This window comes from Dreissena polymorpha, chromosome 2, assembly GCF_020536995.1.
Source record: "Dreissena polymorpha isolate Duluth1 chromosome 2, UMN_Dpol_1.0, whole genome shotgun sequence".
NCBI lineage: Eukaryota > Metazoa > Mollusca > Bivalvia > Myida > Dreissenidae > Dreissena > Dreissena polymorpha.
In genome coordinates this window covers 13,129,666-13,184,175 of record NC_068356.1, presented here as the reverse complement: position 1 = coordinate 13,184,175, position 54,510 = coordinate 13,129,666, and the positions used below count along the sequence as shown (strand labels likewise).

The following is a 54,510-nucleotide window of genomic DNA, read 5'->3' as shown; positions in this document are numbered from 1 at the left end:
GCGCATGCTATGTTCAGTTTTTGTACAAATTCTTTCACTGAGGCACTAAGACGAGGCCGTATGTAATGTAAAAGTTCGGACCTTAAACCTGCAATCCTTGGGGTGCCGAGCCAGCTGTTTACCTCTAGACTACGAGGGGCCATTCTTAACACAATTTAATCCATGGATCATTACTTATCTGAGGTTTCTTCAAGCCTCAACGCTCAGTTTCCCATATCGTCTTCCAAAGGTTTGCGCAGACAATACTCGATGCGAGCTTCTGTACATTTACCATTATAGCCAAACTTGCGGCGGCATTTGGCGAACGGGAACGGTGATGAACATGAAGCTGCAATTCATTCTACCACTTTGCACCGACAACATTAATACTTCATTACTCATTTCAGAACGGTACATGAATAGCAAACGATCGCAGCATTTCCCAACATCGATAGAAATGATCGATAGAAATGAAATTCAATGCTAATTCTTAGTACGCACAATACATTTAACATGTACAACTGCGTACGGTAGTACAAACGATATGGTGTGTGTATAAAAGTCCTTTCTTTAGACCCAAAGTAAGACTCGATTATTCATGTGCTTTGATAGTAATTGAACTGTGTTTCTTGCGTACGTGGTAAATATAGAATTATATTTCTCGTATTAACTCCCCGACATATGAAGACATTAATTTGAACAAAGTTTTTATACGATGGTAATGAAGCAAGTCGAAACGAGTCATAAGTCTTAATAACAGTTATACTGTATATTTTACCGAAGTTATTTGTATGTATGTATCATACATTGATGGTGGCTACATGGTAAGCTATTATAAAATGTGATTGGTTTGTTTTCAGGTACTTCGGTCCATGGTTTCTGAAAGGTATTAATGTTCGATCCCGTATCCACAAGTTAATAGACGCTAGACACAGTCAATTTGAAGACTGGCATTCTTCCTATTACCATTATTATATGACATGTCCTTAAATTTAAATTTGTGTACGTGAGTGGGGTTAACTTTTCAATAAAACACTGTTCTAATGATAATATATGTCGCTTTGTAGATACCTATCCGTGCCAAACAATAGTTTTCCCAGTATACGGACCTATGTCACATTGGGGATATTTATACATGTGTACTCACTAATATTCGTGCACGTGACAGGGGATCGCGATGGCGATAAATCGCTGTTTTAAAACTCATCTCTGGCGGTTTTAAGATATTGTTGGCATAGAAGAGTTTTTTACCTGTACCGACCTATTTCATGCTAGACCCTCTCACGTACACGAATATAAATTAAATGACATGTCATCTAATAATGTTTACAGGAAGCATGACAGTCTTCAACTGGACTAAGGTCGGTAACCGGTAACTTGTGTTGACCAGAAAAGGATGCTGAGTATTTAAAGAAGCCATGCTTCAAGGAAACCCTGTCATGTGAACGAATATAGATTAGACGGCATGTCACCGAGTCATGTTGATAGACAATATCCCAGTATCTAATGTGTCATACGGGGTAAACTTTCGTTTTTCAAAAATAAGTATAAAAAACCGTCCGAATTGAGGATTTAAACAGCTTTGTTATCACCAACTTGACCTCCTTCAAATGCAGGAATATAAATTAGACGGCATTTCACCAAGTCAGATTGATAGTCAGCTCCTAGGTCTCCATGGTATATAGGATCGCTTAACGGGGACAACTCCGCGTTATAAGAAATGCTTATCTATAGGCCGCCAGAAATGATCTTTAAAACAGCGGTATATTGCCACGCTTATCCCTTTTCTTATGCACAAATTTAACATAGACGGCATGCAACATAGCCAGTGTGACAGTAGCAAGGTCCCCAACATGACATTAATTGCAATACGGTGAAAACTCTTTATTATCAAAAAAAGTTATCTTGAAACCGTAAATAACGCGCTTTTAAATGCGTTTAATTATTCAGGGCTAATAAGTTCAGCCTTTATTAGATACCCGACGTGTACAAAGTATTAAGGAATTACATGTGAAGGAAAATCCAATTATCAACAAGAGGGGCTTGTTTTAATCGATTAGATACGGGTTATGTTTTTGCCAAAGATAATTTCTTTCATGCCCCTGCTGCACCAATTAGTGCAGCGTTCATGATAATTATGCATTAGCATATAGCTACAGTTATATAATGATTTGTCATCTTTTTGTTTGGATCTGTGAGATAAGAGCGTGCGAAGTTTCTTATCTTGACATTTTAATCAGAAGACTAATTTGTTTAACTATTTCACAAAGCTTGCTTCATTTTAATTTTTGAAGTCGAGAGGCGATTTTTTTTATATCAATAGCATGAAAAGGCCAAATAAATTATAATTTCCAACATCACGCCGGGTATGCGAATACTTTGATACCAGATGGCACTTCGATACCAGATAACAACAAAAGCCACGCGCAAAAGTTGAATTCTTCAGCTTTTTTGCATTTATGTTTGGTCAATTTGGTTTTCAGACACGTAGCATTGTTTGGTCGATTAATGGTATAGTACTTCTTATTGCAGAGCAAGAAAGTCGTGAAAAAACAGTGGATTATAAAAAAAGAGATACAATTTCATCAATAATCGTCATGAATTCGATGATCAGTACGTATTTCAACAAAATAAAAATACTTGCAAATAAATCAAGAACGTGCCAACTAATCGAAATAAAAGATCAATATGTCAATTAATGTTTCAACATGTTAAATTTTAGTTGAATAACGTTTTTGAGGAAATTCAAATGTTTTAAGAGTCGGATGCCAAATTTTCATGGACACTTCTTTTACCGATCATCTCAAAGACAATGGCACTTCGATTCCAGATAATTCGACACTTTTTACCAGATATAACACACTCTATTTAGTGAATCAGAAATGCAAAATTCGCTGTGGAATACTGCTATAGTAAGCAGGCAATAAAAATGTATGTACGGACGTAAATTAAAAACGAATTACCGAAACATGTTCTTATCCCTTTGGAATATGATAATCAAAGGGAAAGGGAAGTGTAAAGCTCAATATAAAGGGGGTTTTCCAATCTCTTTTAAATTTTGTGGCTACGCATTAGTATCGTCTTCATGATGCGATTCTAATGGGCACCAATGACAAAGGATTTTATGAGGTGTATTGGCCTTTTTAAGACCCCTTGCTCCCCTTATCTAGAGTCCTGCTATAAGTTCAATTGAACACAGTCGTGTTGATCCACATGATCCGTTGTATTTTCAATTCTCTTAATCTCAATTTACCACTTAAAACAAGTTTATTATTAGGACAATTGTTGTCGGTCGTCACTTGAAATATATTACTTCAAAAATAAGCATTTGAATCTTATTTAAAATTGGCACTTATAATATTAATTTTATAAATTAATAGTAATAAGATTGTTGAAAACGAACAACGCCATTGGTTACATTTTACATGTGTTTGTAAGTACGTTATGCATAGATTCCCAATGTGTCGGGCTTGACAATGCAAATTGATTTGTACTTCAAAATGTTTGGTAAGAATAGCCATTATATACATAAATGCATTTCAGGTAGAAGATAAAACTCGGTTATCAGAGTGCCCAATTTGTTGAAAGTCTCTGTTATCCGAAGTGCCCTACATCGGGATTCAAAGAATCCGCAACTTCATAAATACCACCTATTAAAATTGCTCTATCTTCGGTTATATTTAATTGAATACGATCAAAATTTCAGTATTTGAAGAACAGTGATTACTCTACATACTGGAATATCAAACAATATCTTGCAATATTTCTAAGTAGTTTTATTTTGTTGAAATATTTACAGTTCATCCAGTTTATGCTGTTTTCCGACCGATTGTTCTAATTTTTTTGGGGAAAATCTACCATTCTTCCGTGATGTTTTTCTTTGCAATAGAAAAGAATAAAACCATTTATAAACTCGACCATGCGCCTTGTCTAAAAAACTAATCTTTATGATATAACTTTAAAAAAAACTGACGAACTTACCTCTCGCGCGGGACTTTTGATGTTATCTGGTATCGAAGTGCCATCTGTTATCAAAGTATCCGCATACCCAGCGTGAATGGGAGCATCTGGATATCATCCAGAATATGAACATTATACGTGACATTTAATTAATGTTTGTAATAGTTTATATTGAGCAGTTGCCACATTTTACTTGTATGTGATTGTTAAAGCGGCTCAACATACAAATAAACAAGTACTTTAAGATAATGTTTTATGAAAACATAAAATGAGCTGACTGTTTACGGAAAACACAATGTATATAACCGGGTTAACTTTTGAAAAAAAATCTACGAATAACGCTAAAATGCTATAAAACGACGTTAACGTTTGTTACGCTATTGTACGCCAATATCTGACGCGACGTTTTGCAATGTTTGGGATCTTGGTAGTGTCTATCCGCTTGACTAGGTAATATGCCGTATAATTTCTTGTCGTGCACGTGGCTGAGGGTCATGTTGGCGATAAAACGATGTTTTAAAGCGTATTTCGGACTGCCCTAAGACGAGAATTTCTTACAATGAAAAGTTTCCCCGGTATAGTGACCTAGGTCACGTTGGGGATCCTGGAATTGTTTATAAACCCTGATTAGGTAGCATACTTTCTGAGTTCGTGCAAATGGCGTTGTCTATCACCCTGATTAGGTGGCATACCGTCTAAGTCCGTGCATGTGGCAGGGATCATATTGATATTATAAGGATGTTTCCACGCGCATCACTGACCGATTGTAAACACGATTATAATATACAGACTAATGTCTATTTGGAGACAATGGTACTGTTAATCATCCTGACTAAGTGATATGCCGTCTAAATTATAGTCTCACAAATGACAGTTGTCAAGTTTGCGATAAAATTCTATTTTAAAGCTCATTCACAGGCCTTAAGCTGTTTAAGGCCCAAGGCTGCACATAATACGGGGCCCCCGTCGTTATTGTCCCTTTCTGTATCATGAAAATCAAACTGTATACTACAACTACAAAGATCAGAAAACTTGCATTTGTACACAGTTGACAGGAACATTACATATATAGCAAAACAAGTTAAACAATGCACAACTATTTTGAGGGTTGAACGGAAGACTGTTGTAACTCATATTAAATAAAGAAGGAGATACGATAGTTTTCCGTTCAGCCCTCGATTTTATTAAATGAACTTAACATACATGTAACATGAAACAGATTTCAACCTATTAGTCTCTTTAACGACACTTCAGCTGACCAAAATCTTCGATCAGCAGTGTGACGTTTAGTTCTCGGAGGACTTGACCTTCAATAAACAGTAGCCCAATGTTGTCAACCTTTCCTGACTCTTGGTGTTCCATAAATAGTTTTTCACCCGTGATAATGTTGAAAATGACATCCTACTTTGACAGTTATTAACTGGAATTGTTAAGTATATTCGTTCAGCGATGGCATCGTTTGGAAAAGGTGTCTGTAGTTGACCTCCATCTTACTTCAGCAGCACTCATGTGGATGCTGGTTTTGTCTTGGTCCGCTTCTAAGATGACATTGAACTGAACGAACTCGTCAACTATAGACGCCTCAATGTCATCTGGATAAGACTCCACTAGATGCGTTACACATTTCCGTAGATCATCTAAGATGAGAGACTCAAACTCTGTCATGAAACCAAACAGTTTGTGAAGAACAGAATATGCGCTCAACCGCTTGCGAAGTTCAAAAGTGAGACAATTAACTATGCTGTAGATTGCGTGAATTCCAAAATTGTTGAACATTGATTCGACTTATGGTTCTGAATGGATATACAACACCGAAAGAAAATTGATAGCATAGTAAATCAATGCGAACTAAACGGTTACAATTCGATATACCGGTGCATCAGGTAACTGTTAAAATCAAACACACACATTTCTACTGCAATCCCGATAGTCGTTAAATAGCGTAATAATGAAAGATCATACATTGGGAAATTGGTCTGCCGTTGGGGGCCCTTTGAAAGTCGGGGGCCCAAGGCTGCAGCATTGTTAGCTTAGTGCTTAAGCCGGCCCTGCTCATTCATAACGGTTTAAGATACACATATCTTTAAATCAATACTTTTTGTTAACAAATTTGTGAGTTTTCCCACCATACCGGCGTATGCCATGTAAGTGACCTTTGTACTTCATATCCTCTTTACGAAGTTACATGTCGTCTGACATATATAATTGCATGTGGCAGTGGGTCAATATGGCAATAAAACGATGTTTAAATGTGTATGTGTACTAATATTCATTTCTGGCAAACAATAGTTTTTCTCGTATCTTGATACTCGCACAATGACCTGGTGATATGCAGTCTAATTTATAAAAAAGCACGTGATAGAGGGTCCGGTTCTGTCTGACGGTTTTAAAACTTAGCGACCTATCTCACGTTACAGACTTTGGTACTGGCACACTGACTTGGTGATCTGCAGTCTAATTTATATGAAGACCCATGGAATTGTCCGTCAGCCGGCTTGGTAACGTACCATTTAATTTATTTTCGTGCACGTTGCAGGGAGTTAAATAAGTTATAACACTTAATTCTAACTTAATGAAGGAACCGATTTCTTATCAAGAAGTGATTGCGTTGTTTAAAGGGGCCTTTTCACAGATTTTGGCATGTTTTGAAGTTTGTTATAAAATGCTTTATATTAATAAATGTATACATTGGATCTTAAAAGCGCCAGTAAAAAATCAAGAATAAAATTAACAAATAGAAAAAAAGGTAATCCTCAGCAGGGCTCGAACCGCTGACCCCTGGAGTCCCGGAGTAAAAAAGTATACTACTTAGACCACTCGGCCATCCTTCTGGACATAATGATAGATGTATTTTATACTTTATATAAGCAATCCTCGTAGTTTCACAAAATATAACGACAACAACAGAAATCTCCAAAATATTAATTCGTTTCGCGTTGCAACGCTTTATAATTTTCAGGTTTTTAAATCGTCAAAAGATGCATATAATGGCTATTTCAGAGCATGGTAAAGGTTCAGTATTACTGTTTCCTCACAAATATCATAACTTAAATGAAAATTTGCGAATCTGAAACAGCTTTTTTCTCTTTTTTTTTCAATTTACCCAAACGTGAAAAGGCCCCTTTAACAATAATGATCACGTTGGAGTCTAAAGAACTTTCTATCATCCTAAGTAGGTTACTTGCCGTCTAATTTATTCATGTGAATGTTACAAGGGCTCGAATTACCCCTACATTACAGTTTTGATGCATATTTTTGACGGGTTTAGTTAGCAGTAATGTCGAAATGAGTATCCGTAACACACTTTGGAGACACTGATCTGAGTACTGTCTATCATCCTGACAGACTAGGTGACAAACGTCTTATTACTGATCACCTGACAGGTAAGTCAGCAAATGTCCGCTTAAAGCTTATTTCTGGCGATTGCTATGTACGTACATTACATGTCGCCCAATCATATACACATTGTTATAAATCTGTGAAGTCCCCTGCATTTTTGTGCAATTTTTAAAAGTCTTCTCAGTCTGCTGCATCTGCATTTACAGATTATGGACTATCGGTATAAATCGAAAATTGCATAATTATAAAAATTACAAACCAATTATATTAATTGATGACCAACAGCTGTTTTTATTGTGTCTTAGTGTTAGGTAATTTAGTAATGTCTCTCATGAAGCATAAACATTTCAAATAAATTAAAAGCAAGCACTTTACGTGTCCATCGTAACTCATGCTTTAATAACGGAATTATATATATTATTGTTAAGAACATGATATTTTTTAATGTATCAGAATCTGATATGCCGTGCTATTTTAATGATCCAAACATTCTTTTTAGTTGTTCTTCATTGTATAGTCATTAATTTGCGTCTCATTTCATGCGTGTCACGCTACGATTTACACCGCAGAATCTCGTATTGATACATTCAAGTAGTGCTACAAGATAAGTATTGATGCAAAGCATCAAAGGGCGTCGGGAATTTCAGTGTAAAATTCAATGAAGTTACATGGAACGATTTTTTTCTACTGTAAATATTAATATATTGGCCGATCATTTTAAACAAAATAGAAAAAGATACTGGTATAACCATTATCTATAATTTTGTGTTATAACCCCCAAATAACCATTATTTATGATGTTGTGTTATAACCCTCAAATAACCATTATCTATGACTTTGAGTTGTAACCCCAAACTATTTCATAGTTCATTTTATTTACATTGGTTTCCTTATTTTTACTGGCATCCGTGTGCAGTTTTCATTAATGGAACAGAACTATGTAGGTTTTAAAAAAATCTGCTTCATCTTGTAAGCGTAATTTCATATTTTTCTCAACTTCAAGGGGAGATGATTCTGAACTTATTCTTACGTTGCTCATTTACGATAGGGGTTGAGTACTCATTGATATGAAAACACTGTACAAGTTTGAAAAAAATTGAATGAAAACTGTAAATTGCATAAAGAAGCTGCATTTCACAATACTTTGAAATTCAGCAAAATATCATAATAGATTTATTGCTCCGATATTCATCATTTTCAATAGGGTTCGAGTAATACTGATATAAAACAATGAATAAGTTTGGAAAGATTCAGACGAAAGTTGTGAAATCTTTTAAAACAAGTGGATATTGTTTATTCTGTCAAATTTAATAGAAAGAAATCTGGACTTATTGTCCCGATGTTTCTAATTTTTAATGAGGTAAAAATGCTCATTGATATGAAGACACTGTAAGTTTGGAAAGAATCTGATGAAAAATGTTGATATAATCACCTAACCAAGCAGTTTTTCACTTTTATTTTTAAATTCAAAGAGACATAATTCTGGACCTCTGGTCCGTTATTGCTCATATAGAGAGTTTGGGTTGGGTCCTCATTGATAAAAAACCCTTTGCAAGTTTGGGAACAATCGGATGAAAATTTTGGACTTCGAACAACGATTTCAAAATTTCTCAAATTCTAAGGAAGATAACTATGGACGTAATGGTCGGATAATGCTAAAGGGCCCATACCACATGGATAGTAATACCTGTCGCGCTTCGCGCTCTATATATGGTTCTTAAAAAAAAACTCCGAGGAGTGCTTGACTCTAGGGAAACGGGTTGCTGGGACACAGCTCCTTCTTGATAAGCGGCTGCTTCCTTTATCGCAACTCATTGTTACAATCAATAATACGTGTAGCGCTTCGCGCTCTATATGTGGTAGGGATAGTACTTAGGGCCTATGATAGACAACAATAAAAATACATGGATAATAGAAGTGTTCTTTGCATGTATTTGTTTATATAAAAATACGTGTATCTTTTTATAAGATATTTAAGTGATGTAAGAAATTTTAATTAACGTTGTCACCATGCGGCATCCATTAATTTTAATAAAAATGTCCAATTGTAGTAAAATGGATTTTAAAATGTCTACATAAAATAAAGCTTTATTATATTTATTAACCTGACTGAAAAAAAATGTCAACTGCCGAACAGTTCCATTCGTGCCGGAACCCGGGATTGAACCGGGGGGGGGGGGGGGGGGGGGCTTTAGATGATTGTTGCGCTTTCAACTTCAGTCTATCACTCTCCCAACTGAGCTATTCCGGCTAACATCAATGTACTGCTATTTGGTGAAGTTGTGTATAGCGATCGTTATTATATGTCTACGTTTTCGTACCACTACGCCTTCCAATATACTTGCTTGCGCGATAGGTCGTCAAATATCGTACTACATTGATTCTCCACTAAATAAGCAGATTAGAAAAATCACAAAATAAATATATTTTGATTATGTTTTGTTTTTATACAAAATCAGAACGTTTCGCGTATTTGCCCAGTCCCTGTCATCTTTCCCCTGTGATCAGTTGTGGATCAGTTATTAATTAAAACAATTACCTTTGCATTATTGGCAATAAATGTTGTAATAAATGTAATAGGCACAAATGCAGTACTTATTTACACTAATTTACACAGAAAATCACCACTATGCAAGATATTCTTAAATCAAAAATATATACATTGATCCGTCAAATAACTTCTCCTCCCATAAGCGAAAAAAAATGCATTACATACTAGTCGCCGCTCTCCAGAGCGACGCCAATGATAGAAAGATTAAAGACTGTTCATTGTTAAGAACCTGTGGCGTAGCAAGACAAAAATTTTAGCCGAGGCAGTATCTTCGGTCATTCTAGGGCGATCCGGGATTATGTCCCCCGCCCCCGGAAAATTGTTTACACCTAGAACTCTCTGGTGCGTTTTAAAGGCCATTTAATTCACATTTTATATCTAAATTATCGGAATCGTGGACGCTACAAATGACCGTTTAGTATCAATAAAGTAAACAAAAAAAATCTGCTACAAGTTAATGGTCAATTTTAGATTCTGTTACCATAAACGGTGTTTGAAGTGACAATGATGTAACAACCTTAACTACAGAAAAATATTAAAGTCAGATAGAAAAAGAAACAAAAATCAGACGCAGCTCTCTCATACAATCCATAATATGTTTATGGATAATAGAATGTGCTTTATATATTTAATATTGAAATACTAAAATAACTTAGATCTACCTTGTAATATGAAGAAAACAGATCGCTTTGTTAATATACGGATTTACAAATCATTTTGCTGAGCCATTTTGGCATTAATTGAAGTTATTAAATTGAAATAATTATCTGCCTTAACATGAACCAATTGTACTCAATGATAATATTTGTTTGTGAATATCATAGTGCCTAAAATTCATAAAATTGCCTCAATTTCTTATATAGATTTTATTCTTTGACATAAATTTTCCTTTTTTCCTTGTAATCTCAACATTGCTCTGCAAATTTTAGCCGAGGCAACTGCCTCGGTGTGCCTCAGCGTGGCTACGACGCTGAGAACGCGATTTAAATACGTCTAATGCTCTAGTTAAGCATTTAAATAACTATAATATTGTTTTTTTAAATAAACATGACAAGACGTCTTGACTTCAATAATGCTGTAACGGATAGTTATTGAAAAAACAAACACCTTTCATTAACTCAAACAATCTCCGTTGCTCTTTCCAGCGATTTGCGATACAGTAAAAAAAAACACGTCAAGGAACCCCTCTCTATCGAATAAAGAACATGTGAATGACCTTGAATTGTATTCAGGTACAGGTGTACTGTTGGATGAATTACCATCACCGATTAAATAAATCGCACCTATTGAAAGTCAAAACTACTCTGTATGGATTCAATTTCATTCTTCGAAATCCATAAATATTAACAGACGCTCTTCCTAATTTCACAAACATTATTCAAATTTTTGTATTATATTTAATATCATGCACTATAATTTGATTGGATATGATTGATGTCTTTCAACTGAACCCGTAGAACACTGCACAATACATCATGGCATACATGATAGTATTGCGTTTCACGCAATATCCCAAGTTGATCATTATTTGAGGAAGTTTCATTATATCATTTTAGTTCCGGATATTGGTTAGTGCCCTGAAAATTATGTCATGTGTGATAAACGCAACAAAAGACATGTGGTTATACAATACCAGGTGATGGCCGTTCATAACGTCAATTTCATTACATACTTATTAAAACGTACTAAATACATCATAAATGACAATACTATATAAGTTACTGACCATTATATCCGTTTGATATAATGACATGTTACGACCTCTCTCGTCAACCGAATATAGTTCATGTGAACGACGTTGTATTGTATGCAGGTACAGATGTACCGTTTGAAGTTAACGCATCATCAAGATAAAAAACGTATGTTCGTCTGCATGTGTCCGTCCTCCGTCCCGGACATTATGCCTTTTTTTCTGCGATCATCAGTTGTCTTTTAGTTAGCAACTGTTCTCAAACCGTTAAATTTGTATTGACGCTTAGAGATGGCACAACGTATGGGACCAAACAGTCTGTATCCTATTCGATTAAAAAAAAAACACTTGGGCTAGTCAACATCCATTTAATCAGGCCTTATATACCAAATGTAGGTGTTGTCTTTAACTATACTTGTAAAGTTTTTTAAGCAATTAACATTGAACCGGAAAGATCCTTAAGGCATTATATTTTTACTTGATAAATAAAAAACACATAATTAAACTCAAAATTCTGCGTCAGCTCTTTGATGCATCTGTGGGGTAACTTTTTAATTTTGAGGAACTGGAAAGGACTCATTAAACCTTAAGCAAACGGTTATAACAAGTAAAGTTATACTCCTGCAACGCTTGCTTTGTGGCAGATATTGTTTATACATTAACAAGTACCAACGTTTTAATAAAAACAATTGTTTTAAGACGTGTGATAATATTATTGTTAAAACTAGTTATGAAATAGTAGTATCGGACTGCAGTCTACTGCAATTGGGTACATAAATTACGAATACTATTATAGGACTTTGGCTTTAGTTATGTATTTAATGGTGTATATACTATGATGTCAACGTATATGATGTCAACGTATTTGTAAATTTAATTTAGGAAAGAGTTATTAAGTATGTTTATAATCAAGACTGGAATAGAACAATGCAAACTTGTTCAATTTTAGACGTATACAGATATTTTAAACAATTTTTACATACGAGCCGTATTAAGACTTGATATAACAAATTCTTAGAGCTAACATTTTGTAAATAAACACTGTAAATTCTCTACACTTACATTTTTTTAGTGTGATTGTTGTTCTTTTTTGTCGATTAAAAATACATTAAGAAATATTATTATAGAAGACCTATGTTTAAATACTGAAAAAACATGATGGAAACGAACTTAAACATTTTTTCTTGTTCTTTAAAGAATCAGTATTAAAGAAAGATATGATCACCCGCGTTATGCGAAAATGGTTCCTATGTCAAATGCGGCCAGGGGAGCTGAATGTGAATCTGCAAAGGTCATAAGACCCATTTTCGCTTGGCATCGTTGTAGCTTCCTTATTGTTTGAACATGGCATGATCGTTTCAAGATTTGGAAACGGAGAAAATAACTCTATATGTCTGTGCTGCTCATTTGCGTTAATATGTTTCTACTCTGTTATTTTATTGTGTTGCACATACATGTTTACATGTTCTTTTCCAACTCTATGAGTTTATGACGATATACTTTTTACAAGTCTTAATACAATTTCTATATGTCTGTGAAAGCAGTATTCGTGTAAAATGTGTTATTTTCTGCTGTGGGAAAATAAAAAATTGACAGTACGAACAATGTTCCAACAATTTAATATATATTTTTCTTTTACAGACTGAGAGAGATCTTTCTGAACTGCGTTGAAGAAAGTGCTCAAATGACCATATGTGTCGCGTTCTGAGAAAACTGGGCTTAATGCTTGTGCGCAAATGGTCACCCCAGATTAACCTGTGTAGTCCGCACAGGTTAATCAGGGACGGCACTTTCCGCTTTTATGGATTTTTTTGTTTAAATGATGTTTCTTCTTAGCGAAAATCCAGTTTAGGCGGAAAGTGTCGTCCCGGATTTGCTTGTGCGGACTGCACAGGCTAATCTGGGACGACACTTTACGCACATGCATTATGCCCATTTTTTTCAGAACAAGACACATATGTTAAATCAGACCGCGAAACTCCGCTGAAATATGCCATTTTGTTGTATATTATTGTTTCATATTATTGTGCATTTAAAGCGCTTTGTTGTTAACACTTTCAAATTTTTCTGTAGCGTCTAAGGTTCAGAACGAAACGTGCCCAGATAAGGAAGCTTAAATTTCTATCGGACTAACGCAACAAGGTTCTGTTTAGTTTGGTGGGTAACGAACGTTGATCTGAAATGTTCGAATCTCCATGGGAGATAACTCTACCGAGCGACCTTCGTTCAGTGGTAGCGGTATGCGCGTATGTGATGGGCGCTGATCTGAAAAGATAGCAATCAAATCACCAGAATTACATAGACAAGTTTTGTACATGAAATTAAAAATACAATGTCCATTCCAGACCGCGCGATTGCGCGATTCGTATTTATTTTTAAAAGTTCACACACATGTTCAGCATATGTGCGAGAAAATTTGCGCGCTCGATATGCATTTATTAATTTTGAAGCTGCAAAATTCCGCCTCGCGATTTTTTTTTGCATGACACTGGAAGTCATATAGAATTTAGTCTGCGTAACGCTGGATTAATACAACTTAAAGAACACGCCACATTATTGATATCACGATAGACATGCAAATCAGTAATTTCTTCTTAAATGATACACATATTATATGAATTTCATTTTCTTATTGTCAATTCAATGCAATACTATGAAAAGAGCTGTAATTAACAGCAGTAACCCCAGAATTGCATTGACCTTATCATAATGTATTCTAGGCAAAACAATTTAATGCTGATTTCTAAAATAGACATATTGCATTAAGAAGTAAATTTAGTTAAATTTTGCGGGATTATGTACCTAAATGCGCATGCGTCAAGTATAGACCCAGCTACAGTGCCACTCACAATACGTACATTACGCACGTTTTTATTACTGTTAAAAATACTCTTTTTCATAAGTACCCACTCATAACGTAAGGAAATTTGATACGTATCACAAAGCATGAGCAATAACTCTGTTTATGCTTGCTTAGATTACAAGCACAGTACAGTACCTTCATATCAGTCGAAACGAAAGTTTTACCTTGAGTCCGCCACTGAAGTCTGTCGACATCTGACTTTCTCATATTCGCTCCCAGTGTCAGTTCAATAACATCAAGAATTTCAAATTGTTTGAACATGTACTGCAACGAAACACAAAGCCGACTTTTAAATGAAAAAACTTATGTAAATATTGCAGGAGTCATGAGTTCTCTTAAATTGCCAATACATATTCTTAACCGCTATCTGATGGAAACTCATGGTATATTTAACTCCACATCGTGTACTTCTTAGTTGACACTATGCAACTTTTAGTTCACACCATGTACCTTCGAGTTGACATTTTGTAACTTAAAGATTGCATGGTGACCCTCTAAGTTAAACACCATACTTTTTAACTGACAATATGCACTTTTAAGTTGACACTGTATACCTTCAAGTTGACGATTTTTGGATTGGACATGGAATCGTGTTCGTACTTTTCGTACGCGTGCTCGAGTCGTACGAGTAGGGCCGCATGGTTTGTTGGCACGACCGGGTTTACCCAGAGGTCCAGCGTCAGAAGGTTGATGTTGGGAGGAAGTTCGAGCCGCGTGCCGGACCACTACAATAATTTGAGAAAGTTGGAGAAATGTGAAGTTGTAATTGACACTGAACATTGTATGTAGGACAGGTGTTTGAATGTTCATTATGATGACACGTTTTATTATATTATTTATAATAACGCATTTAAACTGAGAAAACGGGGCATAAAGCATGTGCGTAAAGTGTCGTCCCAGATTAGCCTGTGCAGGCCGCACAGGGTAATCAGGGACGACACTTTCCGCATAAATTGGATTTTTGCTAAGAGACTTTCTTGAAACAGAAAATGTCATACAAGCGGAAAGTGTCGTCCCTGATTAGCCTGTGCGGACTGCACAGGCTAATCTGGGATGACACTTTACGTACATGCATTATGCCCAGTTTTCTCAGAACACGACACATTTTATGTCGTAAATGAAATACTGATCGTTTCAAACAAAGGTGTAACTACAAGAGGAACCTTCTTTTGTTTCACAGAGTAACGTGGTGAGATATTTTAGCGAATTCAGTTTGGTTTTACCTATACGTTAAAAAATCTGTTCGTATTTGTATTCATAACTCCTAAAAGAAAACATTTTTATTCGGATGAAGAAGTAGGTAATGTTTACAATACATACTATGCAATACGAACAATACAGGTACACATACAAACTTTTATTCCCGATGAAATCCGTAAGTAAAGTATATACTTAAAAATATCCAGTTCGAAACTGCTTTGCAACACATCATCATACTTTGAATTATCACAAAGGAATTGTCTAGCACATTGACAGTTGCAATATTTGCAATGCTCAATTTTTAGAACAGACAGCGCACGTAACTAAAAATACTTTAACATCAAATTGTTAAGAACTTACATCGAATTGAAGTTCTTTGATTGGGGATCAAACTCGTGGTCTCCAAATGCATACGCCAAATAGAACATTTATATGATTTAAAAACAATCTCGTCGACGTGTTTTAGCGGCTTCAATTTGGCCAAATACTAGCTACAGAAAATAGTTAATAAACTAAATTTCTGTGTAACGATGTGTGTTTTAAATATATAATAATACAAATAGCAATCAGGTTATACTTGAATATATCGCTTATATATCCCTTTTGGCTTCTACGCCTGTTATATTTTATGTTCAGTATATTTTAGCCTTTTTAACCTTTTGAGTGATATTAGATCAAACACTTTGAAGAATGGACTGCTTTAATAGACTGCTTTACTGACTTAACAGTGTTCAATATAGAAACGACTGTTTTAAATGTAACAAATCAGAATGGTTACAAATTGTTTTAACTCTCCAAACTTATAAAATTATTTATTAATGTATTTCGTTTCCATTTACAGAAAACCACACATATATTACTTTTTGTACTAAGATGTCACATACAATATGAAAATCGTTACACATTTTGTATAAAAACAATTAATCAGCTAACATGCAGATAATACATGTCCATAATAAGATGATGTTGCCGATGAATTTGAATTTACCTAAACGTCAGTCAGTAGAAAAGCATTATTTTGTTACACAAACTACTATTTGCATTTTATATAAAAATCAAGGAATTACGCACATTTTACCTAAAACGCATTACACTCAACATATACAAACCTGTTTCACAATGTCGGGCCCACTTTCGCTTTCATGTTTGCCAGCGTTCTTCATGAAAGTAACATGTGGCCGAAAATAAATTTCCTGGTAGAGAGGTCGATGAACGGCAGCGGCGGAGGTGATTTTGTTCAGCATCAGATAGTGGGTACCTGAAAAATCGGGGAAACTTGGTCATAGTACTTTATATGGGGTATTACAATTAAGGGGGTTACAATTTTAAACAAAAATTCGAAGACTGTATACAGTCGATTGGTGTATAGCGGATTTTAGTGAGTAACGGATAGGTAAAACGTTTTTTGCTTAATACTTTTATTTATCTTAAGATTTATAGTTGTATATGAATTGAATACAAAAAGCCTATCATTGTTAAGTCGATTCATGTTTTTGTTGACGTGTGTCAATGTTTACAACTGGTTCTTTTTTCGAAAGCAAAACAAGGTCACGTTATGTACGCACCCTTTTTGTGACGACAGGAAAAGTGCAGACGAATGGTTTCTTGAATTTTGCAGATTTTGTTTGGTAAACATAATGTTAATTGATGTAATATTTTAGTATTATGTGTCCTTTACAAAATTAAGAATGCTCAGAAACCAAATTGATGCGTACCATATAAAATAAGCATGAAAGCTGCAACTCGGGATTTAGTGAATAACGGACATGTGGTGACCCATATTTAGGAATGTGGGGATTGTCTCAAAATAAATATTAACTCAATTGAAGTTGTCCAATACACATGTGGTTAGCGTGTGGCTATGATATTAATTAATGAAAACATCATTTTTAATGAAAGATAATCAAATTATAACGAAAAATCGATTTCTCTGAAAACATATTTTTCACCATCAAATCTATATATATAACAAGGTTTTCAACTCAACATGACCCGAATATAGGGTGCATCGTTTTGAACAGTCATTACTTCATCAATTGTGCAGCGATTTCCATGAACTTGGTCTTATTAAACGCAGAAATAAATTTCCTTTCTGGAAATGTACATATATTGCAATTATTTTTTACAAATGCTGTGTCAAATTTCAAGAAATAACACGATAGACATGTAATCCGATAAAGACCTAAGCGATCCGGTAATGGCTGAATCAGTGATCATGAAATTCGCGCTGTAAACAATTTTTTTCTTCCGGAAATTTAAAACCGCTGGCATGTTTCAATAGGAAAGACATGTGTCTATCTAGGTTTAATGGTTTAATTACTGAATGCATGGTGTTTACGTTGAAATGAGACTCGAAGTCCTTAGCTATCCGTTATACACCAACCGACTGTATACAGTGCATTAAGTTGCATCGATTGTTAACTGTAGTCTTAATAGAAGTAAATGAATGTTATTATTCGATAAACAAAAAGAAATAACTTATATCGGAATAATCGATCTTCTGAAATTTCAGTGCCATAACTATAGCAAAGGTCTAATCTGTAACCGATATTTAAAATGTGACAAAAATAACATGGTTTGCAATTCATTAAATTGTCTATAATTACACCAATGTAAGGAACAGCGATCCGACAAATCATAGGTGCCCAACACGTCCTACCTCTGGCAACAATCCCTTTGCCACCGGCTCCTAGCTCAGTTAAAGGCTCGACTACTCCAAGAGAGTCGTCATGGAACGTTCGCCTGTGTACCTGACCAACATAGCAATATCAATGTATTGTGAACACATCCAACATAGCAATATCAATTTATTGTGAACACACATGTTGCATTTCAATTACCGGCAAGGTATGAACACAATCATGTGAAACCATTATTTATGGCTAGTTTCATGTGATAGAAAACCAGACGTCAGAAAACCCCATTTTTTAGGAAGATAGTCACTGATTATTGCGTTTTTCAGTCTCATTATGGTCCGTCTTTCAATATCAGTGCTGCCTGTTAGCTTACTTAAATGCTACACAGTGATATATATAAACCTAGAATGCGACTGATATACAGTTATTTAGCTTATAACAGCTCTAAATCCTGTATTTCCTTGTTAAATAACGCAAATGTACGTGCAATTGCATTTTCCTTAACAACCAACCATCACTTCCATATGCCCGTCTTTGATACTCGCGGCACCCTCAGAGCGGTCTACGAGAACTGTCAACTGTATACCTCTGTGCTCGTCCTGTAATCAGCAGTGCATCGCGAACTTTTACAAACACTATAAAACGCCCAGCATTCTTAATATTAGTAATTTCTTGAGACAGTAAAGGTTATATTGATATGCATTCCATGCCTTATAAAATGTCGATTTAAAATACACAAACGTATAACAAAAGAATAAGAACGATAAAGCAAGCGAAACAGACTGTCATTGCTAATTTACAAATGTTCGAACTATTGAAATGCGACACGTTTTGTTCGTTTTCGTACGGATCCAAACACTTTACAATACACCTGAAAATTGCATTAAACATACAGGCATTACTGTACACTTAAAAGTGATATAATACACAAAAATGGGAATTGCTATAATTTCCTTATTTTTAAGAATGTCCTATAATTTAGTTTGATCATTCGGTTGTATAATAATAATAATAACTTTATTTCACGAAGATAACACATTAAGAAATAGCATATCTTTTTTACAATGTGGTCTTCAAAAACACAGTTTATGTAAATATAATTCAACAATGTCTAGCATACTGCAATCAGCCTTAAAATAATTACAAAAGCATCATATAATGGAAATAATAATACTAATACAAATAATATTAATAATATAAAATAATAGTAATATAATTACAAAAATAATAATAATAATAATAATAATAAAAATAATAATAATAATAATAATAATAATAATAATAATAACAATAATAATAATAATAATAATAATAATAATAATAATAATAATAATAATTATTATTATTATTATTATTATTATTATAATTATTATAATAATAATAGTAATAATAATGGTTATTTCATTCTTTCATAACAACAGACAATCACAAAGTAAAAAGAAGAAGAATAAAAGACCCAAATGGCGGTATTTTAATGCATACAACCCACAATATCAAAAAAAGTTTTGCGTTTGTAGCAAATGATTTTTAACGTGCCGTTTAAAGGAAATAATTGTAGGTGCTTGTCTTATATTATTTGGAATAAGGTTCCATATATTTCTCGCACAAAAGGAAAAAGTACGCTTTCCGTAATTCGTTTTAAATGCAACATATGATAAATCGTTGTGGGTAGTGGACCTAAGAAAGTATGTATTGTTATTTGATACAAAAAATATTTTTAAATGACAACCAGCCCAGTTTATTGAAAATCGAAATTGAAGGAGAGGAAAACGGCTTATTCACTATTATTTTTGCAGCACGTTTCTGTATCGAAATTACCTTCTTTAAATTTGATCTTGTGGCTGAGCACCATATTGTACAACAATAGTCCATATGAGGTAAGATGTATGAATTATAAAACAACTTCATTATTTCATAATTTAGATAGGGTTTAATGCGTTTTAATAAGGCTAGCTTTGAGTTGAGCTTTCGACAGACGTTATTTATATGCAGTTTCCAAGTGAGATGTTTGTCAACAGTTATACCAAGTAAATTATGATGTTCAACTTGATCAATAACAATGTTGTTGATTTTAAGTAATAAGGTGTTTGCAGACTTATTAGCACTGGATAATATCATGCATTTAGTTTTGTTTGGATGTATTAACATATTGTTAAAAGAGCACCAATTTGATATTATATCTAAGTCATTTTGCAAAGTAATTTGAATGCTTTTAATGTCAACATCAGCTACATGTAAGGTAGAGTCATCTGCATAAAGATCTAACGCCCCCTTTTGAAGGAAAAACGGCATGTCATTAATATATATATAAGGAAAAGAAGAGGGCCGAGAATAGATCCTTGAGGTACCCCGGCTTTTATAGTTTGAAAAGCTGATTTTTGTGTTCCGACTTTGACGCATTGTTGTCTGTTAGATAGGTACGACTGCATCAAGGTAAGCACACTCTCAGAGAAATGATACATAGAAAGTTTTTTAAGTCAAATATCATGATCTACTAAATCTAAGGCTTTTCTTAGGTCAAGGTATACTGTCCCTACAATTTTTCCAGAATCTATGTTTTGTAGCCAAGAATCTATAAGTCGAATCAATGATGACTGACAAGAATGATTTTGACGAAAACCAGACTGGAAAGTATGCAACAATTGATGTTTTTCAAGAAATGACTTCATCTGATTTGAAATGTGTCTTTCAAATATCTTAAAAATAGTAGGGAGTATGGAAATGGGTCTCTTGTTGTTTAGGTCATTTTTATCTGATTCTTTATGCACAGGCAATATATATGCATTCTTAAGCCTGTACGGAAAAATTCCACTTTGAATGCTCTTATTTATGATTGATGTCATTGAGCCGACAATGGTATCACCACAATGTTTGAGTATATCAGAACCGATATTGTCAAGGCCAGGTGCTTTATTGTTTTTTAAACAGTCGATTATTTTACGGACCTCAAATACTGTTATTGGTGCAATTTCAAATAAATGTGTTTTAAGTTTATCATTGAGATATCTTTTGAATTTTGTATAATTATATGGTTCAAATTTAGTTTTGGTGATCAAATCGGAGATGTTAGAAAAATGTGTGTTGAATGTGTCTAAGATCTCAGGAATGCTGTCAATGGCTGTATTATTAACGTCAAGTGTTAATGGCAGAGTGAGGGAAGGATTTGGATGTGCAAGGGAATTAATTGTTTTCCATATATGTTTTGTTGACACATTTTCCTTTACTGAGTTATTATAAAATTGTTGTTTATATTTTCTTATAAGAAACGTTACATGGTTCCTTTGTTTTTTGTACTCGTCGATTTTGTGATGTTTTTTCGACCAGTCTCGCATTTAAATTGCATGTTTAATTTCGTCTGAAAACCATCCAGGTAAAATGTGTGACTTAATTCTTTTTGTTTTAATAGGTGCATGGATGTTTAATGTTGATGTTATGGTATCAAGTAAATAATTAAGACATGTATTGGGATCTGAGACCATGTCAATCATTTCTAAATTTGACATTAATAAATCGTTTTGAAAAGTGTGTTCCTTAAAATGTTTGAATTGCCTATATTCTTTTGATATATGCTTGTTCTTAGGTATTTTTGTATGCATTTGTCTTGTAAAACATACAGGAAAATGATCACTAACACTATACGATGAAACAAAAACATTGCTTATACGATCGGGTCTATTTGTATATAAATGATCAATAATTGTATACGATTTCTTTGTAATTCTTGTTGGTTCCATTACTAACTGTTTAAGACCATTTGAAATTACAAACGAATTCCAGCGGGAGTTTTTGAATGTTTCTTTTTCAGATCGAAAGTTCATATTTAAATCACCTAAAATATAAAGTTCTTTACTCATACAGTTAATAGCATTTTTAAAGCTGATATCATAGGCTGATACCCAGTCAATTGTAGAATCCGGTGGCCTATAAATAAAGTTAATTAGAAATGATTTAGTGTTTGGGAACATAATTTCAATCCAGACCGATTCTAATGAGCACGTATTTAAATCTTATCTATGTTTGAAAGGTATATTGTCTTTAATATATACAACTATGCCACCACCCTTACGATTATCTCGGTCACGACGAATACAATTAAAATTTGGAATTTGTATATCCGAATCTTGTATTTCATTAATTAAAAATGTTTCGCATAGTCCTAAAATATGTATTTTTGAATGTGAAAGTACATATTTAATTTCATCTAATTTAGGCATTATGTGACGTATATTTAGACAAGCAGCATTTAACCCTCTATTAAAAACATTGAAGTCTAAATTAGGAGCAGTATTATTGTCACACTTGTCAATAGCAATACGCCTGTCAATATTTGAAATACATGTATTGCAATTAGTACTTGAACTAGATTTATCAATATTGTTTTTACTAGGTGTCAAATAATTTGAACAATATGATGTTTTTAAAAGAGAATTGCTCGCATCATATTTGCACACATTATTATTACATTCTATACATATGTACTTAAGTGTATGGAACCTATTTGGAGAAATGATACTGCTTGTTTGTTGTATATCATGCGAGTGTCTGTTAAAATTGTCCTATATTGGAAACATCGTTGGAGCCATGACTCGTCTCTGTCCTCGGTATTTCCTGTAGCGCCCATGGTAGTACGAGTAGCCGCCGGCGCCCCATCGATTTCGGTAGCAGTCTTCAGCGCTGTGATTTCGCAGTCCACATACCGTGCATTTGTTTCCCTGTTGCCATCGCGATCTATTAGTAAACGAAGCAATTTGGGGATGTTCGTTCACACTTCCTTTTCCGGACCCGTGCCTTGTTATTGGTAGTTGTTTATTTATAGCTGTAACAAGAGCACTAGTGCCTTTTGCATTGAGATGAATGCCGTCTCGATGGTAGTAATGACGGGCTGTGTTCCCATTGCCAAATACAAACGCCTGATGACAATCAATGATGCGTGCGTTCATGTCTTCTCCAGTCCGCTTTAATAATTCATTGAGCAGAAGTACGTCAGTGTTAATGCGTGGACAAACGGTACACAAATATACTGCGCACGATTCCGATTTTCTTCTTATGTCCAGGATTAGAGATTTCACGTCATTGTAGAGCGTCGATCGAGAAGAACCGGAAGCAGCATCATTTACCCCAGCATAAAAAACGATGTTATTGTATTTCGCAGCGATTTCTCTACTCAGATTTGACTGGATTTCATGAAGTTTCTTTCCTGGGCAAGTAAGAACATCCACGTCCGTCTTCAAGTCAGACTTGTTTACCCCTTTCAAGATGGAGTCTCCTATGATTAGCGTCTGTCTGGTTACTGTTTGGCTGGATCTTTGATCTTTATTTGGTGTTTTTTGTTTTTCAGAAACCACTGAGGAGATGTCATTTGTATTTTCCTTATTGGAACTTTGATCTTTATTCTGCGTAGAATTAGTCTTCGGAACATTGGAAGAGCTGTTATTTGAAATTTCTTCATACGATCTTGTAGGAGTTTCCATGAATTTATTTAGCGATATTTCAGATTTTGTTTGTTGCGTTAAAATTTTAGACATCAGTTTTTAATTGATTTAGAGAAGGATTGCCATCGTTTTAGAAGTCCCTTGTTCAGGTTGCACATTTGCGTTTTAACAGATTCTGAATTTGAAGAAACATCTTTCAAATTATTTTTCATGTCACTACAGCACAAAGTGTGTTGATGTTTTAAACCACATACAATATCTTTTATTTCAGCGAGTTTCGTTGAGGTCTGTAGTATGTGTTCCCGCATTCACTTTTGATCTCATTTATTTCACTTGAAATTGATTTCATAAAATCATTCAATATCTCATGTGGATATACGAATTTGTGTCTTTATCAATTCGACGAGCATGCTTTTCTTTTCGTACTGACTGAACTGATTCATTGAGGAGACGTTATTCTACATGGCTATCAGATTCATTTTCATTTTGATTCTCCGAAAGTTTAGATTCATTTTTGCTTATTGACATCAAAAGATTTTTGAAGGCATTGTTTACATCAGTTGTTGTTGTTTTGTCATTTACTAATATATCTTCTGTATTTTTTAACATAACTTGCAGGTGAATTTCCGTGAACTGATGAGCGTTTTTCCCGTTGATTAAACAAGAACTCTTTGTACCCGTGTTAAGTAAAAGACTGAAACCTCCACCTGTCTCGTATATAATAACATCTTCTTGATCGGTGGAATCCAACTTCTTTTGCAGTGACTTCTTCAAATTTAGCGTGTAATCCACACCAACCGCGACGCCATCCGTAACATGTTTTAAGTCCGCGGATGCCGCTGTCCCAGTGAAAGGCACAATATCACTCATGTTACGTCGTTTACTATTTCCAAACTCCACAAGATTGCATCGTTTTATCGACTTTTTTCAGAGATTCTGTTTTTGTACTCAGTCTGCTTAAATATGTTTGTTTTTTTAACCAGACGATTAAAAACATTTAAATACTTAATTAAAACGTAAGAGTTTCAAAAAGTTGTTTACAGCAACCGGACGTGACGTATAATATGTTAGTTGAAGGTTTGAAGGTTTTCTAAATAATTCCAATATATTGATTAATAATAATAATAAAATCTTTATTTAAAGAAGATAGACTTGTTAAGAAATACATCAGATGAAATTACATAATATGCAATTTATATAATACATTTCTTATTTTCAACAAGGTCTTCTAACAAGATACAATTTACAACAAATACATCATATTTCATCTTGAGCAATAAGAACAAAACATAAAGAATCATATATGCATGCACATATAATGATATATATTATAATTAAAAACAAATGACAGACATAAAACTACAATAACCATTTATGCAAGAACAGTATTTAAACATTAAACTAATGTTATTTACTAAAACAACATGAAGCATGTTCAGTTTATTTCATAAAGTGTGGAAGAAAGATAAGCTTGTAATTTTTTCTTAAATGTAATTAAATTGTTTGTTTGACGTATAGATTGGGGTAACGAATTCCAAATTTTTTTGCTAGAAAATTCAAACGATTGTTTGAAATAGTTTGTTTTGGGTATTCGCACTAGCTTTAAATCCCCCTTCTCGCAAGATCGCAAGTTATAGTGATTATTTTGTGAAGGTGTCAAAAGGTCACGTATGTGTGTTGGGGTTTGATTGTGAAATGCTTTAAATACAATTACTGACGTGAAATAGTGATTACGCTGTTCGAAAGTCAACCATTTAAGATCTTTAAATAGTGTTTTTGAATTAGTGTTGTACTTTTTATTTAAAATATGTGCACCACAACGCTTTTGTATTTTGACTATTCTATTAATTTCCGCTTTGGCCGCTGAACTCCAGGTAACGCATGCGTAGTCGGATATAGGTGAGATATAACCATTATAGAAGAGCTTACGCATTTCAAGGGTTAAATATGGTTTTATATTTTGCAAAAGAAACATTCGTGATGACATTTTTGAACAAACGCTGTTAATGTGTTGTTTCCAAGATAGAGTATTGTCAATATAAAGGCCAAGAAGTTTTTGACAATTTACTGTTTTGATCACCGTATCTGAAATTTTAAGTTTTAGATCTGTTATCTTTTGAGATTTCCGTTTTGACCCTAATACCATACAAGTAGTTTTTAGTGGATTAATAATCATGTTATTAGTTTGGCACCAATCATTTATAATTGAAAGATTTCACTGGGGGCTGACGAGGTCAAAGCGTAGTCCGTTTCGCTACGACGTCGGGTATATGTTTTACTACGAAAACATGGTGTAAATACACTACTTTCATAGGCGAGTTTCATATTTTCTGGTGTTTATGGATTAGAGAACGGAACATCCAGTAATGGTAGGTACTTATTTTCAATAACAAACTAATAACAAATGCGCGTAGTTGCAACCTTTAAGTTTATTTTGAGCTAAAATCGAATTATTTTGATTTGAAGCAATGCATAAGATGGTTATTCTGTTAAAATAGCCAATTACGGTAACTTAAATTAAATAAAACTACATTTTACTTTGATTCAGTGTACATTACACATTTTAAAGTACAAAACAGGTTACGAACATATATTTTAATTATTCAAATGCTTTGTTTCGAAGGAAATTACAAGTCGCTTTATGTAAAGGTTTCGCACAGAGTATGTATTGGTTGCGCAACGAAGTACAAATATAATGCATAGGTTGCTCAACGAAGTTTCTGTATCCATTTCAGGACATATCACATGCAGTTTGCAGTTACTGCAGACTGCCATTTCCCAGTGCAAACGATGCCGTGCTTCACTGTGCGCATGAACATCCAAACGAAAAGGTTGAACCCGGTGAAAGCCTGCAGAGTCCCGGCAGAGCCCCGGTAAACCGTCACTACGCCGGCACTCACCGGGGTTATACCGGCATCAGACCCCGGCAGAGCTGCGGCAACGCCCCGGTTTAACCGGGGACAACCGGTTCATCCCGGAGGTATTAAACATTTTAATACTTTCCCGGTGGAGCCCCGGTCGTCCACGGTTCATCCCGGTGGAGCACCGGTTCATCCCGGTAGGGCCCCGGCTCATCCCGGTAGAAGCCTGATCACGCACTGGGGCTCCGCCGGCATCATAGTGAGACTGGGCCTTAACCGCATTGTAACACGAGGTAAATTTACCGGCCGTCTCATGTACGCAGTTAACAATAACCTGTGACAGAAACCCACTGCCACACCTTTACAACAATATATTGATTATGCAATTGCGGATTTGTGCCATTGGGGTCCTACTTTCCACACCTTACGGCTGTTACAGGTGTGGATTTTACAGGTACAATCATGTATACAAACATGAAATTCACCTCAAAATTAGTTGACGATAACCGATTTTCAAGAAAATCGCTTTGATATATACAATGTAAAAATCAAAATCCGTATGAGATAAATAATGGTCGAAGTTGGGACATGGGATTTACTTTGACATAAGCAGAGTTTCGAGATAAGCGAGTTGGGGATAACGAGAATCGAATGTTATTTGATAAAGAGTACCGTATGCTGAAAACCTATCGTCGGTCTCTATCAAAATAAACGTATAAGGGATTGTCACGAGGAGAAGATGAGTCATTTTTATTGAGACCGACGACATTAGGTACTCGACTCTCAACTGTCATCTTATATATGGATTTTCGATTTTAATCGTTTCCTTTGGCCTAGACGTGAATGTAATTATATCATAATAATGTGCATTACCATGTCGACTGTGCGCTTCGGATCATGTTGTGCCGTTGTTACTACCTCTGTCTCAAAGGAAATATCCAGCCACTCCATGACTCTATTAAATTTTTTTTTTTCTTTATTTTGCCTTTGAGAGATAACCAATACGTCTTCTGTGAGAAACGCATGCACGCTAAAGCGTTGTCGTAGCGAGGCATATACGTATACTGTCAGAGACATGATCATGCCTTATAATAATATTTAGCCTTTATTTATGATAACTGGGTCACCCTACACATTTCTTAACACACCAGTGGCTTAACAATACATAGATCAATATTGAAATTGTAAAATTGTGTCAATTATACACAGTTGTAAACCTTAATTGCATTTTTTAAAGTGACACTTGACTTCGGTTTGATAAATCAGCGGTATATTTCATGTTTAACCGCATAAACCAGACACATCTTGGATTATAATTTGATGTAACAGACCTATGAAATGACATTGTGCTTAAATTCAGAGTTTTGTTATTACAAAATCATAATCTTACATGTTTTAAACACAATGTTCGACTAATCCGTTCTCGATGTCATGTGTATTTAAACAATGTTTTCGTAGTAAAACATATACTCGACGTCGTAGCGAAACGGACTACGCTTTGACCTCGTCAGCCCCCAGTGGATTTGTTTGTAGCTTATTTTGAAGTGTTTGAATATTTGTTCCCACAGTGTGCAATGTTGTATCATCAGCATACATTGCAGAATCACATGTAAGATCTAGCGAAAGATCATTAACGTAAATAAGAAATAGAAGAGGTCCTAAAATAGATCCTTGGGGAACACCAGCAATGATGCTTTTACAAGTAGAGGTAATGTTTTCTGCTTTGATAAACTGAAATCGATTGCGGAGATATGAAGAAAATAGGTCGCATGACCTATCATTAAAATGATAAAGTTTTAATTTGTGTAAAAGAACCCTATGGTCCACAAGATCAAATGCTTTTTTAAAATCCAAGAAAATTGTACCTACCAGATTTCCATTATCAATGTGTTTAAGCCATGAATCAACTATATTAATCAATGCTGTTTGACAAGAATGATATTTGCGAAAACCCGACTGAGTTTTGTTTAAAAGACCTGTAGATTCTAGATATATATGCAATTGTTTAGCTATATGCTTTTAAAATATTTTAGATATAGTAGGTAAAAGTGATATTGGTCTATAATTATTGGGATCTTCTACCGATCCACCCTTGTATAAAGGTATTACGTTTGCAATTTTAAGCATGTCGGGAAAGGTTCCATGTGATATACAGTTATTTATAAGAGCAGTGATTGGTTGTATAAAGAATTCTTTGCAAAGTTTAATAATGCATGGCCCTATACCATCAGCCCCAGCAGATTTGTTTGAATGAAGTTGATTAATTAAAGTACTAACTTCTGATGTAGTAATAAACTGAACAGAGAAATGCTTAGATTCTAGCTTAGCATCTAGATATGTTTTCAGTGAGTGGAAATCGTGTTCAGTAAATTTAGTCTTTTTAATAAGTTTTGAGATGTCAACAAAGTGGTCATTAAGTGCATTAGCTACATTTGTTTTACCAGATATTATCTGATCATCCTTCCTTATTATATTTGGCAAAATAGAGGATTCTGTGTGTTCATTTGATGCTAATTTAATAGTTTTCCAGAGCGATTTCGCACTTGTTTTGTTTTGTACCGCATTCGAAAAATATTCTTTTTTAGCCATTTTGATTGCACTGTTACATTTATTACGCCACAACTTATATTGTGGCCAATTAGATTCACGTTTATATTTATCCCTTAAAGACCTTGCTTGTTTTACGTTTTCGTTGTACCAACCAGGTTGTTGTAATCTCTTCACTTTTTTATATTTGATAGGGGCATTCTTATTAAGGACTGAGTTTAATATGTTATAAAATACTTCAAATTCCTCATTAGCATCCTCTATTGTTTCAACCATTTCAAAATTAGCATTTTCTAAGTCATTTTGAAAATTTATTTCATTAAATTTGTTAAAACATCTGTACTTATTAATTTTATGATCATCTGTTTTAACAATTTTATCTTTGACGCTTAATGTAAAAACTACTGGGTAATGGTCACTTATGCCTATTTTTGGTATGATTACCTCAGAAATGTTGTCATATTTTGAATACAAATGGTCTAATATTAATGATGAACGTTCCGTAACCCTTGTTGGAAAAGATACGTGTTGTTTTAAATTAAAATCAGTGATAAGTTTTTCCCATTTCTTATTGTTAAATATGTTTTGGCTTAAACAGTGAAAATTAAAATCCCCGGTTGAATACATATTACAATCTTCCAAGTCTGCCTTATTTATCTGTAATTCAAATGAGTCAATCCAAGATTGAGGGCTATTTGGTGGGCGATAAACAAGGTTAATTAGATATGGTTTGTACTTTACAATGTTGATTTGTAGCCAAATAGATTCAATATCGTCGCTTTCTAAATCATGTCTACGTACAAAAGAGATGCTATCTTTTATTCTTATATTAAGAAGGTTCTTCCGTTTGATGCGTTGATTCATCCACTTCACTACTTTTTATAAGGAACTTTAACCTGTATTTGAAAGATCTGTGTATTTAAATGTCATTGACAATAAAAAACATAGAAACATGATTGCTAAAATACGTCTATCGTCACATAATATGTTAATTAAAACTGGTAGACATTATAACATTATCAGAAATGAAAGAATTTGTACTTTATGTATTCTTAACGATTTAGAAGACGAATACCACTTTTTACTTAGATGTCCATTTTATTTAGAAGAAAGATCAAAATATATATCAAAATACTATTCAATAAGACCAAGTATGCATACATTTTTGAAACTCTTAAATAGTAATAATAAAGGTACCCTTCCGAATTTAGCAATTTACTGTATAACATGTTTTAAGAAAAGAAATAATGTTATTTTTGTTTAACTCTACTTTTATAATGGTTATTTATTAACCGTTTGATATGAAATGAATATACTGTGTTTTAATCTGTTGACGCCAAATTTTGTTGACATTTTCGGTGTATTATGTAATTTATCTATGTATTTTTGCTGTTTCCTCTGTTGTTGTTTATATATAGTTGAGTATGAATACTCAATTCAGTGTGCACTTTAACACACAACACTCTCACGAGTAATTTATTATTATCTTTATTTACGGTATTTTTTCACGCATGTATGAATGTTTATATTAATCACGATGAGCTGTTATATGCTTAAGTGAATAAAATATTTGTTCTGTTCTGTTCTGTTATACATTTTATTGAAAATTCTGGTTTATCTCATTTTAAGCTATCTTTAAAGAATTTTGTACCCTGAGAAATGCCTTGGTTGTGATCGGGAAGTAGTTTCCCGACACGCTCTCAGTCTGGTTTAGTTCCCACGTGTCGCGGTGGTCACGCCTGCAAAATACCACGAGCAACATAGATTTACAACAATACGTTTTTAACGAACTTAGTAGCATCGTATGCTATTGACATTGACGGTTGCACTTTCTGGCGCGCGACACACGCGTTTTATATTGCTAAACATGTGAGCAAAGCAATTTTAAAATCAGTCATGTTGAATTGTATACGAAAACACACACTCATTGCATCTAAAAACTGTACACTGATGCATGAGCATCTGCTTAACATTGTGGAATTAAGATTGACACAATGCCTTCCTTTCTTCTACTTAAATTAAAAAAGGGTCGCAAATCGGCTATTTGGAATGTGTCGAAGTCAATGTTTATTACATGCTTAAATGCAAAATGTCCATGTGTGTTCATTTCAATGTGCAACTCTACCAACCACAACAAATCGCAAACGGCCACACGTCGGCTTAAACAAAATCAAATTGCAATCAACAAATACACACAATAAAAATCAAATACTTGAAATACGAATTTTGCCTTTACAAAGCCTTACTTGCGCTGCAACGTCTCCCGGCCGTTCAGGTCCGTGTAGAATACGCCGTTCGTCTCCAGGTCCGTCATGTAGTTGGTTACTACCTCCCGACCCTCGTTTAAACTGCTAGAAAACAATGGGCGATCGTGTGCTACCAAAGATATATCATTAAATTTGCCGCATGTGGCATAAACACCATTTTCGCATGACACGTTGGTTAATTAATTGGTTAATTATACTGTTGGTTAATTATACAAGCACATCATTGACTTAATCTCGGTGTCTTTATTTACTGGTAATACAAATGCATATCAATAGTGTAAAAAGGAGATTGCGTAGCTAGCATGCGTAATGTGTTATAACAAAAAATATAAATAAATTAGGAAACAAACATTGGATGCAATGAATAAAATGTTTGTAAAATATAATCCTACCCTGATGGTATTGGACCAACTGTCCATTCCAGCTCAATATGGCTCGAGTTGTCATATAGGCGGATAACTTGAGAAATCCAGTCACAGAAAACCTGCCTTATTTCCTGTACATGCCCTCCCTGCAGCGATGCAGATAGAAGGGGTACACATGCACTATGGTTACTTTATTAGTGGCTTAATTTAAGTTTTAATTAACAAATCAACAACGTAGTCTACTGATTGTTTTAAAGCAAGCTTAAAAAAACAATGACACTATTTAGAAATGGTCGTTGTAACACGTGAAAAGGGGAATAAATGCATGTGAGTAAAGTGTCGTCCCGGATTAGAATGTGCAGTCCGCACAGGCTAATCAGGGACAACACTTTTGGCTTTTATGATATCTTCGTTTCAAGAAAGTCTCTTCTTAGCAAAAATCCAGTTTAGGTGGAAAGTGTCGTCCCTGATTAACCTGGGCGGACTTCAGCGGCGTATCTGGGACGACACTTTACACACATGCATTAAACCCCCTTTTTACGGAGTACGGCTCATATAAGCGAATGGGGTCAAGGTTTGAAGCACAAGTTCTTCGAACTCAAAACCAAACGAGTCGATTATATTAGTGTCAGCTTATTTATACAGTAGTACTGCCTTATAAAAACTATGCAGCAAGTACAAGTAATAGGCTATGATATTTATGAACCTTGTATGCGGTTACCACGACCGTCCCGTCGTTTGCCCTGGTAGGATTGTTTGACGTAGGACGGAAGATGTAGGCACCGGACGCCTGACCGTCGGCATCGAAGTTGTTGCCATCATGCGCAACGTAGTAGAAGAAGTTCTGCTTGAGAGCCACGGCAACGTCCTCTTTCTTGTTCCAGATGCGCGAGATTTGCCCCGTCTCCCGACTCACCGACACAGTGTAGAACTGGTCAATTAAGACATATAAAGACATAAAATAGAAGCAAGAAAATCGAATTTTGGAAATAATACCCGCCTTTCCCAGGATAACCACCTCGCCGTACATTGTACCCCTTTGTTCGCCAGGGGATAATAAACCCAGGATACAATCCTTCCACTGGTTCCGACAATACACAAAGGTGAAATGTCCAACATTGACTTGATAAGGCATTGATTATTAGGCGTGAAAGTTTGCCCCAGTGTGATAAAACTTCGCGAATAATTATAGGTGTCCTAGTAAAATTAATTATAGAAGTGTAAAGAACTACACGGAATAATTCATGGGAAAATAAACAAAATGCAATAGGATTACACACACGTTCACTTTTTCTAATTATACATAGTCAAATAAAGAAAATGTGACAGGATAACATTTTCTCTCTTCCTGACCGTGATTATTGATGTTTACGTAAACGCTTAAAAATGCAGTGTGGGTATTATTTGGGAAGCAACACGTAATTCTTGATATGCAAGCACGGTTTTCAATATGGCAGTACATTTTACCTGAAAACTATTAGGAGGCGAATAGTGTTGTGGTTCAATGCTTATCACAAAGATCTAGAGTGTGCAGGTTCGGGTCCCAACATTTAATAATAGCTAGTTTAGCGAAATATTTTTCATTTTTCATTGTGCGTGAGTGTGTGAACATTTTAGAGCGGATATAGTAAGATTTTTTTTCTTTTTCGGTACGAAAAACAACAACAACGAACGTCTTCTTTATCCTTGTTTGTAAAGCTATTTTTCAAGTTAAATAGCATGTAGAATAGCGTGAAGGAAACAAGTTAATCATCCCCGGCTTTCGAATCAGGAAAGTTTAAAAGCTTATTCGCCTACTACTCGAAACGACGACGGACGGGACGTTCTACACGAATTTTAAATATACCTTAAAGCTACCCAATCAAAGTGCTGAAAGGGAAATACATTGACGTGAACATTCCAAAACAACAAATTGCGTCAAATTTCGAATACTTTGAGAAAATTTGAACTATACACAATTGCATTTTTATGCCCCCTTCGAAGAAGAGGGGGTATATTGCTTTGCTCATGTCGGTCGGTCGGTCGGTCTGTCGGTCGGTCTGTCGGTCTGTCGGTCCGTCCACCAGGTGGTTGTCAGACGATAACTCAAGAACGCTTGGGCCTAGGATCATAAAACTTTATAGGTACATTGATCATGACTCGCAGATGACCCCTATTGATTTTGAGGTCACTAGGTCAAAGGTCAAGGTCACGGTGACCCGAAATAGTAAAATGTTTTTTGAAAGATAACTCAAGAACGCATACGCCTAGGATCATGAAACTTCATGGGTAGATTGATCTTGACTCGCAGATGACCCCTATAGATTTTGAGGTCACTAGTTTTTTTTTAAACATCTTATAAATTACCCCACCCCACATTATACCCCCCTCTCACCCCCCCCTACACCCCACCCCCCCCCAAATTTTTTTTTATTTTTTTAACATCTAATAAATAAGCACACCATGCATTATTACCCCCCTCTCACCCCCACCCCCCTTACCCCCAACCCCCCAATTTTTTTTTAAACATCTTATAAATTACCACACCCCACATTATACTCCCCTCTCACCCCCACCCCCTACCCCCCACCCCCCCAAAAAAAAATTATATATATTTTTAAAACATGTAATTAATTACCACACACCACATTATACCCCCTCTCACCCCCACCCTACCGCCCCACCCCACCCCCCCCCAAAAAAAAAATGTTTTTAAACATCTAATAAATTACCACACCCCACATTATACCCCCCTCTCACCCCCCCTACCCCCCTGGCCCCCTCTCATTTTTTTTAAATCTAATAAATTACCACACCCAACATTATACCCCCCCTCTCACTCCCCCCTACCCCCACCCCCCCCCAAAAAAAAATAAATAAATATTTTGTTTTAAACATCTAATAAATTACCACACCCCACATTATACCCCCCCTCTCACTCCCCTCTTGATCATGACTGGCAGATGACCCCTATTGATTTTCAGGTCACTAGGTCAAACGTCAAGGTCACAGTGACTCGAAATAGTACAATGGTTTCCGGATGATAACTTACATTAGGTCAAAGGTCAAGGTCACAGTGACAAAAAACGTATTCACACAATGGCTGCCACTACAACTGACAGCCCATATGGGGGCATGCATGTTTTACAAACAGCCCTTGTTTTCTTGTAGAAGCAAGAACTGATTGCCCTTACTTGCAGTGAACACTGCAAAAACACTGCACTCATACCGCATCATAAACCCGGACCACACAATTGGTATTTAAAGCATTAATTAGTAAATGTTGCGGTTGGCAAACTCATTATTCGAATTCTTATTTCTCGTTAATAGTATACTTTCATTAACAGAAACAATATATTATGTTTATATTCCAAAATAGCTCAAGAATATAAAATAACTTGTGAATACAGGACAAACGCAACTTTTGAAAACAAGATCTATTCAGACTGCATCATTCTGTTACGGACATAAGCTTGGATGATTAGTTTTTAACCTATTTTGGTATTAAACTTTTCATACATATGCATGAAAAAGAAACGAAATCAAAATCAACCAAGGAAACTGGTGGGAACTACTTCTACTACTTCTTAAGATCCACCTGATTTTCGAATACTAAAGATCACCTGATTTTCGATGATCTCCACCGCTTCACTGTACGGCTGAGGACCAAACGACTGCTCTGCCAGCTCTTTGATTTTCTCCTCCAGCCATTCCTGCTCTGCTAGAGATGCATTATACATACATATGGTGTTAAATTAGTAACACATTTGTGGTCTTAACCGCAACATTGTTCTTTTTTTAATCATAATATTCTTTTAATAAGACGTGTGTATTGCAAATTTGAAGACCTTTTGAAATGTAATAAAACAATTATTGGCATTTGTGTCATCCACCACCCTAAAAAAAATCTAAAACCAAAATTTCATATCATATAGAAAAAAAGAATGCTCGTATTGTTTATTTAAACTATATCCAATACTATTAATAATTGTATCGGTAGCGATGTGCATAACACACACAATTATGCGATGTTTATACAAAAGATAAAAAAAACAACAAGAAAAATATAGGGTATCCTTATCCAAAACTCTATCAATTAACATGTTTATTGATAGATCTTTGCCCTATCAAAAATAAGGACAAACAAATTCAATCAAGACAAATATGCGTATCCAAATGTCAAACTCAGTTGTGAGTAAGTGGAATTCTCGATGACTATTTCGAGTGACGTAAACGGGAAAGATCACAAACAGTTTTAATGTTTCCATCGAAAGATTATATTCAGTTTATTTAATCTGATTTTGATGTGTTTGTGTTTTTTAGTAATGAAATACTATTATTTTGAAAGCATCAGGAACAATTTAAATAAATATATTAAATATTGTTTGATAAATTCAATACTATGTTAGTGACATTGTGAACTTGAATTTATCCATCTCGTCTCAGAAAGGCTGACACGGCTTGGCAAGCCTTGTCATGTAAGCCTTTCTCGAACTCGTCGGATAAATTCAATTACACAATGACACTTAAATAGTTTTCACTACATTAAAGGGGCCGTCCAACGGTTTGGTAAATTGACAAAATTAAAACAAAAGTTGTTTCAGCTTCGCAAATTTTCGTTTTAGTTATGATATTTTGAGGAAATAGTAATACTGACCATTGACCATGCTCTTAAATATCCATTATATGCATCGTTTGATGATTTGAAAACCTGAAAATTATAGAGCGTCGTGCGACGCGAAACGATTGAATAATTTGGAAAGTTCTGTTGTCGTTTTAGTTTGGTATACTACGAGGATTGCTTATATAGATAAAAAAAAAACATCAGCTGTAAGCATGAGCATCGGTGGTCGAGAGGTCTAGGCGGGAGACTTTTTACTCCAGGACTCCAGAGGTCAGTGGTTCGAGCCCTGTTAACGGTTACTTTTTTTTCCTTTTTTTAAAATTGTATTCTTGTTTATTTTTACTGGAGAATTTTAGTTTAAATGTTTACATTTATCAATATAGAGCATTTAATGGCAAGTTTCAATACATTCCAAAATCTTGGACGGCCTATTCAATTACATAAAATAATTGTTGTTCGGAATGTTTGGTTCGTGGCTTTATTTAATTAAAGCAAATATGTTTTGGCCTATAAAACGACATTTTTGTTTTAGTATTGTCAAACCCGTTACCATTCGCAGTGTCCTTGGTTGCATCAACTTTCTCAACTGTGAAAGTGGTAAAGCCGAGAGGCGGAAGTAACGCTGGGAACACGAGTTCATCCACGGCAAGAGATGGGCCTCTATCTGGAATCAACTCCGTCTGGCGTGTTATTGGAAGTTTCTGAAAATAAAATGCTCGCTACAATTCGTCGCTTATGAAATCCAAGAAAGGAACACATGCCACTTAGCTTGCTGAGAACAATATAACATCATTGAATGAGCGTTTTGTCGATCCTATATGTATAAACACACAGTTTACAATATGCTTCATCGATTTATCTTTTCCTGTTTTTATAATTGACACCTCCAGCCATATCTCGAGGATTTCCATATAACATTCACAGCGAGAAATAAGTAAGCCATATGTTTTAAAATAATCAGTTGAGTGCGTCCGCGTATAGAAACCCTTTAAATATTTAATGAATTTGTTACACATATCTTTAAATGTTAGATAATAGTATTATTAATTTTATTATAGTAGACAGTGGACGTTTTTCAAGACTCAGATGATAAGATGATGTCAACGATTACCTGGTATCCAATGGTTGACCCGCTAGCATTCCGGACGCTGAAGTCGCCCTTGCTCACTGGTATACGGACATAGGTCAACCGACTTCGTGCTAGGGGATTGTATACCGCCACGGTAAACTTAAACATTTATTTATCATATAATAATCGCTTTTGAACAGAATGTGGCAACAGTCAAAATAAATGTGTCATAGCCGTTTAGCAAACCAAGAGGATAATATAAACATTCGCTTACGGTATTACATTTATTGTCGAATGTATATACATGTAGCTGCATTAATTGTAACAACCTTTCAGTAATCTGAAGGGAAAACGCAATACTCCTACATTTGTCGTTTTATGGATCCAAGATCTAAATTGTTTGCGTCGGTTGATACCTTCTCCTCTTTCTCTGTGAGGTCACAGCGTGCTAAATCCAACTGAGGACAGAACACCAAGTCCACGGATGTCAGCTCTGTGCTTTTGTTCACAGTCATCAAGCGTGCTAATGAACGTGCTGTGATGTTCTGTAAAAACAAAAACAAAATCGTATGCACCAATTTTACGATTCTCCATATTGTGTCTATATTATTAATTTTTAAAATCGTTTTAATTTAAAGTCAAAAGACTTGCGAATAATCGTTTCCCCTCCAGTTCGTGTCAATGGCATTTTAATTTGCACATACCAAAATTAAAATTGGTATTAAACTTATTATCATTTTATGGATGAAATATTTGTAATCGATTTTGTTTTAAACCACATGACCCAAACTGTAAACTTGAAAGGTAACTCAGTTTGGTCGGATCCTCACCTTGCAGTAGCTGATACCGTTCTGAAGTAGCTTAGTGTAGTCGTCGGACACGTACTGCTTCTCTGTTCCACTAGGGTCGTAACATTATTGAAATGAATTGCGAGTAAAGATTTGTACATGCAGAACAACGCAATAAAACATTCAACATATCATTCATGAAGACCGTTTATTATTACCTTCAAAATCATTGCGATTTGTTCATGAGTCGTTGCGAACTTACTTGATGTTACACAATATCAGAACGTTGGGAACAATTTGTTCGAATGAACAGTAAACATATGCAAGATCATACAAAACATCGTACGACTACGAAGAAATAAATTTTCCTTAAAATTGCAAATATGACATTCACCATAAAATTGAAAAAGCAGAACAAAATGCGTATATACAACTACAAACGTAGATTGCACCATACAACTACAAACGTAGATTGCACCATACAACTACAAACGTAGATTGCGCTTACGAGACACCATCATGATGCTGAACGACCGCCATCGCTTCCTCTGGAAACAAAAAATACGAGGGCATTCATTATGACCAAGGGTCTGTGTAATGCTCAAAGATAATGAACAAGCGTCTTTGTTGCACATTTATAATGAAAAAGCGTCTTTGTTGCACACATTTATAATGAACAAGCGTCTGCATTACATACAAACTTATAAAAACACAACATGCTTCTGTGTTAAACACATACACATACATAATGACCGAAGTTTAATATATATTATACGCATACGATCATTTGTGATACACACATATACATGTTTTGTTATAATTGCAAAGAAAAATGCTTAAGCAAACGGTTGTTCAACACAAATATACATAAATATTTACACATCTTTGTTACAAAGTGTGCATTGATAAACACTTGCGTCACGTCTGTGGTGAAGCATGTGTCGAAAAAGGATATTTTGTATAACTGCTAACTTTGTATATATTGTTCACAGGTCGGAAAGTGCAACAAGAACCGCGAAACTCATTTATATCAATTGGATTAGGTACATCATCTATCATAGCAGAGAAAAAAGACTGAAGTTCACTTTTAATAAGTTCACCACCAGTGTTAGGTTAGAGTGTTGACAAGTCATAGGTTTTTAATGAGTAATTTGCAAACATATTATATTGACTTATTTTTGACAGTTCCAGAACTCGTTATATTTTCTCTAAAAAGGAACATAAAATGCAGTAGATAAGGTAACAGTACTTAGATAATCGATTTCTTTGTATTCTTGAAGAGGAATTTCTGTCAAGGCGCTCAGTTGTTTGCATGTCTGCAATGACAGGAATATATATGAAATATGTATTGTTCTAGCCGGTATAAAAATAAGTAATTAAAAGACCAATCATAGAAAAGCATTGAAACCCTCATACTTAATATGAACAAAATATTAACAAAAAAGGAGAAATAAGAACATGATGTTTGACACAGATTCGTGTTATATTATATTACGTTATACATGGCAATACGTATATTCGTACAGTTTGAATTAAACTGTGTAAGACATGTTTTGAACTCATATTTTTTTCGGTGTTTTAGGACAAAAATGCATTGTTTGAAACGGTTGAAGTGCAATAAAGTGTTTAACAGCTTTAATAAAGACAAACTTTCGATATTCATATATTAGAGAGGGTAATCACATGATAGTCACGATTGCGACGTCCATGCCAATACAGGTATTTTTAGCCGTTTTATACCCTTTATAACTTGTATTATTATTTAAGGCCGCTAATTTTCCAGCAAGAAAGTGATTAAAGCGTTTATTTCGTATTACTATTCGCTCTATTTCTCGACTTTAAGAACATTCGTAGCGAGGTAAGTCAAGATATTAAGCGAATATTATTCCAACATAAACGCTTATCACAGTCTTACTGATATGGCTGGAAAGTGAGCGGTATTAAAAAATAAACATACGTAATTAAGGGTATAAAACTGCGAAAAATACCTGCCTCGTCATGGACGTCGCCATCTTGACTATCACGTGATTATCCCCTCTGTATATGCTCAGACATGCTCAAATACGTTGAACAACAGCTGCAAAAATAAAATACCTGTAGGAGTGCGCCCGCGGTTCTGACGAGGCGCTTCAGATTCGGTCTGCTGGTAAAGTAACCGGTCCAGAAGGAGTGTGCCCGGTGCGCGTACGGGAAGAAGTCGTCTGATTTCGTGGTCCACGTGCGGTTGGCGAGGTTTAGCTGGTACAGGTAGCAGGCGGGGTTGGAATACAGGAGGTTCATCTTGAAGGCTGGGTCGCTTTGCTGAATATATAATTATACAAAGTTACGAATGTTCATAACTATACAAAATAAGTATATTTTTATTACTGGATAGAAATACCATAAAGACCCGTTGAGTGAAAACAAAAACAACAATATATTTTTGTTAGCGCTCTATCATGTTTACATTTTATGTTGAAAGAAAATGAATGTGCACATAGTATCAGACACTCGTAACAAACACTCATACATAAGTCTATAACATTTTAATTTTGCACACGCGTGTTTGATAGACGCACGTTAAAAGTAAGTATTGTTTGGCGGTCAGTCGTGTATTATATGTTTCTTTAATATCCATAAATTACATATTGAAGTATGCACAATACCCATACGTATGTTTTACCCTTGCGTTGACTTTTTCTATGAGCATGTCCAGGTTCCTGTACCACTTGTCGGCATCTCTGTACTGGAAGTCACTGCCCATCTCCACCATCACGTGATTAGTGGCGTAACGATTACCCTTCATTTATCAAAGCATGTGAGTCACATGTATTTATATTTACCAATACATTAATATATTTTACCGATTATATAAATGCAAACGTATATACTTAACAGTGATAAGATGAATAAAAATCATTACAGTTTATGAAAATCAGTTATTCAGCGACATTGCGATATAATTTGTTGAGTTTCCGTGAATGCGACTGCAGTTTAATGAAAATGCGATTTCTAAACTCTAGGAACCGATTTGCTTTTAAAACATTTCATATATATGTATGTTAAAATATTGCCACGTTTATTATCTGTCAAACAAATGATGCGTTAAATTGTAACAAGTGAACATATAGATCTGAACTTTCACTTGAAAAACGAGATCCGTTTTAACAGACATGAAACTTTTATTTTCATTTCTCATTGTCCTACAACACCTACCTCCGCCTTCATGAGCCCAATAAAATCGTCGACCTTCGACTGTACATACGCATCCGAACTGTAATAGTTAATCATTCTGAAGGCTATTCCATTTATACTCACTCGTGAATGTTTTGGTCAGATAATGATGATGCATACAGACCACTATTTTTTTACATTAATATACAGTTTGCATAACGTAAATGAAATATGGCGTTACAGAGAAAATAATCAGATATTGTATGTCACCAGTTTATTACAGTGTTTTATGAATTAAAAGCAAACGTGTATCGTTCAAAGCTTTACTATTATTTTCGATGCAACAATCACGACCTGCCAAACTTCTGTAATTCTAGTTCGACTAAACGAGGTCCTAAATAGCTATTTAAAAGCGTTAGAAAAAGCACATTTTGACATAAAAGCGTTTAAAACGACATTTTGCAAAACTTCTAAGCCAAATATTAAGTTTATACAATAATGTGGAGAAAAGTGTAATAAAGGTACAGCAACAAAGTGTGTACATGTTTACCCAGACACGAGTTCCCTATCGCCACACCAGTAGTCCCAACAGAATCCCTGTGGGGGCCAGTACACATTGTCCAACACGCCCACAAACAGGTCCGAGTACTCTCCTGTACAAAGACTTCAGCTTCAATATATTATAGTACAGACCGCCGTCATACTGCTATTAAATAACAAACGAACATTTTTATCACCAAATATAATCGTCACCATTATTATTCTTACAAGAGTTATAACGGGTGAAGCACATAACGCAAAACTAGTAAAACATGCCGATTCATCGAAGGTTTCATTAAAAATATAAGCGCATGCAAACAGATTGCTAGTACAAATAGGTGCGAGGCTCTGTGAAAATGGGACTCTACAGTTGCGAAAAAAGTCGTCCCAGAAAAGCCTGTGCAGTTCCAACAGGGTAATCAGGGCTCACACTTTCCGCCTATAATGAATTTTTGTTTCAAGAGACTTCATGTAAACGCCACATCCATGAAGCATAAATTAGATAATCTGGAACGACCCTTTACGCACATGCTTAGAGCCACGTTTTCACAGAGCACAGCTCATATGTAAAATCCGTGGCACCTAGCGAGTCGCTTGTCTTCCAGACCATCTCCAGCGTTTTTGTCGCTTCTCTCTTCTGCTTGTCCTGGTAATCTATCCGGCCAACAAACATGCCGTCGAAGCCAAACTGGAAACAATGTGCTCTTGAAAGAATCGCATACATCTTTGTTACATACTTAAAACAAAGTCAGTATATAATTATTTCATTTTTCCAATGCCATTTGTTCATCTCGTGGAGTTTACAATGATCATATACTGATCGAGTATGTAAAAATACATACAAAAGATTTGAAGCATATCGCAATCGAATTGTGAACGTCAGATTCACACACACCAAATACTATTGCGTAAGTAATAACCTAATAGTCGGAATTAAAATATAAATTGCAATTTAGTCGCAATAAAAAATGATAACCCCATTTTCATAACAAGCACCTGTGCAAACAAAGACCCAAGCTCCCTCGAATGCCCAAAGGGGTCAATCTGCCAGCCAATCTTTGGACGGCCACATTCTCCGAGGTTCAGGCGAATAAACTCAAAGCCGAGACTGTGTTGGTCTATTATGTCCAGATAGTAGGGTGTAGCCTCGTCATTCATGCACCAGCCTCCGAGAATTATTTCCAGCGAACCTGAAGGGGAGTCGAACTATATTTGATATGTTCCGGAATAGTAATAATTTGTCATAAAAAACATATTTATATGGATGCATAGCTGTTTGGGGAACAAGGTCATACTCCTGCATTAATGCAGTTGAACATAGGGCCCTAAGATTCTTTTTGGGAACTGGCAAATACACACCCATCAATGCTCTCTATGGCGAGTTTGGTTGGCAGCCGCCACAAGTGAAACAATGGAGGTCTGTCTCACAAATTTTACATAGACTCATGAATATGGATAATAGTAGATTAAATTATAGAGCTTACAAATTTTGTTGTACTAAAAGTAATAGAAGCTGTAAAAACTGGAATTTTAGAGTTCATAAACATTTTGAAGATGCTGAATTTGTAGAATATGAGAATGCTATCATGAATATGTCATCTAAACGTTTCTGTGATCATATTGTTAAATTGGCTATGGATAAATTTATTGGTACATGGAAAGATAGTGTACAAAACCCAGTTGGATCATCGGGTAGAGGAAGAAATAAATTAAGAACATATGCTCTTTTTAAGACCGATTATGAGACTGAACATTACCTAAGTATGCCATTATCATATAAATATAGATCTGCTATAGCTAAATTCAGATGTGGAGTTGCTCCCATAAGATTGGAAACTGGGAGATATGAAAATATACCTGAAGATTTGAGACTTTGTCCATTATGTAGAGAGTCTGTTGAAAATGAAGAACATGTTTTATTGCATTGTCAAGCTTACTTAAATACAAGAAATGAACTTTATGAAAAGGCTAATGATATTAATAGTGAGTTCGGTAATCTGTCAGATATTGATAAAATGTTTTTCTTGTTATCCAATATTGAAATTGTTAAATACACTGCCAAAACCTGCCATGATATGTTAAAAACTAGAAATAACTATATATACAATTAAGTGTTTACTTAATATACACAAGCTTTGTTTGGGTCTCTGCAAAGTGCAGTGATATAATTTTATATATAGTGATTGGAAATACTAGTATTTGGTAGGGAGTAAAGGGGTCTGTCCGATAAATGGCTCTGTTGTTGGTGTTGAATCTATAAGTTTTTATCTACTGTATTTATAATATAAGGGTGAAAACGCTATTGTTGATTATTGGTTGACCCTTAACAATGGTAATTTACTGACAGACTCCTCTCTATCTAATTTCATTTAGTTACAATGTTAATTTATGTATTACTTTTACAATAGTATCTTGTGCAATTTATTGTATATAAATTGATACTATACTTTGTTTTATTTATTATAATGCTTTAACTCTATGTAGATAAACATTGTTAACCTGTTCACTCGTTATCTGATAATGGGTGATATATGCCTTTTTCTTTTTAAACATTTATTATGTGTGTGATAATGCCAGGGTTTAACAAAATTCAGCTTTTAAGGTCCCCTCCTTTAAGAGCAGTTCTAAATTTTAAGGTTAACAATGGTAGTTTGCCTTTTATTATGTGTTAATATGCTATTACTGTTTATTTGTGTATAATAGTCTCCTGTAAATCTAATTAAGATTGGCCAGTATAAGTTGTTATATTTTATGCATTGAAAACCTGTTTTATATATGTTGTATAACACATGTATTGGATGAGACTTAAATAAACTAATAAACCTAGATATTACTATTGTAGGGCCGTACATAAGTTTTATGATTTAACTGAGTTGTTTGTTTTCACAAACCCGAACGATCCTTATGTTTGCTCCGACCAAAAACATGCTGTTTTTGGTATTCCAAATTGAGTTGTCGATCATTTTTGCTGCATTTGATCATATTCCTGGAATTTACTGTTAAATAGTGCGGTAATTGTTGCATCGATCATATTTGCTAAAGTAACTTAACGTTAACAAGAAACAAAAAAAAACACGAATTTTTAATTGATATATAGACATTTCTACATGTCAGTGTTTTACATATTTTTATTGACGTGTGCAATCATAGAACAGCATAGTATACATGTAAATACAAGTTTAGCCGACTTCTCTACTTCTTTTGCTTGGCGATGAATATGGAAACAAAATGAAACTGTTCTTTTCGCCTGATTTCAACGTTAACTTTAGATAAGATTGTTTTGGAGATGCTGAAGTTTTCTGTTTAAAAAACAAACAAACACAATAAACTACTCTAAAAAGTATGGAAGCCACCAATCTAAAACAATGACAGTTATATTCTGTGTGTCAGCTGTTATTATTAATTGCCGTTCACCTTAGAGTGGTTATTGCTAGTTACAGACATATATATGTATAATGATTGTGTTATAATAACGGCTAACAAAACCGATTTAGGTATTCCGCAAAATACTGAATAACAGTGATTGATGACAATATTCAATATACACAGATGCTTCAGAAGAGAAACAATTGAATCGCATAAGATTTTTAAAAACCCATCTCAGTTGAAGTTAACACGCGTTTAGCTAATATATATATAGGTTCTTCAACGAGATATATTTTCATACATTTTGACGGAATGATTTTTGAGAAATAAATATTTAAATATAAATAGTCAATATTGAAATGTGATGAAAATATATGTTGAATTAAATGTAAGCTTTAACGACACACTAAATGTCAAACCAACACTACCTTACCTTTGTCAACAAGGTGTTTGAATTTCTGCCGAGCCTCGTCATTCGCATTTGTCCACCACATTTTAAGAAAGGCCATTTCAACATAAATAAACTTCTTCATCCCTGTTTTGTCATTGGATAAGCTTTCCACAACTGATGAAATTATATACGAAACGTCTGAAATTAAAACAAAGGCAGTGCGCCGATATGTAACTGAATTATTTGCTTAAAAGGCTAAGGATGTCTGTTTATAGAGACATTTATAGCGGTAAAGTGCATAAGAAATTAAGAAACCACTTTGACTGCCAATATTAATACTTGTAAGGAACATACATTCTCAAAATCAACGAATACTTCAAAAAATATTACGAAAAATAAAGTTAACCCATACAAATCAGTATTTCTTATATCAAGAGCCAAAATTTCAACGCTATATCTGGTATGGTAACAAAGATTAAAAGAGATACACATTGCTCTTTTTTTTCGTGGCACAATGTATTTCATTTTAATGTCCCGCTACGATATTTATTCATACGACACAATAAAAATTTGGTACATGAACATGTGTTGAATATATTGTCTCGAAAAAACAACATTTTGGTATCTTGTTAATTCTTTGTTACCAGACCACATCTAGCGTAGAAATTGTAGCTATTGCTATAAGGAACATTTTTGTGTGTGTTTAGTATATTTTTCGAAATATTTTACGAACTATTCGTTGATTTTAGGGTGTATAGGCTTTTAATACAAATTGGTGTGACATTGAGCAATGGTACCGTGTCATAGCCAAACAGAACTTTTCGAAGAATTTTAAAGGAGGGCAAACAATCACAAAATTTAGGCAAATCGTCTCAAAAAATAAAAGTATCTAATGACTCATTTCATTGCTTTTAAATGCACGGACGCATGCAAACACAAAGGGCGAAACACTCTAGCAGAGTGCAACCTCCGCGCAGAAATCTGACTAAAACCATCGTAGTTGGATCAAATCCCTGCCTTCAAAACCAATCACGTGACGATAGCGTAGCCACGTGGTACAATAATTTTACCGTTCTTATTTTTACTTTTTTAATGTAGGTATTTTTTATTTTGAACCAAGATTTAAACACTATTTTCAAAATATGAAGAAAATGATACTACTTTTCCTTATATAATACTTAAACAAACAAAAAAGCTGGTAGGATTTTCTTGTGATGGAAAAGATTGTATGCGTGAGCATGGAACAACAACTCTGCGTGGAGATTGAGCAGAATATGTTGTTGACCTTAGGTTCAGTAATCTTGTGGTCTACAATTCATGTCGCAAAGTACTTTTAAATCAGCTTCAACATTATATGTGTAGCCTAGGTTAACACCATACAACTAACTATCGATTATATTTTTTCAACTCACCCTGGTTGTAATACTCGGCTATGGTTTTCACCCAGCCGACATCATCGTGTGTGTGTGGCACAATATGCACATTCAGCATGTCATCCTTCACAGGGTGACAGCTCTGAAACATGTATTGTCCGCATGTTTGTTTGCTTGTTTGGAGTGATCGCCTTTTAATTACGTATCTTTTTCGCCAATAACGACATTCATTTACCCAACTCAGATTGTGAATGGGAATGAGACATTTACCGATTATACGATTTACCAATAGTATGCGCACATACGTTTGTAAATTATGTATTGTTTTGATTTAAAAAAATAAATATGTAGTGTGCGGAAAATGATAATAATTATATAAATGTGACATTTAATAATTATTTTATTATACAATTAAACTATGTAATTGGTAATTCTCACACGCCTCGCTATCACATAATGCGAACCAAACTGACAGACAAAATGGGCTTGCTGGTATGCTTGTGGTCGTATTGCCGTATGCTATTATCGGTAGTCAACTGTTGTCTAAGAACACTTATCATACAGTCTGTTGCAAATATGAGTAACTTTCGGACCAACTACAAAGAATATTAAATGCCATGAGCAGTAGTACTGAGTATCCCACTTGCCGTTACGTGAATGTTGCTACCGATTATTTTATGGAGTGTACTGGAGGTCAAGCACTCTTCTCTTGATTTGTGGTGAAGATCTATCTGACAAATCAGCTGATCTCAACACTACAAGTACATTACTGTGTGCACTAATGTGTGATTGATTCAACGATTAGTGAATAATATTGCGGTGGATGGAGAATTTGCCTGTGAATCATAATGAATGGTAGATGCTTTACTACACATTTTACATCATGTCCAATTTATTTTAGCGTTACATCTGTTCAGATTTAGACAGTTGACAATTATAATATCAACTAAAGGGACTGCAACAACACACGATTGTAGTCTTTTGCAGTTTCAGACAACCATCTAACAAACAGCGATTGTGACGAGTCAAATGTAAAACAAATTATGTTCGCAGTAAATATTCGATGCATTTCTGCGCGAGTACCAAATTTTACCTACCGATACATTTATTAATGCCTTGACAAGCTGCGCAAACGACACCTAATTTTCCTGTATTATCAACGTAAATAAAGATTTTTTTCCAGGCCGAAATTAAAGCGGGTATATACGATTTTTTATATGTGTTTAATTGTAATATATTGATAAAATATGTTACAATAACACAAAATAGGAAAGAAAATTATACATTAAAGCCGAATTTCATAAAATGCAGCAAAGACAAATTAGCGCCCCGAGCCGATAGTGACGTACATATTTTCCTACAATAACCGAAGCATTCGTCTTTGTATTAGGATCGGAGATAGTGTTCGTGTGTCGTATGAATAGATATCGTTGCAGAATTTCAAATAAACCGTTAAACTAAGTTTAGATGCACATCGTACATGTATGGTATACATGCTTGCGAATTCGGCTGTACAGCCGTTTTCAATTTCAGAATTAAATATCTGGCTTATTTCGCATTTTTCGACACATATTCTTCTTAACTTTTATTTTAATTTATATTGAAATATATATATAATAAGTTTTTTACACAGTTTATATAAATTCATGAATATTTGACTAAATCGTATATACCCGCATTTTTCATACTAAATACCATTCGTACGCATATAACAAGAGTAACTATTTGTTAATGTCTTTAAATTCATAATAATTTATAGTCCACGAGTTATTCTTTCATTCATTATAAAAACGTTATATAAAAGCTATATTTAAACAAAAATACAGAGAGTTAAGCTAAACAGGAAACATCTCCACGGCCGTTAATCACGCGCGCCACCTCTTTTTTTGAGATGCATAAATAAATGAGCCAATGCTTCTTCCGAGGTGGCACTCAGGCCCGGATGTTTTGAAATGTAACGGATAATTTTACAGGGTGATTAGGTTTTATATGGTTTTTATCAACATATTTCGCATTATTTTAAAAATCGGCCAATGTAGTGCGATTCAGCGATTATAAATTCATCCAAAAATGTACAGAAACATACAATCACAACCCATTTGGTTATGTGAGGACCTTTATAAGTTGTTGCATGGTAGACTTCGTGAAAGCAAATCGATGTCTTTTGCCACCGTGACGAGCAAAATCACAGCCATTTAAATCGCCCATTACATAAAACGATTGCTTTGAACCTGTACAAGTTGATGAATACACAAAAACATCGGTTTCTAGCCGATCGAATAGATACATTTGCATTTTTCAAAAAGAGATGGAGCCAATGCGAAGGAAGTGGCGCGCAGATTAGGAGGTGGCGCCAATGAACATTTATAGATATCTTAAAGTGATATATTTTATGATATGGCTTCTATTATATTTACAAGACTTGCATTATTTGTTTGTAAGTTGACTACTTCATCACATTTGAGTCGCGTGCCTTTTTAATAAGAAAAAGTAATTTTCTAATAATGTCTTGATGGTTTAAACGTTCTTCTTTGTATGATAAGATCATTTAACATGTAATATACAAAAAAGTTACGGAAAAAGACCGAGCTATTTTATTTTTTGTTGGGGTTGATCGTGGGAAATACAACATATGTGAGCTTTATTAAGGTTCGTTGCCCTTGGTCTTTCAGTAAATTAAGCATTTGGATTAAGATACACAAATCATCGTTTCAAGAAGTATTATTTTATATTTATTTCGTGAATTGCCATACTATATACATATATTGCGGTCGATGAATTATTTTGATTTTGCTGAACATCAAGTTATTGGTTTTATCGAGTATTACATTTTTTGGTATATATCGTACAATATGTTATATTCATGTTGGTGTTTTCTTAACTTAGATGATCACTTATACAATTATTAAAACATACTACATCTTATTTATTATATAATGTGTTTAGGTTCTGTAAAGATTTTGGCCTTCGTATGTACATTGAAAAATATACTAAATATAACAAATACATTTATCTACCGAATGTACATCATGCGATAATGACATTGCGATACGACTGTAAATTGATACATCCTGCATTGGCGCCACCTTCTATCATTAGCGCCACTTCTAAAGCATTGGCTCCATCTCTTGTGGAAAAATGCAACATTATCTGCTACGTCGGAAAGAAGCCAATATTTGTGTGCATGCAGCATCTAATGTATGTTGTACGCAATCGTTTGATGCCGTTAGCGATTTAATTGGGTAAACATTTTCTCATCATACAGGAAAAACTCATCGAAATTCTTTTTAAAACTCCACAATGCCTATACTTATAAAGGTTCTCACGTTTTTAAATGGGTTGAGAGTGTATGTTTCTGTACATTTTTGGATGAATAAATCTTCGCTGAATCGCACTACATTGCCAGATTTTTTAAAATAATGCGAAATATGTTGAAAAACATATAAAACCTTATTACCCTGTTTAATTATCCATGAAATGTCAAAAAATCCGGGCCTAAGCGCCACCTCGGAAGTTGCATTGGCGCATTTATTAATGCATATCAAAAAGAGGTGGCGCGCGTGATTAACGACCGTGCATAATTGTTTGGGATATCCCGGACCTATGACAGCTTCGGATCAAGGCAAGTGGATATCTTACAATAAAAACTTTGATTCTTGTGTTTTTATTGAAAAAGCATTTCCAAATGTACCATCTATTTAATTTAATTTTAGCGCAGAATAATACAATTTTGATCTTGCTTATAATACGCTTACTTTACTAGATATATTGTAAAATCGCTAATGAGTTCCTTTATGATATACATCAGAAACTTACATTGTAAAGTTACAACACGGTACATCAGTCACAAAAGTCATTCCAAAAATACAAATACACAAGGAACTTCGTCGCAGAAGTACGGAATACCGTTAGTACCATCGTGGTTACACGTTAAAATCCAGAGGGCAACAATGCGATAGTGCGATAGTACGATGACGACAATGTCATAGTGCGATAGTACGATGGTGACAATGCGATAGTACGATGACGATAACGCGATAGTACGATGGCGACAATGCGATAGTAAGATGGAGACAAGGCGACAACGCAATAATACGATGGCGACAATGCGATAGTACGATGGCGACAGTGAGTGCGACAATACGATTGTACGATGGCGACAATGCGATAGTACGATGGCGACAGTGCGACAATACGATGGCGATAGTGCGACAATACGATGGCGACAGTACGATGTCGACAATGCGATAGTGCAATAATACGATGACGACAGTGCGACAGTACGATCGCGACAGTGCGATAGTACGATGGCGACAATGCGATAGTGCGATAATACAATGATGACAGTGCGACAATACGATGGCGAGAGTGCAATAGTACGATGGCGACAATGCGAAAATACGATGACGACAGTACGACAACGCGATAGTACGATGGAGATAATGCGAAAGTACGACGGCGACAATGCGATGATACGATGGCGACAGTACGATATGACTATCGAATTGTCGCCATCGTACTATCGCGATGTGGATTTTAATGTGTAACCACGGTGGCATAACGGTATTCCGTACAGAAGGGCCGAGTCGTACTTATAGCTATAGAAAATAAATGAAAAGAAACTTGAAGTCCTAGCTGTCACTTCCTACTCATGTGTTTAATACTCATCTATCACATTCCAACAAATCGCAGGGCTGCATTCTACAACGTCGAGGAAAGTCGTGTTTATAATTTGTTTAGATTTGATTAAATTTTCATTAAATGATTCTAATAATGTTGATAAACGCTTTACAGAAATGTCTAGTGTTAACAATAACTTTGAATTAATAATTATATAATTTCTTTTAAATGAACGTTGGTGTGACAAACGTGTGTCCATATTAATGGGTGAAGTCATGTTTACATTGATTTGAGATAAACACTAGTGTTTGATTATTTGATAAAGTGATCAAAAGTGTTCTTAAAACGTGTGCTTACTCGTGTTTACTATATGTTTACATGTATAATTTTCATATTATAAAAAGTTTTTAGAGTTTTAATTTATTTGTTTCAGTGTATAATTATATGCAGCTAATAAGAATGTATTAATAAGAAGAGATGAACAGTTTTCATATGTTAGCACGAATATGACACACAACAATGTATTTGTACTGCGAATATTACAAACACCTATGTATATTACTAATAACTGTGTCATTACCACATCATAGTTTGTTCCATCCATTGTTTTAAGTGTATTTGAGTGTATGAAATGAAATAAACATTTGAACTCGAACTTTGCCCTTACATGCAGCAACAAGTCGGTGAATGCATGTTAAATTGTTAATTAACTGAAAGAAGCTTAAGGTAAAAACTTCACATAATGTTCATCTTCTGTTTTATTTTAGAAACTGAGGTTCGTATAACAGATTTTATCTTACATATAATGTATAGTGTTACATTATAACTACAAATACATGTATGACGAAGTAACCCGCGGAGCACAGTCACACAATTGTAGTTCAACTGGTTTGCTCCCAACTAAACAACTACGTGTTAAATTGTGTTACCTTATAACCGCATTGGTGACTGGCCGGTGCTGGTAGACCTGAAGCGTAGCAGCTTACAGCTACAAAAACGCGTATCCAAATATAAGACATGTGTGCTTTACAGTATTTCAATTATTGTATTGTTTATTTTATATTCTTATTAATTAGTCACCATTGCGGCTGTGTGTTTCTTACACTAAAATGGTTCGTTATCAACTGAGGCTGCGAATGCATTATTTTTTTTAATCTTTTGATACCACGGGACAGACTTGCGCACAGATGTTGCAAATCAATTGGTATTAGCGGATTACTGATTTCTGTGTCGCTCGTTTTAGCTGTGAGAACTCTACTAGAGTGAATCGCAATTGTTTCACCAGGATTTTACATTTAATCATATGAAAGTGTGCATAAACTCGTTTTAACACATACGTTTCACATCTTGCTAACTTTAATATCTATTAATAAATGTAATTACAGACTCGAATGAACATAAAATTTATACATGTATCTTGAGATCAATAAATCGTGATGTTCTTTATAATATATGTAATATGAAAACACTGATATTTTATATAAAAATCTAGACATGTCACACACAACAATAGAGTGCTCAGTCATGTAAATATTAAGTCATTTATCTGAATGAAAATATAATGGTTATTAAATATCGCCAGCATAAAGCACTCTGCGTAATAACGGCCATTATTTAAGAGGCGCTCTGTGAAAACTGGACTTAATGCATGTGCGCAAATAATAAGGGACGGCACTTTCCGCTATTATGTCATTTTTTGTTTAATGGAAGTATCGTCTTATACATATCCAGTTCATGCAAAAAGTGTCGTCAGGATTAGCCTGTGTGGACTTCATAGGCGAAGCTGAGACGACACTTTGCAAACATTCATGAAGCCCAGGTTGGATTGTTCTGGTGTAAAATATTGAGCAACTTTTTTTACTTTTGCCCACGATTAAAACAGAGAAGCCGATTTCCGGTTACGAGTGTAAGTAACAGAAAAAATGTGTTTGAGAACAGTCGGAAGACAGTTGTTCTGGTGTTTGTAGTTGTGAGCCATCTTGCAACACAACCGGTACGTGTTGTCCTGACTAATCGATCACAAGTAAGATGAGGCAAATATCATAGTAATTAAACAACATTGAAACCCCATGCTGCATTAACACGGTTAATCTCCGTCGTCGCCTATTTTACGAGACGCATTATCAAAATGAGCCAATGATATTTCCGAGTCGGCGCTAAGGACCATTGAAGGGTTTTAAAACTTTGCCTAAGTCTGTAAGGTGATTTATCATTAGCGTTTCTATGTTTTTAAACATATTTCACTGTTTTTTAATATCGGGCGATGGTTTTCTATTCAGCAAATATTAGTTCATCCAATTTACAGAAAAATACACAAGCAACCAATTTGCTTTTTTTAACAGATGTGACATGGTGGAATTCAAAGTAGCGAATCGATGATTTTGCATATGTGTAAAGTGCAAATTTCCGACCAATTATATCAGCAATCCCTTCAAATAGTTGCTAAAGATAACACCCGCAAATCGTTTTAAATTATGTATATCTTATTTATTCGAAACATTAAACAATATGAACAATATTTTTGCTGTTCTGTTCACTGATATATTTATTTACATGCGGTTATACATACAATAACTGTAACAAGCGCTGCAATCATGAGTCGCAGAAATGAGATAAGTAACTTGTTTTAAAGGGATCTTTTCACGTTTTGGTAAATTGACACAAATAAGAAAATGTTTCTCAGATGTTTCGCTGTAGTTATGATATTTGTGAGGAAATAGTAATAACGATGAGATTCAGTGGCAATGTTTTGGTTTCATTACATCGTGCCTCATAAAGTTACGACTCCGGTGCTATGGTATGTATATCAACATTCAGTTGTTAGATGGTGATGACATTGGCATCGCTATTTAATTGTATCATGATGCTATTATATGTATTTGTTTTACACTTACATGTTTTATGAATAATTGTGTCG

General features: G+C 34.8%; 1 protein-coding gene across 1 annotated transcript; it reads right to left on the bottom strand.

Moving 5' to 3' along the window:
• Positions 1–13,122: 13,122 nt before the first annotated feature.
• Positions 13,123–52,663, bottom strand: LOC127866465 (lysosomal alpha-mannosidase-like). Its single transcript, XM_052406983.1, has 26 exons — positions 52,523–52,663; positions 47,013–47,115; positions 45,643–45,798; positions 42,840–43,033; positions 42,426–42,531; positions 41,854–41,956; positions 41,346–41,403; positions 40,813–40,929; positions 40,245–40,451; positions 39,400–39,466; positions 38,659–38,698; positions 38,193–38,262; positions 37,779–37,907; positions 37,405–37,521; positions 36,844–36,994; positions 35,293–35,390; positions 32,397–32,621; positions 31,718–31,836; positions 31,305–31,409; positions 30,710–30,797; positions 18,731–18,817; positions 18,242–18,332; positions 16,692–16,840; positions 14,937–15,107; positions 14,547–14,646; positions 13,123–13,784 (listed from the first exon to the last, which is right to left on the bottom strand). Exons 1-26 carry the CDS (start codon positions 52,610–52,612, stop codon positions 13,669–13,671), a joined length of 3,057 nt encoding a protein of 1,018 aa, XP_052262943.1. The 5' UTR covers positions 52,613–52,663; the 3' UTR covers positions 13,123–13,668.
• Positions 52,664–54,510: the final 1,847 nt, after the last annotated feature.

Bases quoted from the DNA above. Each gene is read 5' to 3' on its own strand.
- LOC127866465 (XM_052406983.1), bottom strand. From the start codon at position 52,612: ATGTCTTATATTTGGATACGCGTTTTTGTAGCTGTAAGCTGCTACGCT. The intron at 42,532-42,839 runs GTGCTTGTTATG...CATTGTTTCCAG, and splicing joins TTGGGTCTTTGTTTGCACAG to TTTGGCTTCGACGGCATGTT. The intron at 30,798-31,304 runs GTAAGGCTTTGT...GGTATTTTGCAG, and splicing joins CGGGAGACGTTGCAGCGCAA to GCGTGACCACCGCGACACGT.